We start from the raw sequence: 72089 nt of genomic DNA, 5'->3' as shown, positions 1-72089 counted from the left end.
TAACATCAGACAAAACTATGCAAAATATGTAAATTTAAGCATTTTAAAACTAATTTAAAATCCCAGTTCTACACAGGAAAAGTGACTGTTAAAATAGCAGTTTCTTAACTCAAACAGACCAGCTGCCACCAGGCCTATTTCTCTGCTCACTTACTTCAGCTTTACACTCTGCTGATGTCAACCTCCCAATTTAAACTCTTCTAAGGCAGAAGAAGGTAAACCATGTGCGTATCTAGTGTCACCCAAGCCACTTTGAGAACAAACAAATATTTACTATTATATTTTTATGCTGGTCTGCTTAGCTCCACAGAAGCACAAGCTCTGGGAGTGTGAGTGGTATTCCTTTCTGGCTCATGCATCATCTAAGAATTTTTAAATAAGTTTGACTTTGCTTTCTCCCAATGCAAATATTTCATTTGCTTTCACTTTTAACATTCTTCTCCCCTAATCCTACCTTACCACTCATACCTTAAACATGACACCTGCCTCCACTCTGACAGTGATACCAGCTTTTATTATGCATTAGTTCAACGTTCCCCCAAAATCCTTTGTGCTTTCTCCCCTCTCACCCCTTTATGTCTGGGAAGAGCGCCAAGTAAAAAAACTGCAAAGTCACTATGTTATCCTCCTTTAGATCTTTCCTTAAAACCTTGCAGGGTTTGGGCCATCTATTTTTCTCTTAAAGTTCCGGGTTCAAAGACACTCAGTTTCAAAACAAGACTCAACAAAATATCAAATTTTTCCTGGCTTCAGGTTTCAACACATGCAAAACTACTATCTCATGACACCAGGACCTGCAACCATTTTCACATGAGTAGTCCTATTGATTTTTTGTTATAAACTGGGAACACATCACTTGGAAGTAACAGAGGAGAAGGACCTCGGAGTATTGGTTGATCACAGGATGCCTATGAGCCGCCAATGTGATATGGCCGTGAAAAAAGCTAATGCGGTCTTGGGATGCATCGGGTGAGGTATTTCCAGTAGAGATAAGGAGGTGTTAGTACCATGAATCAAGGCACTGGTGAGACCTCATCTGGAATACTGTGTGCAGTTCTGGTCTCCCGTGTTTAAGAAAGATGAATTCAAACTGGAACAGGTACAGCGAAGGGCTACTAGGATGATCCGAGGAATGGAAATCCTGTCTTATGAAAGGAGACTCAAAGAGCTTGGATAGTTTAGCCTAACCAAAAGAAGGCTGAGGGAGATATGATTGCTCTCTATAAATATATCAGAGGGATAAATACCATGGAGGGAGAAGAATTATTTAAGATCAGTACCAATGTGGACACAAGAACAAATGGTTATAAACTGGCCATCAGGAAGTTTAGACTTGAAATTAGACAAGGTTTCTAACCATCAGAGGAGTGAAGTTCTGGAACAGCCTTCCAAGGGGAGCAGTGGGGTCAAAAGACATATCTAGCTTCAAGACTAAGCTTGATAAGTTTATGGAGGCGATGGTATTATGGGATCTTTGACTATTAGCGATATATATGCCCAATGGCCTGTGATGGGATGTTAGATGGGGTGGGATCTGAGTTACTACAGAGAATTCTTTCCTGGGTGTCTGGCTGGTGAGTCTTGCTCACATGCTCAGGGTTTAGCTGATCGCCATATTTGGGGTCGGGAAGGAATTTTCCTCCAGGGCAGATTGGCAGAGGCCCTGGGGGTTTTTCACCTTCCTCTGCAGCGTGGGGCTCAGGTCATTTGCTGGAGGATTCTCTGCACCTTGAAGTCCTTAAACCATGATTTGAGGACTTCAGTAGCTCAGACATAGGTTAGGGGTTTATTACAGGAGTAGATGGATGAGATTCTTTGGCCTGCGTTGTGCAGGAGGTCAGACTAGACGATCATAATGGTCCCTTCTGACCTTAAAGCCTATACTCAAAAATAAATGCCCCTCTAAATGACTTCTCAAACTATCAGAGCAGTTGTAAAAAGGAAAAGGGAGGGGAGGAGAGGAAAGGGAAAACAATAAAATAATATTTTGGTTAAAAAAAAGGAAAAATGTCAATTCAATTTTGATGGCAAAAGAAACCTTGCTGTAGCAGGAAGCAGCAGGCATTTCATTCCTTAAATAATGAGTGGGCATAGCTCCAGGGCAAAGTTCACAGAAGAAATACTTTCCGGCCTACTCTTCCAAAGCATGTGGGAGTGAGCCTCCCAGCTCAGGTCCACACTCTTACGCTAGTAAGGCTCACGTGAGTGTGCTAAAAATAGCTTTGTAGGTATTATTTTGAGGTTGTGGCTCAGATAGGAGCCTTTCCCCAACCACATGAGAGCCAAAGCTCCAACCTAAAATCAATGTCTACACAAGTGGCTCTCAACCTTTCTGATTTGTCTTGCGTACCCCCAAGTTTCAACTCACTTAAAAACTACTTGCTTACAAAATTAGACAAAAATACAAAAGTGTCATAGCCCTCTTTTACTGAAAAATTGCTTACTTTCTCATTTTTACCATATAATTAGAAATCAACTGGAATATAAATATTGTACTTACATTTCAGTGTATAGTATATAGAGCAGGATAAACAAATTATTGTTTGCATGAAATTTTAGTTTGTGCTGACTTCGCTAGTCCTTTTTATGTAGCCTGTTGTAAAACTAGGTAAATATCTAGATGAGTTGATGTACCCACGGAAGACCTCTGCATACCCCCAGGCAGGGCTGGCTCCAGGCACCAGCGAAGGAAGCGGGTGCCTGGGGCGGCCAATAGATAGGGGCAGCACTCTGTCCATGATTGAGGCGACACGGCCGCGTCTTCGGCGGCAATTCAGTGGCGGGCCCTTCACTCCCTCTCCAGCTTCAAGTCGGTGGCAGGTCCAAGTCGGCAGGCCATAGTTCTTTTTTTTCCTTTGCCGCTTGGGGCGGCAAAAATGCTGGAGCAGGCCCTGCCCCCAGGGGTATGCGTGCCCCTGGTTGAGAACCACTGGTCTACCCAGCTATTTTTAGCATGCTAGCGTGAGCCCCACTAGCACAAGTCTGTGGACCTGGCCTGGGAAGTCAACCAAAAACGTTCTGGTAAAAAAATTTCACCCAGCTCTATTTAGGAGAACAATTGCACACAGTGAATAATGAAGAGTTAAAACCACAGTCAGAACAAATAGTTTGTCAACAACCCTTGGACCACAGTTGTGTAAGGTTTTTGGAAAATTCTGAATACTGAACAAATTAATAAAAATTAATGTCTGTTTGATAATTTGAAAAGAGAAAATTCAAATACACTATTTGCTACAAGTAGTTTGCTCAGCGCCCTCTACAATTATATAGAGCCAAGAAGTTATACCGCAGTTTGTTTTACAGCTGTAGCAACCACAGGCACTACTGCCGCTGACGTCAGTGGAATTACTTGCAAGCTGAACGTTAAGTACAAGCTTAATTGCGCAGCCGGATTGGGACAATAATAAGGAGCTCTGGATACAAATAGCACACACTTAAAACTGAACAGCAAATTTAAGGCCTGACCAAAACCTACTGAAATAATTGGAAATATTCTTGTTGACTTCAGTGGGCTTTGGCTGGAGGCCCATAGAGCACAATCCCATTGTTTTAGCCTTGTGAATTTGGCAGCTATTTAGCAAAAGCTCAATGGCCACAGAAAATAAAAGGAAACACCAAACTTTAAATTGATAATTGAATTAATTAACTTCATTCATTGCAAAGGAATTACATCCGGGATTAATTTGGCCCACTGATGTTATGGATGTAATTAGAAGTCAAAGCTGCAGTCATGGCTAGGCCTCTTGCTGCTGCAGTAAAACACTTGTAGCTGAAGCAATTGGTGCACAAGGCATAGTCTATTCTTATTGACTCAGCATTACATTTTAAGTTTACAAACCTAGTGTCAGAAATCAATGGCACTTCCAGTACTCTGGGGAAAAGCTTTTTCTAAACCTAATGTACATTGTATTTATTTCTAAAATCTCATCCACTAATCCCTTCGAAATAAACTGCTGCACTATAAATGTCATGTCTTTTCCTGTGTGTTCAATTTAAGGGAATATTGCCTTTTCAGAGCTTCTCCCACAGGATTTTCTTCCTCTCCTGAGCTGGGGGGGGGGGGGGGTGTTAATCTGCCAGGAACATGGAACCCTTAAAATATTTTCTTGCAGGTTCACAGTAAATAGTATAAAGAAAAGGAGTACTTGTGGCACCTTAGAGACAAAGATTTCCACTTCATACGGCTAAATGCAGTGGCTTGCATAATGACAGGTTTCAGAGGAACAGCCGAGTTAGTCTGTATTCGCAAAAAGAAAAGGAGTACTTGTGGCACCTTAGAGACAAAGATTTCCACTCCATACGGCTAAGGTGCCACAAGTACTCCTTTTCTTTTTGCGAATACAGACTAACATGGCTGTTCCTCTGAAACCAGTAAATAGTATATGTGTGAACAAGTACTTTATATTCCTATAGACACACCTATTGGGCCAGATCCTCAGCTGGTGTTAACTGGCTTACAAGGAGTTATAGTGATTTATACCAGCCCCATCCCTGGCTGATCTAGCCCACTGTACATCATCAATTGTGAGAAATGTTCATAAGGAACCTGAGGCCATGAAAAATTCATCTGATTCTATATTGCATTTGCTGACACAGATACCCATTCTTTTTAAAGATCTCTCCCCCCCCCCCCCGCTTCAGTGGCAAGGGGATTGCATAGAAATCTTTTAGTTTATGTCAATGATCTCTATTATAAACAAGCATCTATTTTAAAATTTGTGTTGGAGACCTAGACAAGTGTCTGTGACCCAACGACCTCTTACTGCCAACTGGCAGAGGGCACAAGGGTGCGTAAGGGTACAGGGAGCCCGTGTCTGTTATTTACATTTTAATTCACCAAAGAATGTCATGTAAGGTTTCTGCTGAATGCCTGCATCACTCTGGTTGTCATAATCTTTGCAAAGTGTATGCACAGATAATATGTAAGGAGTTATGTACATATACTGGAAATTATGTTTTTAAAGTCTTGAAGTTAAAGGTAGGTCACCCAGCAGTAATATGCCTTCAGACAGGCTCCACCAGAGGAGGTGGGAGACATTTCTCTCTCTGGTTGGTCTCTGTATACTGTGTGTTTTACAATGGAAATCTATTTGCATACCAAGTCAAATGCTAATGAAGAGATTGCTGGGACTTCAAGTGAGGAAATTATCAGGAAGAGTTGAACAGCAGAAGAGGGAAACCCGTTTACAGGTAAAGAACAAGAGAGTGGTTTAATATACCTAGGGGTGCAGAAAGACACCCTAGCATCTGTCTGGGGAGACAAGCTGCCAGAGGGCTTGGTCTCATGAAAGGAGGGGCTCAGCCATCCTGGTAGAATATGCTGTAAAAAGGACTTTGGGTAAGCATTTCTTATTAGACAAGAGGGCTTCTTGTTAGTTAAGTTTAAACTTCAGAATGTACTATGATTTTATTTTATATGTAATCCTAATTTTACTTACTTCTTATCTCAGACCTTCTCTTTGTTAAATAAACAAATCCTTGTTTTCGGAATAAACATATCTAAGTGCTGTGTGTTAAGCAGAGTAGCATTACATAGGTGAAACTGATATGCTGGTATGTACTATTCTTTGGGAATAGCAGGTGTGTGAATTCTGCATGTCCAGGGGAACAGGGGCTGGACACTGCAGGAGGTTGCTTGGAGGACTTAGGGTTTGGAGTCTGCAGATCACTAACCTGTATGAGGGCCACTGGAACCTGCACAGGCTGAGATGGAAGTGCTTGTGTTGCCTGTGTTCACACTGTCAGCGGCCTGCGCAATAGCGTGTTCACACTTGCGGCACTTTCACTGGTATTCGGAGAGGTGCAGTGTGGGCAGCTATCCCACAGAGCATCTCTTCCTCTTCTGCTGCTAAGAGTTGTGGGAAGGTGGAAGGGGTCAGGGGGCATCCTGGGACCTGTCCCAATGCCCGGTGATGCATTGCTTCGCATCTCAGCATCCCTGTGCTTCTGTCCACATATAGCGCCATCTTTCGGTTTGGGTACTGGGCTCTGCCTCTTCAATTTGCAGGAATGGATCCTGTACAGTTGACCAATATGCTGCTTGCTCTGACTAACATGTCACAAGTGGCAGTGGAGTTATTCCTTAAACTACAAAGGCAAGAGGAGTGAGACATTAATCTCTCCACACGTAGTAGCTATGACATGAGATTGCTTGTGGCATTCACGGAGGTGCTGGTCACAGTGGAACGCCACTTTTGGGCTCAGGAAATAAGCACTGAGTGGGGGGGCGATCACATCGTCATGCACGTCTGGGATGATGAGCAGTGGCTGCAGAACTTTCGGATGAGGAAAGCCACATTCATGGGACTGTGTGATGAGCTTGCCCCAGTCCTGCGGCGCAAGGACATGAGAATGAGAGCTGCCCTGCCGTTGGAGAAGTGTGTGGCGATTGCACTGTGCAAACTGGATACTGCAGACTGCTACTGATTGATCGCTAACCAGTTCAGAGTGGGAAAGTCAACCATTGGACTCGCGTTGACGGAAGTATGCAGGGCCATTAATCGCATCCTGCTCCGAAAGACCGTGACTCTGGGCAACATGCATTTGGATGGCTCTGCACAAGTGGGCTTCCCTAACTGCGGAATGGACGATAGATGGCACGCATATTCCAATTCTGGCACCAGACCACCGAGACACTGAGTACATTAATCGGAAGGGGTATTTGTCTATGGTTCTCCAGGCGCTTGTGGATCACTGTGTGTGTTTCATGAACATTAACGCAGGTTGGTCCAGAAAGGTGCATGGCACACACATCTTTCAGAACACTGGCCTGTTCAGGAAGCTGCAAGCAGGGACTTTCTTCGCGGATCAGAAGATCACCATGGGGAAGTCGAAATGCCCTTTGAGATCCTACCTCTTAATGCCGTGGCTCATGAAGCCATACACAGGGCACCTTGACAGCAGCAAGGAGCGGTCCAACAACAGGCTGAGAAAGTGCAGAACGACTGTTGAGTGTGCTTTTGGCCATTTAAAGGCCCGCTGGCACTTCCTATATGGGAGGCTGGACCTGGCCGATGACACTATTCCTATGCTTATAGCCGCGTGCTGTACGCTCCATAATATTTGTGAAGGGAAGGGTGAAAGCTTCACTCATGGCTGGACTGCTGAGGCTCAGCGCCTGGAGGCTGAGTTTGAACAGCCAGAGACTAGGGCTATTAGAGGGGCACAGCGCAGGGCCATAAGGATCAGGGATGCCTTGAGGCAGCAATTTGAAGCGGAAAGCCACTAATATTTGTTGCTATGCTTGGGAGTGCAGTGCTTGTAATGCTAGGAGATGATTGTGGCTGGTTCAGACGATGCACTATGAAGGTTTAAGAAAACTGCCTGTTGCTTTGCAGGGCTCTGTTTGCTTTAAATTAATAGAATAAAGATTGTTTTCAAACCAACATAATTCTTTTATTAAAACAACAACAACCGGAAGAGAGAGACAAAAAACCACACAGCAGCACTGAGGGGGATGGGGAAGAGAAGGTCCCAGGAAGAGGTGGGGTTCTGGGACGGTTAAAGATTTGTGTATGTCGAGGGATCATATCCAACCTTCTCTTTTGGAGTACAGTGCAGTGGGTACTGTACTTCAGCAGGGCTAAACTGCAGAGGGATGGGTGTTGAGTGCAGTGGGTACTGGGAGGCCGCAGCGCTGGTGCGTAACCGCAAGGGTAGGGAAAAAATCAGTGTTCCAGGACTATACTGTACACTGGGCACACGGCTCTTGGGTAGAGCCAGCACTGTAGTGGGGGGGCTTATAATCATTCCTGTCCCCACATTTTCCACAAGCTGTGTTCATTATGGAAGATATCTCGCTGCTGAGGGGGAGCAGGGAATCAAGGGAGGGTCTTCTCTAAGACTGAAGCTTCCACACTAGCCCTTATGTGGCTTGCCTGTGTGCAGCAATGGTTCCTTCCCCGCCCCCCACCAGTGATGGCAGAGTGGCACGGGAAAGTTATCCTTAATAGGGCAAGAAACAAAGCAGCTCTGCCAAAGAACCTGCGGCAGCAGATTGCCCAATATCTTCATGAGAGTTTCCTGGAGATCTCTGAGGCAGATTCCCGTGAAGTGAGGGAGTCAATCAACACCCTGTTCCACCACTCAGACTAGCCACGTGGTGGTACGTGCATAATACAGTCAGAAGCCTGCTTTCTGCAACTCTCCTGCCCCCAACAACTCGCTTCAGTGAGTCCCAAAATCAAAGCCTCTTACCAGCGGCGTCTCTCCTGTTTGCGCTTCACCAAGATCTGACAGCTGTGACTGACTAGCCTCCTCCGGGGTAGAGAAGACCTCCTGGCTGCATGCATCTCTGGCCTCTGAGTTGTCCTCTGCCTGTGGGTCCTCCTCCCCCTACATATCCTCATCCAAGATTTCCTCCTCCTGGCTCGGTCCACTCTTGACTAGCACGTGAGCCACCGAAGTATCCAGTGGCCTTCGCAGTGGAGGTGGCATCACCACTGAGTATCGCGTCCAGCTCTTTGTAGAACCGGCAGCTTGTGGGTGCAGCACTGGAATGGCGGTTTCCCTCCTGCGCCTTGTGGTAGGCGTTCTGTAGCTCCCTCACTTTGACCCTACACTGCAGTGTGTCCTGGTCATGGCCCCTTTCTGTCATGCATCGTGAAATCTGTCTGTAGGTATCATAATTCCTACGGCTGGAGCATAGCTGGCACTGGACAGCCTCCTCTCCCCAAATGCTGATGAGGTCCAGCAGCTCGGCATTTCTCCAAGCAGGGGATCGCCTGGTGCATGGAGCAGGCATGGCCACCTGGAAAGATGTGCTGAGATCACTGCACATGTCACCGATCAAACAGGAAGGGGACTTTCAAAATTCCCAAGGAATTTACGGGGTGGAGATGACTGTTGGTCACATGAGGGCAGGGCAGTAGAGTTCAAACCGATGACCAGAGAGGCAAGAACAGGCATCGTGTGACACCTCCCAGAGGCCAGTCCCAGCACTGTAATCGACCAGGGTGTCTACACTGGCACCGCGGCGCTATAGCCCTGGTGTAGAAAGCTCTATGCCTCTCATCGGGATGTTTTGGTTTTTTTTTAAACAGCACTGCAACTGTGCAGTTTCTGTGCACTGAGTGGCTTGGCAGTGTGTACCCCTCGGGAGTTACACCGCAGAAAGCTGCTTTACTGCGCAGAAACTTGCCAGTGTAAACAAGGCCTTGATTACCCAACTCAGTATGCCCGTGTTACTGGACACTAAACCAGTTACTCCTGTCTCAAATTTAAGCACGCCACTTAATCTATCATCTCTTGTGGAAACGAATTCCACAGACAGATTACACCAGATGTTCTATCACCTATGGAAAAGATGGTAGAATGAAGAGAATGACTATCACAGCACTGCACTTCTGCACAAACAATAATAAAAGTAGGGGTTGGTTCAAGCAACAAAATTCAGAACTGGATTTTGGACATTCCAAAGCATGAGGATATTTGGATCCAGGTCTTTGGTTTGACCTGTAATAAAGATAGTACACATACTCTCAGTCCCTGTTTCTTTACATCTGTATCAGGAAGACAGCAGGCGTGGCCTAGGGTAGACTCTAGGCAGAAGCTCTACAGTGAAGCAGAGGGTGTGTGTGTGTGTGTGGGGGGGGGGCAGAGTAGATTTAGGGATCATCAGTTTTCCTTATTGTAATAATTTCTTGTTCAGTGTTAGAAAGTGACTGATTCTTTCCCTTTGTCACATGTCAACTGCCTGATGCAAATCTCTGTTTGGATTCCAACCCTCCATACTCTGCCTAAAGTTCTGGGTGTTCAAATCCAGAGATTTGGTTTGGTTTGGGCCTCTCTCTAAATAAAAGGGTTAATCAAGCAAATAGCAACATCCTTAAGTCATCATTTAAAGATTCTAGTGCCTTGTAGAGCACAGTGCTGCTTCAGTATCTATCATCAGCTATGAGAGTTAGCTTTAGAAAAAGGCTTTGCCTATTATATACAACTATTTTAAGGAACAAATGGGAGTCAATTTAGTGGAAGAAATTTTATTCTTCATTGTTTGACAGTAACAGGGCATTTGGCTCTAATACTGTTCCAAATGGCCTAACACTAGTTGTAACGTGTTACAGAATTAAACTAACCAGATTGCGATTGCCAAAATTAACAACTCTGAGATCATTCACCTTTTAAGAGTGAGTTGCAACTGTGCTAGCAGTAAAGGTTCAGACAATTAAAGTGTATATTCCAAATAAGAGAGGAACATTAATCCTTACTTATATCTGCTAATTTACAAGCATAAGTTTTAAAATGATGTAGCCATCCAAACAGTGGGTTCTGAACCTTGTTTTACTGTTAAATTCCTCACTATCAGACAGCTCAGAAGTCTGAATGGTTTCATTTTAGATTTGAACAAAAAAGTGTTAGCATAACAGATAAAACTAAGTTTAGGAATATATTTGACTTTAGGATGGTCTCACATAAATGAGGTCAACTTGGTTTATGTTATACTCACTACCTAAGTGAATATGTAGAATTTTTTCCAGTTATTTGTGCATGCTCTACTTTATATAGTAGGAAACGCTTTTATCATGTATTTCAGGTATTCCTGCCAGGCAGTTTCTTTGCCTTTAATAAATTTTAAGGAACCATATAACAGTTCTGTACATATAACAGACAGACTTTATATGGAAATAATTTCTTGAATTGTAGTGCTATGGTTTATCTTAAGAAGTTCTGCTTTAGGTTTGCAAAAGCAAACCAATGATTTAAGAATCCATGCTAATGATAATTTCAATGTAATTGCAAATGTAAGCTATCTGCCTCCAATATTTTTACTGTTAAAGATTAGAGATAAATCTGGAATGTGTTCAGAGAATGTTTTAGTAAGACTGAGAATTTATATAAAAATCATTTGTTTACAGTTGTACTCGTGATGGGATAGAAATGCATTATAGAAACTTAGAAATTAGGGCTGGAAGGGACTTCAAGAAGTCATCTAGTCCAGTCCCCTCTGCTGAGTCAGGACCAAGTAAACCTAGCCCATCTCTGACAAGGGTTTGCCCAACCTGTTCTTAAAACCTCCAGTGATGAGGGTTCCACAACATTCCTTGGAACCTATCCCAATGCTTAACTACCCTTACAGTTAGAAAACTTTTCCTAGTGTCTAACCTAAATCTCTCTTGCTACAGATTAACCCTATTACTTCCTGTCTAACATTCACTGGTCATGGAGAACAAATGATCACAGTCCTCTTAATAACAGTAGAAAACATATCAGGTGTCCCTTAGGGTATGTCTACACTACAGAATAAGGTCGAATTTATAGAAGTCGGTTTTTTAGAAATCGGTTTTATATATTCGAGTGTGTGTGTCCCCACAGAAAATGCTCTAAGTGCATTAAGTGCATTAACTCGGCGGAGTGCTTCCACAGTACCGAGGCTAGAGTCGACTTGCGGAGTGTTGCACTGTGAGTAGCTATCCCACAGTTGCCGCAGTCTCCGCTGCCCATTGGAATTCTGGGTTGAGATCCCAATGCCTGATGGGGCTAAAACATTGTCGCGGGTGGTTCTGGGTACATATCGTCAGGCCCCCGTTCCCTCCCTCCCTCTGTGAAACCAAGGGCAGACAATCGTTTCGCGCCTTTTTTCCTGAGTTACCTGTGCAGACGCCATACCACGGCAAGCATGGAGCCCGCTCAGGTAACCATCACCGTATGTCTCCTGGGTGCTGGCAGACGCGGTATGGCATTGCTACACAGAAGCAGCAACCCCTTGCCTTGTGGCAGCAGATGATGCAATACGACTGCTAGCCGTCATCGTCGTGTCCGAGGTGCTCCTGGCCACGTCGGCTGGGAGCGCCTGGGCAGACATGGGCGCAGGGACTAAATTTGGAGTGACTTGACCAGGTCATTCTCTTTAGTCCTGCAGTCAGTCCTATTGAACCGTCTTATGGTGAGCAGGCAGGCGATACGGATTGCTAGCAGTCGTACTGTACCATCTTCTGCCGAGCAGCCATGAGATGTGGATGGCATGCAGTCCTTCTGCACCGTCTGCTGCCAGCCAAAGATGTAAAAGATAGATGGAGCGGATCAAAACAAGAAATAGACCAGATTTGTTTTGTACTCGTTTGCTTCCCCCCCTCCCCTGTCTAGGGGACTCATTCCTCTAGGTCACACTGCAGTCACTCACAGAGAAGGTGCAGTGAGGTACATCTAGCCATGTATCAATCAGAGGCCAGACTAACCTCCTTGTTCCAATAAGAACAATAACTTAGGTGCACCATTTCTTATTGGAACCCTCCGTGAAGTCCTGCCTGAAATACTCCTTGATGTAAAGCCACCCCCTTTGTTGATTTTAGCTCCCTGAAGCCAACCCTGTAAGCCATGTCGTCAGTCGCCCCTCCCTCTGTCAGAGCAACGGCAGACAATCGTTCCGTGCCTTTTTTCTGTGTGGACACCATACCAAGACAAGCATGGAGGCCGCTCAGCTCACTTTGGCAATTAGGAGCACATTCAACACCACACGCATTATCCAGCAGTATATGCAGCACCAGAACCTGGCAAAGCGATACCGGGTGAGGAGGCGACGTCAGCGCGGTCATGTGAGTGATCAGGATATGGACACAGATTTCTCTGAAAGCATGGGCCCTGCCAATGCATGCATCATGGTGCTAATGGGGCAGGTTCATGCTGTGGAACGCCGATTCTGGGCTCGGGAAACAAGCACAGACTGGTGGGACCGCATAGTGTTGCGGATCTGGGACGATTCCCAGTGGCTGCGAAACTTTCGCATGCGTAAGGGCACTTTCATGGAACTTTGTGACTTGCTTTCCCCTGCCCTGAAGCGCATGAATACCAAGATGAGAGCATCCCTCACAGTTGAGAAGCGAGTGGCGATAGCCCTGTGGAAGCTTGCAACGCCAGACAGCTACTGGTCAGTTGGGAATCAATTTGGAGTGGGCAAATCTACTGTGGGGGCTGCTGTGATGCAAGTAGCCCACACAATCAAAGATCTGCTGATATCAAGGGTAGTGACCCTGGGAAATGTGCAGGTCATAGTGGATGGCTTTGCTGTAATGGGATTCCCTAACTGTGGTGCGGCCATAGACGGAACCCATATCCCTATCTTGGCACCGGAGCACCAAGCCGCCGAGTACATAAACCGCAAGGGGTACTTTTCAATAGTGCTGCAAGCTCTGGTGGATCACAAGGGACATTTCACCAACATCAACGTGGGATGGCCAGGAAAGGTACATGACGCTCGCATCTTCAGGAACTCTGGTCTGTTTCAAAAGCTGCAGGAAGGGACTTTATTCCCAGACCAGAAAATAACTGTTGGGGATGTTGAAATGCCTATATGTATCCTTGGGGACCCAGCCTACCTCTTAATGCCATGGCTCATGAAGCCGTACACAGGCAGCCTGGACAGTAGTCAGGAGCTGTTCAACTACAGGCTGAGCAAGTGCAGAATGGTAGTAGAATGTGCATTTGGACGTTTAAAGGTGCGCTGGCGCAGTTTACTGACTCGCTTAGACCTCAGCGAAACCAATATTCCCACTGTTATTACTGCTTGCTGTGTGCTCCACAATATCTGTGAGAGTAAGGGGGAGACGTTTATGGCGGGGTGGGAGGTTGAGGCAAATCGCCTGGCTGCTGGTTACGCGCAGCCAGACACCAGGGCGGTTAGAAGAGCACAGGAGGGCGCGGTACGCATCAGAGAAGCTTTGGAAACCAGTTTCATGACTGTCCAGGCTACGGTGTGAACTTTTGTTTGTTTCTCCTTGATGAAACCCCCCGCCCCTTGGTTCACTCTACTTCCCTGTAAGCTAACCACCCTCCCCTCCTCCCTTCGATCACTGCTTGCAGAGGCAATAAAGTCATTGTTGCTTCACATTCATGCATTCTTTATTCATTCATCACACAAATAGGGGGATGACTACCAAGGTAGCCCAGGAAGGGTGGTGGAGGAGGGAAGGAAAATGCCACACAGCACTTTAAGCACAGCACTTTAAAAGTTTACAACTTTAAAATTTATTGAATGACAGCCTTCTTTTTGGGGGCAATCCTCTGTGGCGGAGTGGCTGGTTGGCCAGTGGCCTCCCCACCGCGTTCTTGGGCATCTGGGTGTGGAGGCTATGAAACTTGGGGAGGAGGGCGGTTGGTTACACAGGGACTGTAGTGGCAGTCTGTGCTCCAGCTGCCTTTGCTGCAGCTCAACAATACACTGGAGCATACTGGTTTGGTCCTCCAGCAGCCTCAGCATTGAATCCTGCCTCCTCTCATCACGATCCCACCACATTTGAGCTTCAGCCCTGTTTTCAGCCCGCCACTTACTCTCTTCAGCATGCCACCTTTCCTCCCGGTCATTTTGTGCTTTCCTGCACTCTGACATTATTTGCCTCCACGCATTTGTCTGTGCTCTGTCAGTGCGGGAGGACAGCATGAGCTCGGAGAACATTTCTTCTAATCTTCCCTAGCCTCTGAGAAGGAGAAGATCCTATGATCATTGAAACACATGCAGCTGGTGGAGAAAAAAAAAGGGACAGCGGTATTTAAAAAGACACATTTTATAAAACAGTGGCTACACTCTTTCAGGGTATACCTTGCTGTTAACATTATATACATAGCACATGTGCTTTCGTTACAAGGTCACATTTTGCCTCCCCCCACCGCGTGGCTACCCTCTCAACCCTCCCACCTCCCTGTGGCTAACAGCGGGGAACATTTCTGTTTAGCCACAGGCAAACAGCCCAGCAGGAATGGGCTCCTCTGAGTGTCCCCTGAAGAAAAGCACTCTATTTCAACCAGGTGACCATGAATTATATCTCACTCTTCTGAGGATAACACAGAGAGATAAAGAACGGATGTTGTTTGAACTCCAGCAAACATACACTGCAATGCTTTGTTGTACAATGATTCCCGAGTACGTGTTACTGGCCTGGAGTGGTAAAGTGTCCTACCATGAAGGACGCAATAAGGCTGCCCTCCCCAGAAACCTTTTGCAAAGGCTTTGGGAGTACATCCAGGAGAGCCGCGAATGCTAGGGCAAAGTAATCCTTTCACATGCTTGCTTTTAAAGCATGTATAGTATTTTAAAAGGTACACTCACCGGAGGTCCCTTCTCCACCTGCCGGGTCCAGGAAGCAGCCTTGGGTGGGTTCAGGGGGTACTGGCTCCAGGTCCAGGGTGAGAAACAGTTCCTGGCTGTCGGGAAAACCGGTTTCTCCGCTTGCTTGCTGTGAGCTATGTACAACCTCATCATCATCAATCATCATCTTCTTCGTCCCCAAAACCTGCTTCCGTGTTGCCTCCATCTCCATTGAAGGAGTCAAATAACACGGCTGGGGTAGTGGTGGCTGAACCCCCTAAAATGGCATGCAGCTCATCATAGAAGCGGCATGTTTGGGCTCTGACCCGGAGCGGCCGTTCACCTCTCTGGTTTTCTGGTAGGCTTGCCTCAGCTCCTTCAGTTTCATGCGGCACTGCTTCGGGTCCCTATTATGGCCTGTCCTTCATGCCTTGGGAGATTTTGACAAAGGTTTTGGCATTTCGAAAACTGGAACGGAGTTCTGATAGCACGGATTCCTCTCCCCAAACAGCGATCAGATCCCGTACCTCCCGTTCGGTCCATGCTGGAGCTCTTTTGCGATTCTGGGACTCCATCATGGTCACCTCTGCTGATGAGCTCTGCATGGTCACCTGCAGCTTGCCACGCTGGTCAAACAGGAAATGAGATTCAAAAGTTCGTGGTTCTTTTCCTGTCTACCTGGCCAGTGCATCTGAGTTGAGAGTGCTGTCCAGAGTGGTCGCAATGGAGCACTCTGGGATAGCTCCCGGAGGCCAATACCGTCGAATTGTGTCCACAGTACCCCAAATTCGAGCCGGCAAGGCAGATTTAAGCGCTAATCCACTTGTCAGAGGTGGAGTAAGGAAATAGATTTTAAGAGCCCTTTAAGTCGAAAAAAAGGGCTTCATCGTGTGGACGGGTGCAGGTTTACATCGATTTAACACTGCTAAATTCAACCTAAAGTCCTAGTGTAAACCAGGGCTGAGTCTTCTTTTTTCAAGACTAAATAAGCCCTTTATTTTAACGTCTCCTCATCAGTCAGGTTTTCTAAATCTTTTATAATTTTTGTTGATCTCCTCTGGACTCTCTCCAATTTATCCACATCTTTCTTAAAGCATGGCACTCAGAATTGGATGCAGTACTCCAGATGAGGCCTCATCAGTGCCAAGTAGAGCAGGACAATTACCTCCCATGTCTTACATAAAACACTCCTGTTAATATACCCGAGAAAGGGATTAGCCTCTCTTACAACTGCATCACATTATTGACTCATTCAGTCTGTGATCCACTGTAATTCCCAGATTTTTTTTTTTTTAGCAGTACTATGACCTAACCAGTTACTCTCAAATTTTTAGTCGAATTTTTGATTTTTTCCTTAAGTGTAGTACTTTGCACTTATCTTTATTGAATTTCGTCTTGTTGATTTCAGACCAGTTGTCCAGATTGTCAAGGCAATTTTGAATTCTAATTCTGTCCTCCAAAGAACTAGCAATCCCTCCCAGGTTGGTGTCATCCACAAGTTATATAAGCAGACTCTCCACTACATTATCCAATCATCATGAAACACTGACTAGTACCAGACCCAGGACCGGCAGCAAATTCAGCGAATTCATGTCAAATAGTTCCAGCAGTTGACCTGAAACTGCATTTTCTGGTCAAGACACTCATCCAAATATTTCCCCTAGCTTTTTTACTAACCTATCTTAAAGAGCTGTTGAGACATAAAATGCGGTATCAACATTATTGAATTAAGATCCTTATATGAAAGGCATCATGAAAGCACAAACATTACTGTTTTACCCATCTTTGGGGTTAGCATTTGTTTAATCTAAATTAGGGATGAGTGACCTCTTTGTATATAGGTATTTATATGGGACCCCTCCCTGTCTGTGCACTAGCTCAAAGAGCATTTATCAATACTGTTCCATTCACAGTTCAGCATACAGAAAGATTCCTTCTAATGGGAAGGCATATTGCTATTCTGAATAATGGGAGATTAAAAAAAAAAGTAACTCCTTTTGCAGTGAGCTGAAAATACCCTTAGTGTCTTTTTTTTTTGATTGATGAAACTCAGTCATTTTAGTCTACTGACCTTGCAGATTAGATTTTTGCACCATCCACTTTCAAAAGTCCAAGTAAATATTGACCTACACAACTGCTGATGTGATGTTGGTGGCTTTGGCTTTAATTTGGTGTCAGACATGTGAGGAATGACTGCTATTTTTGTGGCTCAACAGCCACCAATTTTCATTAAATGATAAATCAGTTTGAGATTATTTTTAGGTCTTCTCTTGCTCACCACTTATTGTATTGAACACCTCTCCCCTGATATGTGAAAGCTTACAGGACCATAGTTTCCATAAATTACCTATCACATAGTTGCCCCCGGTGTTTCTTTCCAGTTGACTGGCATTGTCCCTTCCAAAACATTCTTTAATATTCTTAAAAAAAACCCAAAAACAGAAAAACCACCTTTTTCCTGCTTCCTGCAGAATCTCAAGCTGGATTCTATCCTCCCTGGAGCTTTGTCAGGCTGTACACATTCCACTGTTATCACTTGTTCTGGTGCGATTCTGATTTTCTTTAGAAGTTTTTATTTCTTCCCTCTGAAAATAAATATTCTTGTGGCCTGTGTCTGGTCCAAAAGAGCAAAGCCAAGATTTATTTATTTATTTTTTGGGGAGGGGGAGGGGGAGGATTTCCTTCTGCTTGTCCATTAAATGAGCTTCTCCATCTATTAGAAAGCTCCTGAGAATTTTACTGTCTACTTAACTAATTTCTTCAAGTACTTGAAGAAAAACAAAAGGTCATTGCTTACTTTCCACTAATCTTCTCGGGCTGCTGGGGAACCTTGGGGCAGCTGACTAGGTCCAGTATCTGGCTCCTCATTTGGTGCCATTGCTGCCACCTCCCTGGCTGTGATCCTGCAAGTGTTGTGGAGGTGGGGGGGAAGGCTCAGCATTCACTACAGTGGCCCATATAGTCACAAGCTGCCACTGCCTGTAGTTAGGTCATGTCTACGCCATGTGTGCTTTAGTAGAATAGCTACAGAACCACAGCTATGTTGTTATAGCTCTGTAGCGTAGATGCAAACTACAATGATGGAAGGGCTTTTACATGGCTGTAGGAATGCCAGCTCCCTGTGTGATGGTAGCTAGGTGGATGGAAGCATTCATCCATTGACCTAACTGCTTCTACACCAAGGGATAAGTTGGCATGGTTACGGGGCTGAGGGGTGTGGATTTTTCACACCTGACTGCTGTAGCTCTCTCAATTTAAAAGTGTAGTCCAGAGCTTACTTGCAGCTCAGCTGGATGTGTGAAAATCCAACTGAGATGCAAGAATACATGACAGGGATGCCAAATATGAGTATCACACAAGAAGCATGACACTCAGCAGCTCTAGTAGGTGGTCTGCTCCCTCAAGCCCATGTTCAGCAACACTTGGATGTGGAAGTATGTCCCTCTTAAGTCTGCTGCCACTTAGAGACCCATTTTCTCATTCTGGGACTGTTGTGTCCAGAGGGTTCCTTATAGGCACAGTATATTCTAGGGTGCATCATCCTCAGAAGGGGAGGGAAGGATATCTAAATGGAAGCAAAAGACTAGAGCAGCACGTCCCAATTTTGCTGTTGCTGAAAAAGTTTGGAGAGGGAGGCTGGCAAAGTTTAAGAATTAAACAGGAAGTAAAAGAAACCCACAATTCATTTTATTATTGCTTTCTATTTCTAAATACCCTTCTGGGCACTAAGGTGCTTATGTCCCATGTGATATTTTTGGATAGGCTCCTTTTAATTTTCTGCACCTTAAAATATATGTGTCATGTCCAAATTGTTACTCTGCCTTTTGCCCTGCCTCATTGAATTTCTATGGCCTGATGAAGGGGGTTTGATTCTTGAGAACATGATCACTTCAGTCTTAAATAATGTAACACCGAGTTTTTTATTTGTTTTTAAGGTCTTTAATTGCACCATTGCTATATCCTGCGCTAATAGGCATTGCTCGTGCTTGCTCAATCCCTCTCCTCATCCCCATCTCCCAGACCTTTTCAAAGATCAGGAGATCATTTAGGTAAATGACATTGATCTGGGATTGTTCGATATGTGAAATTGCATGTACATCTGATTGTGTTTCATAGCCTGCATTTTGCTGTGAAATTGATAGGAGTGGAACCAAAATAGCAAGAATGTTAGAATTCTGCAGCAGTATATTTCAACATAAGTCTTGTGAGTCTGGTACAGTTTAATTTATGAACAGAAAAATAAAGAAAAATAATGGACAGCTGGAACTCTAATTCCACAACAGCACCTTATTTTGGTTAAATGCAAGAAATAATTTCCTGAAATTCATGTAAATGGCCACCAGATGTCAACCTTACTCCACAAAAATGATGATAATGGACCATTTGACTGGCAGTTCAAGCTCCTTAGTACTTCAGCTCTCCTTTATATATGGGTTTATATCACTGCAAATCTTGTCAAGTTAGCTACTGCACTTACTCTTTCACATACACATCAGTTGATTTTATAAGCTAAGTGGCAATGTTCACATCGCCCCAGGAAGTACAACTGAACCCCATATTAACTAGAATGGTTTTAGCTAGTTACACATTTAATTCTGTATAACTGACAGAACTGAATAAGAAAAGAAAATTCTAGCCATCAAAGTTCATACAACTCTTTGGGCCAGCATGATACTCTTTATTAATCTTAAATTTTTAGGGTTTTTTTTGCTATGTCTTAGTGAATAATGTTGCAGACCCTCAAGAAGAAAAGTTGAATAAGACCATTTAAATGTGAAAATGTTAAAAGTCAAGTTAAATGAAGAATAATTAAAACTCAGCAGCAGAATTAGATGCTCTGACTTTCTGAAGCATTTTCACCTGGTGTTTTTATTTCCAGATGTAAGTGTCATTTGTCTTCACACAGACATGGTTTCATATTTGTTACATGCCTGAGTGCAAATTTTTTTTTTAAAAAAAGGATGTTATTCCGACTTCATCCATTCAGTAGTGTGAAAAATAAGATTCCAAAGGCCTAACCCAAGTGTTTTCCAGCTATAAAGGGGGCTTTAATAGCTGGGAGAAGTACACATTAAGGACAAGCAGATCTCAAATCGGAGAGAATAAAACCTGAAACTGAGAATGATACAGAAGGATTTCACAAAATGATATTCTGAAACTGAAATTATTTGCTTATAAATGGGACTGGCATGAGATAGGTATCTCTCACTGGGGTGGCCTTTTAACAACACTCAACTGGTAAACTTCTCTATATCCACTGTGGCTTGCAATTAAGCCTGAACAAGTTTGGTTGCCTTTCACAGACAGATTTAATTTCATCCAGGTTTCAGCTCTCAGAATCAAATCATTTCAGATATAGCCATCCTTTTTGCTGCATACACCTGTTTCCACTCATTCTGACAGTTCCAGATTTAATGTGAAAAGGGCAGCAGGGCATGATGCTAAGATTGTGCTCTACATTCCTGAGAGTCTGAGCCAAACAGAGGAGATGATTCCATGACACCTATTTCATAATGCACATGGAACAATGTGATATTTCAGGGGCCTGAGTTCTAGACATTGACAATTAAATATGGTTTTGCAGAGAAATCACTGCTTAGTTAATATTTTGACCAAGAAACTAAAGTGAGGTGCAGTGCATTTATTTATCTGGCACCATTAGTCATATTGGGAATCAGAAATGGAACCCCAGTACTATGATGGGGTGAACTGGTTTAGAAATAAATTAAGAGCCCCTGCCAAACCTTGACCTATTTTCAGAAATGAATATGGATAGAAAAACCAAAATACCATAAAAATGAGAGCTCAGATGCAAAGGAAAAAGTCAAGCCCTTAATCCTTCTGTATCCCAGTTCTCCATCTGCAATATAGAGATAGTGTTTTCTTCAGCCCACATTTTTTGTCCTGCTTATTTAGATTGTCAGTTCCTTGGGACAGGGACTGTCTCTCATGAGTCTGTACACGCTAGCACAGTGGGACCCCCAAGACTCATTTGGAGGTTTTAACTGCTGCTGTGATACAAGTAATAATTAATAGCAGCAAACAGGAAGACCTAGGGCAGCATATTTACATAAGGCACAATCCTGCAAGGTGCTCAGCTGCCCATGTAGTCCCCAGGAGGAGAGGGTGCTGAGAGCACTTTGTAGGTTTGATCCTCTGGTTCTCTCTTTCTACTTGCCTCAAATATGAGAATTCTGTGGTGCAAATTCTGAATAAACTAAAAAGCCTACAGCAAAGATAAAAAGAGAAAATCAGGTTAATAAAAGGATTTATTTCCGTAACTAAAAAAACCCCAACCCTCTACTGCAAGTGAAATAGACATTTCAAATACCACAAGGCAGAAAACAAATCAGCCATAGTAATAATGATTACAATGAGCTTGTGATTCATATTCAAAGCAGTATAATTACAGTGAATATCATATTGGATTTCAAAATGAGGAAAGAATTTTAGTGCTTTCTAGGTTAAGGATAAACATAACTGATTTATGATTAATATCAAGTTCTGGCTTATTTTGCAAATATATTGTGTTTCACACATTAATGAGGATAAAGGCATTTTTCTCATTTCTATATGAAACCCAATATTCACATACCAGAGGCAAGAGGAGGGATATTGGCTGGAGCTACTGCTAGATGAATACTTGACATCATTCATGCCAAAGTCAAGTCCATCTGTTGCATGGCAGCAGAAAGATGAATGGGATGATGAAAGATTAAAGAGAACATGGAAGTTTTTGAAAGTTGTATTGATTAAGTAACAATTATGAGAAAGCAGGTTCACCTCTTCCTGTCAGCTCATTGTGAATTACATAAGTGCAACACATTTCCTGGGACTTATTGAGAGTTGGAGGTTAGTGGCCCAAAAGCTGTGCCTTTGACCACCAACTCTTGCCAGTTGCTTATTAATGCCAAAGAAGTGCTAAGCACCAAGCTGTCGTCACTGTTACCAGCTAAGGAAACAAATAGGCGTGTGTATTATCATTACAGCACGTGCAGTTTCATTTAGTGAGCCCTGGACATCTTTAAAGAATTAGGGTCTGATCCTGCAAGGCGTCAAGCTCCTTCAGTGCCCATGAATTTGATTTGGAGTTTGGGTACTCCGTTTGCTGAGGGCTCTTATAACCTCACAGGATCCAGCCCTTGTGTTATTTATTTAGATTTAAAAATATAGATGCCGATCCAAGGCCCTAAAACATCATTAATAATACAATAAAATTCCAGCAGCATTAAAATGATCAATTCAACAGGAACACAGCCAGCAACCTACAGAGACTCTTTTCCACCCCTTCATCATTGTGGGAATATACCTTCAGTCCTCTCCAAAGACACTGTCAAACAGCTGTCTTTTGCAACACATCTGGAAGGTCACCCAATCTGGACTGTGTCTGACCAAGGGGAAAGCAAGTTCCAGAGTCCTGAAGCTGTCCTAGAAACTACTGCCAGCTGCCCTGTCTTTTCTAAGAAGTGGATCCAGCTCGATTGCCCTTGTTGACTGCACTGCTACATTCACCTTTCAGGCTGCTTGAATCATTTCTCGCTATTCCATCTGAGATATTATTAAGGAGGGTATTTTGTAGGATTAAATTTTTAAAAAAAATTGGATTCAGCCACATTTTAATCCAATGCAAGAGCAGGATGGTGGTGATCCCCCATGGAAAATACCAGACTGATATTTTTTGAATTTAAGATATTTCAGGGTTAAACCAACAAGGGGAAAAAGTCATTTGACTCTTACCTGATCATCATCCTGCCACAGTGATGGGAATTGTTGGTTGCTCCATCTGTGCATATCTGACATGCTGCTTTGCTTGTGATGAGGTGCACATGACAGCCGTTTGACATGACAGAAGGCAGGAGGTGCACTCCACATCCGTATTGCTTGTGGGAGTGGCAAGAAACTGAAATGCTCTTTGGGCTGAGTGACTTCTGTGCCAGAGATGTAGAAATTCAACTTCAACCTAAGGGTCCAATCCTGCTACCACTGATGTCAATGACAAAACTGACAATAGCAAATTCCAGCAGAATCAGACTAACTCCCTTTCTTGTGTTTAGTAGAATTTTACTCTCCAAAAGTCTTCATAGCCAGGGAGGAAGGCACTACTCAGGACACGTAAGGTCATCAGAAACAAGCCCTAGAAGATTTACATTCAAGATGGAAACCAGGATTTATTGGGTTTAATCCTAATCCTTACTCCTGTGAGAACATTAAGTGACATAGGACCAGACTGTATCTGGCCCTTATGTGAATGCACAGGGAGTCTTCCCTGCCCCACCCCTCTCACACTATCTGCTTAAGGACTAACCACTTTTGGAGTCCCAGGACTTTGGGGAGCATAGGGACTGCTTCATCTCTGCACCTTTCTGTTCCTGCTTCTTTATAGAGATCAGCCACACGGGCCCATACAGCAGATTAGCCACACTGGGCTAATCAGGGAACTTGGGGAGAGATTGCAACTCTAGAGGCAGAATCACTCCCTGGGATGGTGCAGGTCTGCATCACCTCTATTACAGAGTAATGCGTGGGAATGCATAGAAAGTTCACAAGCCTGTGCTAAATAAAGGGCACTAGCCCTTCTATCTCTAAACTAACATTGCGAAAGCATATGCCATGGTAGTAATAGGTACTTTCTAAGGGTACGTCTACACAGCTTTTTAAAACTCACGGCAGTGATGGCTATCAATAGGATCTGCACTTAAAAAGCAGACAAAGCGTATACAACACATACGTTTTAAGGGCAACATGTTAAAAAGCAGAAGAATCTTCTCTGGAATTCTTCAGCATAAATAATCGGGATTGTTTATTCAATATGAGAGAAGCTCTTCCATTGTTTTAAATTAAATCCTAACTTTTTTTCCCATGGGGTGGGGACCTCAACTTTTCCTACCACCATTCTTCACTGTTTTCAATTTATCAAAAGCAACCTTAGTTTAGCTACTCTAACAGAGATCTTTATTTTAAAATAGAAGGAAGAATACAGTAGATTATAGGAGAATGTTCTGCTTGGAGAAATGCATTTGACACAGGCCATATTGAACTATTTCACCTTATACATAGGGTTAATTTTTATTTAGAGTGACGATCCTTGGCATGACTCTGGCTTGATATAAAACCCAAGATGGCAACACCACAAATTGTTTCATTTGTTCTTTACCCCAGAAGAGAACTTAAAATTGTAGCAATTGGGTAAATCTAGCAGACCTATATGCTTTGTGCTTTTCTGAAAGTTGATGCTTGCACAGTACTTTGAAAGCATAAAAGCAATATATAGAAGGTAGATCATGTTTATTAGGTGGCAAGGGATTTCTGCATGCCTATACACCAAGGAGGTCATAGCAGTAGAAAATGGAGACTCTCTTTTTCTCCAAAACACTTAGGGCAAGGCTTCACTGCAGAATCAAACCAGGCTCTTAGCTATGTTTTAGCCAAGTCACTGTACCAGTCACACAGCAAAAACCTCTGACCTGGCATTGGAGGTACTTTAAACCTAGGTTAGCTTATCCAGGTGGGTGTGTGGATTAGAACCCAGGCTTCAGTTTAATTCAGACTGGAACCTACCCACTTTGCAGTATGGATGTAGGCAAAAATCACTTGAGTGCAGATACCTCTGTCTTGGGGAGAATTGTGAGAAGGCTATGTCCTCCCTCAGTTGACTGGGAAAGAGCCCAAGAGCATCTCAGCACAAAAAGCCAAGAAATACACCCCCAGACACACACAGGGAAGTGCAGAAACATGAGGACCAAGTAACATAGACTGGGCTTTGTCATGGGGATGTGCGCACCTAGACCAGACTAACTGAGGTGCTGAAATCCCAGTGCCAAATCAGCCAGCTTAACTCTGCAACAAAGACAGCGCCTTTGGGTAGGTTTACACAACTCCCCCCCCCCCCCCAACGCACCAGTGGCAGCTGAGTTGGGTTCATGGGGCTTGGGCTATTTAATTGTGGTGTAGATGTTCAGGTAGTGTCTACACAGCAATTAAAAAGCCCTTTAGCCAGAGCCTGAGCCAGCTGGCCAGGGCAGCTGCAGGTTTTTAATTGCAGTGTAGACATACCATTAGACTCTGTTCCATAAAGCATTTAAAGCATGCACTTAACTTTAAGCATATAAGCAGACACTCTGAAACAATGGGATTAATCAAATGCTTGTAGTTAATCACATGGTTAAGTGCTTTGCTGGATCAGGACCTTAAAGAGCAGTAGGAAGGAGCAAGCCACAGCTTAGCAGTTATTTGTATTCTGTAGTTCATGGAACCACCTTTTTGTGTTAAACATTACACGGACCTGTAAGAGAACTGTCCATTTTTCACACCCAGGGGCAGTTCTGCAGCATATTACCTCAGTTTTCCCTCTTCAGGGCTCTATAAACTCCACCAGTGCAAAGCCCTTAAAACATTCACCTCCTGGCTTTAAGTTATTTACTTATAGAATTAGAAAAACCTCAGTGCTCAGGCTTCGTTCATCTCTGGTCTGAGTAGGTCAAACCCCATCCTACCTGGCTGGAATATTTTCTGCTAGCATCTCAAACTCTGCTGAAGTATTCTGCTCTCTGTAACAACACTATACTACAGCTTTCTGTTCCTGCTTCTTTATAGAGACCAGCTGCCCTCTATCAGGTGCTATCCAAGGCTGGTAATGAGGCACAGGTGGGTTGGACCAGGTACCTCTTAAAGGGCCCAATCCACCCTATGACAGGGCTCTATCCTGCATTCTTATTTAAGACAAACTTCCATGGGAATTTTGCTTGAGTAAGGAGTGGGGCAGGAATATGAGCACATGAGCCTGAAAACACTTAGTACAACAGTGTCACAATCAGTCATGTTGACATCATTGGGGCTACTAGCGCAGATTACCGCTCTAGTCAGACTTTGTAGAGTCTATACATACCTAAGGTTGGTAAGTGCTCTAGCCTCCTTCAATTAACAGAGGAGATACCAGACTTTTTTTTCCTTTTTGCAGACTTGGTTGCCTAATACAGCCAAATGTTTAGAATTAAGGTAGCTATACCTTAGTTGAAGTAAGTGTCACATGACTGTTAGTGAACGTGCTCTGAAACAGTCAATATTTCCGTATTTTGATGTACATGTTTATTATTAAAACCTAATAAAGAGAGTCAAAACAGAAAAAACAGGATTGATCAGTTCTGGATTTCCCTACCTCTCTGCCTACCTTTGAAAAGCCAACTGCTCATGCTACTTTCAGCTTAATAAATACCGTGGGATGCAAAATCTGCATGAGATGAATGAATTATACATTCATATACTCAGTAGAATGAGTGTTCTTTGTAGCACCCAGAAAGCAGGTGACATGCAACATGATTGGGGGGAGGGATAGCTCAGTGTTTTGAGCATTGGCCTGCTAAACCCGGGGTTGTGAGTTCAATCCTTGAAGAGGCCATTTAGGGATCTGGGGCAAAAATTGGGGATTGGTCCTGCTTTGAGCAGGGGGTTGGACTAGATGACCTCCTGAGGTCCCTTCCAACCCTGATATTCTATGATTTTCCTTGGGGAAACAGGAGGAGAGTTGGCAAGAGGAAAAAAGCACATAATTTTGGAGTTATACTAATTTTGCAAAATGTAATACTATTGAGACCTTTATATATTTTGTTCTGTACCAACAATTATGATAATATACTTAATGATAATTATATAACTGTAAACATGCCTTTTGCATGAACCATGATTTACTACTTTGCTTAGGTTGCTGATTTTTCAGGTTTCTCTTGTTTGGGTGAAAAGTGCATTGTTCCCTCAATAATGAATGTGGATTAGTGATCTGAGCAAAGGAGTAGGTTCCTGGAACTGAACTCTAATCCTGCTTTTATAGCTATGGCTTCTGTCCTCCCCCATGTGTGTGTTTAGTGAAGTCTGTGCCTCAGTTTACCTCTCTGCAAAAGAGAACACACCCATATGTAGTGCATATGTACCACTGAAACTTATTTAGATTTAGTAAAGCATGTTGAAGATTAAAAGTGCCAGGTGTTGTTATAACCTAAGACCTACAAATAGTGGAAGAGAAATCTGTACTTATCAAATATTTGGAGAACAGTAAATTGAAATGCAGTCACAATACAAAGGTATATAGTATATTTCAGTAGTAGAGTGAACAGTTTGGATCAGATTCTGTCCTCTCATGTGCATTGGCGGGTCCCATGGAAACTAGTGAGAGCTGGGCATGCACCAGCAGAGGGCAGAATCTGGCACTAACTGCATAGATTTTAAGAGATTTTTCAAACCCATCTTGTCCTAAGTAGAAACTAAAAGCTTAGAACAGAAACAGAATCTTCACAAGTCCTTTGTGCTGGAGCAATTTTCAATATGCAGTGTATTGTCTTGCCAGTGCAAAGCTGTGCACTGCAGTGCACCTTGGAAAAAATCTCTGCTTGCGCACAGGTGTAGCATCACTAATTTTTGTCCAGATACAGTATGTAGCCCGAATGATGTGCACCAGTGTATTGGATCGCAGCCAGAGCCCAGAGAGTGCACACTACAGGGCTTATATTCAGTTTTTCATACAAAATGTAAGGTCTTTTACAAGAAGCTCTGTGACAGATTTCCAAGTAAAGGAGAAGTGTGAACTCTGATTTAACATATCTCAAAGCACAAGAGCCAGTGCAGACACTGAAATGTTGGAAGAAATGTTCCTAGAGTGATCAGCTGTACATAGCTAATATTGCAGATGGCAATTAAAATAATTTAACTAATGAAACCTGACATGACCTTGGGACCTGTTACAATTTTCATGGACAATAACTTATTTTAGTGTTTTCTGTCACTTTTTTTGGTTAAAGAGATAATTTCCCCCCTCCCTCTTATGGCTTTTAATGTGGTCAGGAAACTGTTAGGAACAGTCAAATCAAATTGTAAATCCACAGAAGACATAGTCCATTGTATATTTTGCATATCTCATGGCTTCATGTATAGAAGACCAGAATCTGATCTCTCTCTTACAATAAAGGAAAGCCAGACCGTGGGGAATTTATGTATTATTTTTATGGAAAAATATCCATGACTTGGTTTCTCCACTCCTGTTGTATCATTACTCACTCAGTGCTAAAGGGTTAATTTCTTCCCTGGGATAGGGGACTGGAGAGGAGTCACACAGGCAGTAGGCACATCTGCACTGGTGTGAATGAATTACCAAAAATTGCCAACGTGTGAATGGAGTTACCGTGGCAGTACAATGGAAGACCAACAACTGGACTTTAACTTTTAATGACTGGTAGATGGGAAGGCAGAACATATGGAATCAGCACGTTGAAACAAAAGTGGGAGGCGGGAGCAGACTGTGGGTGTGTCTACACAGCAGCTGGGAGGTGTAATTCCCAGCTCAGGAAGGTATTCATGCACTAGCTCAAGATGAGTTAGTGCCTAAAAGCCACAGTGGCACAGGTGGTGGCTTGGGCAGATCACCCAAGACCATACCAAGGGGGTTAGGTGGGATTGCACTTGGGTGGCTAGCTCAAGCCATTTCCCACGTAACGGTGGCTACACTGCTATTTTTAGGCACTACCTTGAGCAAAGCTAGCACACATATGTCTACTTGAGCTGGGACTTACACCTCCCAGCTGCTGTGTAGACATACCCTATGTTAAGCAGGTTGCTACCCAGAACAATGGGAGATGGAATCCTGGGTTTGTGCAAGAGAGGTAAGTGATACTGCCAGCATTGCTTTGCATCTAAACTTTGCTTTTCCATTCTAACCCAGGGACCCTAACATACTGTATTCTAGTTTACTAGTAAGTGATGGCTTGTTTTGAAAAGGTTGTTCCGTGTCACTGCAAAACATCTGCTGTCTATATGGCTCCCAAGAGTGGCAAGTCTCCAACAGGGGGTACATGGTCTTTTGGACCCAGCTGAAGAAGCCCGGATGAAAAATGAAAGTGCTGAAGCCAGGGTCTCCCTCTCAGAGGAGGGGAGCCCCAGACTACCTTGCACAAGTTACAGTCCTAGGGTCTAGCACTAAAAGGCTACCATCCCAGAGAGACTGTGTAAAGGTCAGAGGCCTAGAATGCCCTGTGGATCCATGACACAGGCTAAGTGCTTTGAAGCCACTGGAATTACTGCAGATTTAGTCCTGTGTAACACAGCAGAATGTGGCTCAGTAAGTGAAAAACAAAGCAAAGCAGAAGACCTATATCTTTCACTATTGACGCAGCAACATATGACCGTAGCCTTTTCTGAAGTGGTGTTGTTTTGTTGGTATTCAATCCATGTTGAATTAATTTTCTTTGGCAGTTTCTTGATTGTTCCACTGTCTATTTGTTTGAAATGGAAACTGAGCTATGTCATCTTCTCCCTCTTCTGGCACATGCTTTTACAGTACAGCTTCCATTTTTTGTAATCAATCACTATCAATGTAATTTCCCATTGTGTGCCTTTTGGAGACGATTTCATCTGAACATCAGATATTGTGCAAAAAAATGATAAAAACCTAAGAGCAAATCCATGTGTCCATGTTATTCCAGCCACTTGCTTAATCCTTTAAAGACATTTGAGTTGGAGCCTTTGATTCTGAGATTTTCCATGTACAAAGGGCAAAATTCCCAGTCTTGGCTGTCTGAAATTAGACACCTAAATCCTAATAAGCAATCTGATTTTCACAAGTGCTCAGCAACTGTAGCTGCTACAGACATCAGTTGAAGCTACAGATGCTCAGCGTTTCTGAAATCAAACCATAAATGTTTGTGTGCTCTGGATCTAATCCAAAACATTCTGCCTTTAAAAAAAGAAGTTAGAAGTAGTACAGTTCATAATTGCAGTCATATAAAGATGCAACACCCGTAAAAATAGATTTGGACTGGAAATGCATTACAAAAGGGTTAGATTTTTAAACAGTCAAGATAAACAAGACAATTAGTGCTACCTTTGTTTGACACATCTCACTTCAGAGCTCCCATGAGGGGCTTCGGTCTACAATTGGACTAAGTTAGCTCTAGCTGCATCTTATTTTACTTGGATGGACAGACTGAATGTTCATGGGTGCTTTATACTAGAATGTATTTAACACAATAGGATTTAATCCTTATGTTGCTTGTCTGCCACCTGTGCAACAAAGGTGATATGACAGTGAATTAGTCTTAGTATATTAATACTTAACTCTTATATAGAGCTTTTTATATGTAGATCTCAAAGCACTTCACAGATAATGTAAATATTATCCCTGTATTGCAGATGCAGAAATTGAGGGACAGATGTGAAATGATTTGTCCAATGTCATCCAACCGGTCAGTAGCAGAGCCAAGACTAGAACTTACATCTAAGTCCCAGGCCAGTGTCTAGCCACCAGGTCACACTGCCTCTTTAATAGAAAACAGCCACCTTTGAAAAACCAGGAAAAGAAGATGCTGGAATGCTCGGCTGCAGAAAGCCATTGGAGGGTAAAATTCATGATTGTGATCACATTCTCTTTCCATATGGCAGCCTTGGATGCAGAAGTGGGTTGGGCAGTCCCTGTGGCGAAAGGCATGGGTTCTATGTCCATCTGTGTTACTATGCATGTCTCTCTCCCCATCTGTAAAAATATGGCAATACTATCTACCTACCTCACAGGGTTGTGGTAAGGCTTAATTAATGAAAAGGCACTATAATTACAAAGTGTTCATTACGCGTACAGAGAAGTGGTTTTCGCTCTCATCCACCTGCCAAAGCTCTTTCCTCCATCTTTGAATGGCTGAAAATTCTTCTTTTCATCCTTTCACCGGTTCAGCTGGAGTCTTGTATACATGCCACATTGGACTGTACTGAAGAGATAGCCTAAATCTCTGAAGGCCAGGTCTTGTAGAGCACGCTAAGTGCTTTCAGCTCAGCAGCAATGGAAACTGTGACTGGCTGGAGCCTTCACTTCAGAACAAGCTACTCCAGTTTAACTTGTAAGATTTGTGTTCTTGCTCTGTAAGATGATCTCATTTGTTCTGTTTGGAGTTATTTTGTGACACACCCTTCTCTCAGGGGGATCACAGGAAGTGAGCTAAGAAAGGGCTACTCATCCTATGCTCACAAGAGTTTGTAGCTCAGCACAGCTGAGAGATATAGTAGTTCAGTTTAGATTTCTGTAAGCCTATGGTCTCGACTGCAACATGCCTTGTGTCTGAGGACCTCTTAATTGTGCCAGGGATTTAGTCATTTGAAACAAAATAGGGGTAAAGAATAACTCTCAACGAGGAAGAAGAGGTGAATGGGAAAACAACTGTGGCAAGACAGCTCACATTCTTTTGGATCTATATCAATGGAGTTGAGATAGTATGAGATAGAAAGCTGTATGAGGTCTTCTGTGGCTGTTAAAGCATATGGAGCTCCATTGTGCCTTATGGGGAGTGCATGTTTTGCTTCCTTTTGACTTCCTTTGTCGTAGCTAGTGCCCCAAAGCAGGGTGCAGCCCCTGCATTCAGAGAACAAGGATTGTAACTCTGGCAATGGTGATTCAACGGAAGATGAGAGTGGCTCCTTGGCCCCTTCTCACACTTGTGCACAATGTGCAGGAGCTGACCCCAACCTGGCCCATGGTTTGCAGCCTCTGAGCTGGCATTCAGCTGTGCTGTCAGCAAGCCTTCAGCTCTGTTGTAACCACACAGCATTATTTTAAAGGTCTGATTTTCCAAAAGTCAGGCCCATGTCCAACAGGTTTCCTATTTTAGTTACAATGACTGTGACTGCACGTACACACAGACTTCATTTGCAGGAGCAAATGGCTGCTCATACATCTACTGTCTATTTATACTGGCATACACCCAATTTACACATTACCATGCTAATGGGGCCTAAAAATAAGGCGTGTATGGGTGTGTACACTTTAGTGCCTCACTCTTTGAAAAAACAAAGGCCAGTTCCTTGGCTGACCTAAACTACACAAGATTTACACCAGCTGAGGCTCTGGCCCTCCATATTTAGTGAGGAGCATACATCATAGAGTAATTCAACCACAAGCAAGCAAGAGTTGTAAAAGAAAGCATTGGAATTACATTATAGTATGTTTGCTTTCCGGCAGTGTTGTCAGTGAAGACCACCCTCAGAAGCAAGGTATGTAAATCCCAGCCTCATTTGCTTAATTAGGAGTGAGAATTTGAGGAGTAAAGTCTCCACTGAACACTAGCATCTAAATTATGCTTCATTGAATAAAATAGTTACACACACACACACACACACACACAGAGCATATGAGTTGCAGCTTGCTTTTTACAGCATCAGAACACTCATTTGTAAAACTGGTTCTCTTGTTATTGTCAAAGTGAGACATCTCCAGGAAGGTGGTTGACAGGTTAGACAAAGGGCCCTGTTCAGTAATAAAATTATTATGCAGGTGTTCTTCAGTTTTCCCTGCAGCATTTGTACATGCCAGATGAACTATGCTTGGGCCTGATACATCTCTACCCCCCTGAATTATTGCCACGGAAATCTAGGAGAAGAGCACTTTGCACTAGTGTTTTGAGTGACAATATATGAACAAAAATAGGCATGGGGGGAGGGGAAATAATTTTTGCTCCTTAAAGTGACAGATCACATATTCACTGTATCTATTTGTTATGAAAAAAGCTGGTTCTATATTTTGCAGTGACACAATGGCCTTGACTTCAATCTGTGATACATATCACAGATCATATCATCTGTGATACAGTGTGTAGGTGAGCATCATAGCATATTTGGAGAAAGCTAGTACTGCCATGCATACGCAGGGGCATGTCAAAACTAATCCTAGAGGTGGCACAGATGGCAACAGCAGATTATTCATAGATTGAAACTATTTTTCCCATGTATTTCTTTTTTCTCCTTGAGAGTGATTCTTTACCCTTGTTTTGCTTCAAATGACTAAATCCCACTGTTGGCACAATTAAGAGATCCTCTAACACAAGTAGGGTGATCAGATAGCAATATGAAAAATCGGGACACTTATTTTTTGGGAGTGGAGGAGAGTGGTATAGCTGCCTATATAAGACAAAGCCCTAATATCAGGACAGTCCTGATTAAATTGGGACTTCTGGTCACCCTAAACACAAGGCATGTTGCATTCAAGACTGCAGGCTTACAGAAGCTTGGGAAACACGCATGGATGAGAACTGAACTTAAATGGAAATCAGGAGCCAGCAGGTTAAATTCCCCTTAGATTTGTGAGTTTCATGTGGCCTGAGGTTCATTGAGGACATTGCACATTGTTACAACCAGTCATAGGGCCTGATTCTTCTCTCACAGCAATGGAAATCAGGAGTTGCTCCACTGACGTGAATGGAGTTGTTCCAAAGGAAAACTGGTGTATCTGAGAAGAGAATCATGTCTGGTAAGTGGAGAATAGGAGGAAGGCAGGAGGCTCCACAAGCTACACTTTAACTGTAAAAGAGCCACATGCGGCTCGCGAGTCACGGTTTGGCCACCCCTGTTCTAGACAGACTGTGGTGGAGTGGAGTCTGTGGTTATGCTTCATAGTGGTATCAGTGATGTAGCGAGGTGCATGACAGAGGTCCTGGAAGCAAAATGTAGGTTATTAGGTAAAGGGCTTAAGTCCAGGATCGCTAGGGTAATCTTCTCTGATGTTCTTCCTATTGAATGTGAAGGGCTAATCAAGAGGAACAACAGGGTCTCTCGGTAGGTTTCCGAAGATGGTGGATAGTGGTGTGTTTTAAAGTGATTTTGCACTGAGGAACTTTTGGGGCTCCACTTTAACCAAAGTGGAACCAGATTTCTGGCACAGACAATGGACAAGGGATGAGGATTATTTAATTAGAAATTGGGGGAGTGCTAAATAAGCACTGAGAAGGATTCAGGTGGAATAAAGAAACATGCTAGGAATTAATAGTAGTACTAATTAAATATTAATTAGTAAAGGATAGGACAGAAATTGCAGCTGCATTGGAAAAGGGACAGATTGATCTTTACACCTATAATGTACTATCTAGTACAATTTCTTGATCATGTCTTCAAAATAGGGGGTAAAGGACTAGCTTAAATAATTTACTTAGATTTTGACTACGTTCTTCTAAAGAATCTATTATGGCCCTAAGCAATCACAGAGTGAGAGGTAAAGTATTGTCATGGATAAGAAAATGGGTAAGAGATAGGAACAAAAAGTAGAAACAAATGAATGGTAGGGGATTGCTCATTGGAGCTATGTCATTGGTGATGAAGGCTTGTCCGAAATATTGCCTTGGGCATTATGTGAGGTGGACAGACCCCACATGAACCCTGAAAATGATGGCTAACACAGGCAGTGAAGATGCAGGGCAGCCACTGCACCTAGCTACCTGAGGTGAAGGAAGTCACTGAGAAAGACTCAATGGCTGTGAAGCCAGTACTGGTAGACCAGGAAAAGGGTCGCCTTACTGTGCCTCCGTTTCATCCAAGTGAGACAAGGTATTTCCTGGGATAATCGTTTGCTCTTGGTTTTTTGACCATGAATAACATAGTAGTCAGCACCAGGGATAAAGCCCCTACTTTACTTTCAGCAGATCCAGACATTTGTACTAAGGCACCAACATTGGATGAAGTGAAGTGTGCCATCTCTAAACTGAAAAACGGACATGCAGCCGGTGCTGATGGCATCCCTTCAGAGCTGTTAAAATGTGCTATTGATCCTGTAGCAGAATCACTTCTGGCCATCTTTCGTCTGGTGTGGAGAACTGGAATCCTGCCAACTGCCCAGAAGGATGGTATTGTGATCTCACTCTATAAGGGCAAGGGACCGCACAGTGAATATAAGAGCTACAGGCCAATCACCTTGTTCTCCATTCCAGGGAAGGTGTTTGCACATGTTTTGCTGGCATACCTGGAGCCTTTGCTACATTGGAAGCGTCGTCCCCAACAGTCAGGCTTTACGAGGACCAGGTCCACATTAGATGCAATTTTAGCCCTTCGCTTGTTATCGGAGATACATCTAGAGTTCAGGAAGCCCCTGCACTTAGCGTACGTTGATCTTAAGGCTGCATTTGATTCAGTAGCCCGTATCGCGTTATGGAAGGCCTTAAAGAGCATAGGTGTCCCTACTACTCTGCTTGATTAGAGAGCTGAATAATGGAACCACTGACGGTGTTCATCTGTGGAACCAGATGTCTGAGCCTTTTAAATCATATCTGGTGTTAGGAAGGATTGCGTTCTGGCCCCTGCACTCTTTTGTCGGGCAATGGATTTCATAACGCAGCATTCCGTCAGGTCCATAGGCATTGAATTTGGTGATCTCTTGCTCACAGACCTTGGTGATCTCTTGCTCACAGACCTTGACTACACTGATGACTTTGTTCCTTTAGTACAGAGCCCTGACAGGTTTTGTGAGGCACTCCAGCATGTGGAGGAGGAGTCAGCAAAGATTGGTCTCCATGTTTCATGGTCAAAGACAAAGGTGCCAAATCTAGGACCAGGTCCACCTGTGACTTCAATTTCTTTGAACAACAAAACCGTCTAAACTTACCAGCTCCTCCAATTCTCACGCAGAGGTTCTCCATTGGATTGGCATTGCAGCATCTGCCATGGGCCGTTTACAATGGATATGAAATCAACATCATCTTAGTATGACAACTAAGTTCAGGATTTATTTGAGCTGTATCCTTCCCATACTGTTGTACAGCTGCGAAACATGGACACTATGCCGCTTAGACTGGACAAAGCTGGAGGCTTTCCACACTAAATGTCAATGTCATATATTGGTCATAAAGTGGAATGACTTCATCTGTAATGCAGATGTTTATGGTCGCTCGGGTCTACAGACTACCGGGGCCATTGTCCGCAGGCGGTGCCTTATGCTTTTCAGACATGACGCAAGGATGCCACAAGATGTTCCAGCAAATGCCATTCTCTGGGTGGCTTGTAACATCCAGGATAAAATTCCACCAACCAAGGGGCGGAGGCGATCCAGAGGCAGACTGCCTATTACATGGGTTCATTAAGTCTGTTCCAAAATTGGACTCTCAGGCCATCAAGCCTTTGCGGTTGTGCAGGAACAGACCAAATGGTGAATGATTGCTACGGCCAACTGTCTGGCTAAGTGTTGAAGACAGAGAACAAGAAGAAGACTTTCAACTCAGCAAAAAGTTAACAATGGGATTCACCAAGGATCCAAACAAAGAAGCAGATGATCTGGTTTCCATTTTTGTGCCTCTAGCATTGTGGACACGAATCATTAATGTCATTTGGACACCTAAGTATGTACCTGATTTGTAGGTGCAATTATGGCACAATCAGGTAGACATCTGGAGTGCAGTTTTCCAAAATGCTCAGGACTGGCTTAACTCTATTCTAACCATTGATTTGAATGGGAGCAGAGTTAAGCCAACATTAAAGGCTTTTAAAAGGCATCAATTGTGCTCACAAATACTGTAAGCACACATTTGCACCCTCTAAACTGTTGGGACAAAAGCAGAGGGTAGTCAAGACCAAATTGAAAATCAGAAAAATCAGACGCTATATATTGTCATAAAAATAATTCAGATATTTGATATTGTAATTAAAAATATATACATGTGTACATACATATATACCCACCATTGTTATTAATTTTATATATTCAAATGACCTCTACCTACAACAACTATCTTAAACTGATCAATGGCATCACTGTCAAGATGCTATATAATTTCTTGAATACCATTTATTGCATATTTTGGAAATTTAATGATTCTCTATTTCAAAATAATTTTCCATACTGAGTTATAACACAAACCTCTCTATGGGTAGAAAACATAGCTCCCAGGTTTGATAGAAAATTAATAGGGTCATAAAATTCAGATATGACTTGTTATTGCAGCTGTACTGTCTGTCTAAAGGACAATTAATATATTAAATAGTTTTACATAGAATAGCCTCTATAAACTAAATTTGTTTGAAATAAGCCTGATGCTACAAAGATGTAGGGGAGGTGTTATTTTTAACATTAGAGGCAAATCATAGCTTCTAGTGTTTGACTTCCCAAATCCCCTTTAAGTTCCTCATTGAGACTCAGATTTGTCTGTTTACCAAATCTTTTTCTCTGTTAAACCAGTCTTCTGGAAGTCCCATAAAATAACTGTCTTTTTATATATTTTCTCTGTTTGGGATATGATTTTGTAATCTTTGCCGGCGCCTTTGTTAATTCCAATCCAAACCATTGAGGCATTTATCATCTTGAAAATGAATTAAAATTCTTCCTGCCATCATTTATACATACATATTAGAAATAATTATTTAAATGCTGATTCAGCAAAACACTTATGCATGTGCTTGACTTTAAGCACATGCTCAGATCCATCCCTATTCACAAAACACTTAAGTTTATGCTTAAAATCCCATGGGATTTATGCATGTACTTGAATACTTTGCTGAAGTGGCTTCTTTGTTACTCGTTCTGTTTAGGTGCTGTATTGTAATTTTTGTGGTTATTAGCCATTATTCTTGGACGAGGTAGTACTGGTAAGTAGTGCACACCCCCATTAACAATTCATACGTCTATTACATTTGTGGGCCTTGTTGTGTAGCTTGGAACAAGTCACTTCACCCTCCTGCCTCCATTTCCTCATCTGTAAAATGAGGGCAACAATTACTTATCTGCCTGAGAGGTCTGTTGTGGAGATGTCAATGACTGTGCAGTCCTTCATATTTGTAAAGCACTATGGGCCTGATCCAACTCCAATTAGTCTCAATGGAAACTACTACCATTGACCCCATCCATGGGAGCTGGATCGGGCTCTCTATAAATGCTATAAATATTGTGGAAAGTTAAACTTGTGAGATTTGAAATAAGGACTATGGAAAAATTGACAAAAATCAATCAAAATCTTGAATTTTGGAATTATACAACAATTTCAAACTTTTTTTCCTGACAATAGTTTTTGATTTAGTATATTTTTATTTTAAAGGTAGATTTTTTGCTAAAGAAAAATGATTACATTTTGTAGGACATTGGAATATATGAGGGAACAAAGTCTGTTCTCAGTCAGCCCAGTGTAATTCCAAAGTACCTCCACTTAAATCAGGAGAGATATTCTAAACTAGTTGAAAGCAGGACTTAGTCCAGTGGTTTTGAAAATATACTGAATAATATTAAAAAGGGATTTTCGAATACATTTTTAAGTGATAATGTTTTTTGGACACATTGCCAAGTTTACAAATATGAATACACATTCCACATATGGATACACTTTAGTAATCATCATTACAAACCTTATAGTACTACAGATGTCTCCAATAAATAACCCATTCACAAACAATATATTATCAACATAAAAAAACTGTTTCATATACAGCCCCGCAAACTGTAGCCTTCACTTTCAACCTCAGCTTCACGATTAATCATTACCTCAGTGCTCATTTTTCAGGGTTCAGCGTTCAGCAATAAATTGAGAGGAAAATGACTGAAATAATTAATATTGCATCTGACAATAAGCAAGGCTGAAAGAGAATTGGCTAGCGACAGCTGAAGACAGCCTGCCCACTGGAAGTTGCAAAAAGTAATAAAATCTAAAGACTTTAAAAAAAAGTTCACATGACAAAACTGCATGAATGGGAAGGCTCACATGTCATTTCTTCTGTGTAAATAGTAAACAGCTGCAGCTAAATGGTTTACCCCTTGAAAGACAATTATTGTTAGGTTAAGAGTCCTGCAGAAGGCCAGTCTAGCTACTGGAAAACAGTGAAATATCATCCTCTGGGCATCTGCTGACACATAGTCAAGAACTGAGTTATGTGATACTGACAGAGTAGGTTTCAGAGCTTCAGAGATGAAATTTTACTCATTAAGAGTGATTGGGGGGGGGGAAGTTATTGTCGATTATTGTTTTCAACTAAGAAAAACCTCTTTTCTGGTCTTGATCCCCTAGCTTTTACTCACCCCAGGACCCACTGGCTTCAGTTGACCACTCAAATGAATATGTGCTACTCAAATGTGTAATGGTGCAAGGTAAGGGTCTATACATCCTGTGTGTTTAGTCTAGCAAGGGCATATGAAAATACTGCACTCATTAATGACCTAAAGCTGCATTCCTTGTGTATCCAAAACTCCTTTTAAATTCATGGGAAGGCATGATCTGACAATGTATTTTTTATTTGTATTTTTAAACTTAATGAGAGTTTTGGCTGCACAAGGTGGCCACATGTGACAGGAATTTGCAAACAACAGTCTTGTAGGGCACAGACTTCATACTTTTGTTCAAACATGCCCTGTTTTCATCCTCTTCCACACAGGCACGTTAGAGATCTGTATCTGACCTGACACAGTATTTGGAGGCTAATCGTATCCTGGCAGATCAGCAATTTTGAGCACTGACTGCTGCCAGGCCCGCAGTTGTACTGCTTGCTCCACTTTTTATGTACAATGGAAGCCTATGTCATGCAAAGTGCCCATAGCTCTCAGTTTAATGGGATTATGCCTCTGGTATACAGGACAGTTGCTCCTGTCACAGAAATTCAAATTTCCTGTATGGGTCTAACTTCAAGCTATGTCACAATAACTTTGCCTAATTCGGTTAGTAACTAATAGAACAGCATGAATGATCCATATATCAATGTACGAAACACTATATGCTTAATTTTAAGTGTACGAAAGGTTGTCTTGAGATCCTGCAGGCTGCTATGAGTTCCTTCAGTAAATTGTCATTCATTTCACATGAAAAGAACATCTTATTTGATTTATAAAATGCACCCAATTATAAAAGCGTCAGGGCAAATGTACATAATGTAATACCACAGCTGAACGGTTAAAAACAAAAGTGAAACAAAAATCTCCTCCATATTCCCTCAGTAGAATTACATTCCCCTACCCCAGGCCAAAGGCTGAAAGAACAGATAGGTCTGGAACAGTCATCAACCGGATGGTCAGCAAATCTGGGCCTTCTTGGATTAGCTCGAGAGTTGAGGACCCTCTTCTGAGAAGACTCTTTCACTGTCCCCAGATGGTTAAATCACATGATTCTTTGTTTGAGTGCTGTAGCTGATCTCATCCATATAGGGGCAGTGTCTCAAATAATCAGGACCCACTTTCCTTAGGTTATGTCTACACTGCAATCTGGAGGTGTGATTGCAGCACATGTAGACTATTCCTGAGCTAGCTTTGACATAACTCAAGTAATTATAAAGTGAAGCTGTGGTTGCATAGGTGGCTGCATGGGCTAGCCCCGCCTGCCCAGGACCCATGCAAAGCATATTGTATTAATCCATTCCAGAGGTCACAAAAGCGTGGATAACTCCTTAACAATCTACAGGTTTGTCCTTCATGCTGTTGAAATGGTAGTATGGTGATACTGGTGCTTGATTCAAACGCAGCAAGTTATATTTAGGTGGACGTTTGGGTTAGAAGTCTGGACATGAAATCCTTCAGGTAACCACTGGAACCCGGATATTCTGAGGGTACCACAAGTGCCCAGTGCCAGCCATTTTGATGCCAGCTTATCCATGGCAACATGGTGGATTCATTCCTGTGGCCTTGGTGGATATAAATGGGGTTATATTACAAATGAAAACTTATCTCAGCCTGAGCCTCACTGAACATTTTTGTCCATTGTAAAGGTGCTGCTGGTCAGGAAATGAAAACTTTGGCATAAATGTGCTAAGGAAGCTCACTAATGGAGCCATGCTGCTGGGAACCAGAGTGTGCAGGGGAGAGGGTAGGAAGGGTGCCCCAGAGCCTTTGAAGGTAGTACTGGAGCCCTAGCATTTTCCCCAAGATCCACAAGAGGTTGCAAGGCACCCCACCCCATAGTATGCGGGTGGGGCAAGGAAAAACTGGGGGAAGCGGGTAAATGATTTCTCCTATGTAATGATTTGGGGAAAACTCAGTGAAGGGGACTTCATGAAATTTCCTTCTTCCAGGGTCCCCTCTTATGGGTTTTCCTACAGAGAGACTGCAACTTTGCCTGATCTTTATGCAGGGTGCACAGAAGGTGATGAAAAAGGCCTGGCTCCTTGTGCCCTTTCATTTGTGCCCCACCATAAGAGTCAGGCACAATCTGGCCCACAAGGAGTCATTTTAAAAAAACTTGTAGACTGGCATGTGTGAGAAAAAATACAGAAAAAAAAATTGATTATTTAAACTATATCTACTAATGAACATGTTAAATTTAATTACCGTAAACATTTAAAAAGTATTAAAAGTGAAATTGTTAGACAGCACCTTATGAAAAAGGTTATGTCATTTTAGCTGACATTTTGCTTCAGAATACAGAATATTAGAATCAAAAGCAATTTCTCTTTCTCAAAGTTTGAAAGCAAGTCATTCAAAACAATCTCTTAAACACAAAATGTGCTGTAGGACCTCTGACCTATTTTGGGGTATATTTAATATGGCTGGAGATAGTCCTACTGTTCTCAGTTTAAAGGAGATTTTAAGATCCTCAGTTCTATCCCAGGCTACGGTACTTTAGTGTTCCATCACATCCGCCAACTCCAACTTTTAGAGGCCTTTCTGTACAGAAAGCTTTCTGCAAGTTTTCAAAGTGTCCTAAAAGTGGCACCTACAAAAAAGTGCACACACACCAGCTGCATAAGCAAAAGCTGCATTTATAAACTCATTTTTGCAGGGGTAAAACAGGCCCTTATGCTTGAGCGTATCCACTCTGCATATGTAAGTGCTGGGTGGTACATGTACATATACACTTGAGGCGCACTTAGCATCTCACACCAGTTTTACACAGATGTAAATCTGTGGATTTTCTTGGCCTTACTTACTCCAGTGTAAATCAAGAGTAAGAGGTGAATCAAGCCCTTCACTCCAATAATGTACACATACAGGTTTTACATGTGACTTAAGCACCAATCTGTGAAAATTTGACTCACAGTAAGCACAGTGAGGTAAAGTCCATGTTATAGTAAACTTTAGTAATATTTCTGATTTTCCTTCTTTTGCCTACTTTGTTTGCCTTTGAGAGCTATATGCTGTCTGCATGCACACAACTTTCATTGATATCAGTGGGAGTTCTTGCATGAGTCAAAGGCAATAGTATGGCCCTTAAAGAAGAAATTTCATACTCAGGGACACTTTCAAGCACATCAGAATTAACAGAGAGCTATTAACTGTAAACCTTTAAAAATATTTCTGTTTACTATAGCAAGCTCACTATCAAAAGTCCTGTCTCCTCTCAGCAGCTCAACTTCTCTTACTTCATCTCGCAGAGAAGTCATAACGCTATATGTACACAACACTACAATCATTTTATGGAAATACAGTAAAGCCAAGAAAACATTTGAGAGAAACACATTTTAAATTCCTTATGTTTATAATTTCACAAGGCATTGGCTAAATAAATGCTTTAGTGTATACATGTTCTCTTCCTTAAAATTTGCTACAGTGGAACAAGTCTGTCTTTAATACTAGCGTAATATATGGTCTTTTTCTCTTTTTTTTGTTCTCTCTTCAAAAGATCACAGAGGAAGGACTTGAAAAGGATTTTCTGGATTACATGGGGGCAAATCCTGCCTCTGCTTTCTGTAGCAGGAGAACTGGCGTAGCTCTACTGTGCCAGCAGGAGGGTAAGATACAGGGAACAGAGATGGGCTCCAGTTCTGCAGGGCTCCTTATGTGGCAGCCTGCAAGCAGGTGTGGGTGGGGCCAGAGGATTTGTGGTTTCCTGTAGCAAGTGTGTGTAAGGGAATGACGTTACTTTGCAGCCGCTCTATAGACTGGAAGGGGGAGAATCCTCTCATCGCACATCAACCTAGTACCCTGGTTAGCTATTTGGCTGGTGCTGGCTTGAGGATCTGGGCCACAGTCCAATACGTAACCTGCATCCAAATCTTGCAGCTGGTCCCTTCCTTTACAATGGCCCAAATGAAAAATCTTGGATAAGAACACCTTGATCTGTTAGGGGCGTTGAGGGAATTTTGTTTGAGTTCATCCGTAATCCTCATACTTATGAGACACACTGTTTGGAGGTTATGGACCTGACTCCATAATGGTGAGAAATCAGGAGTAAGTCAATGTAGTTACCTTCGGGTGAAACCAGTGTCAATGAGATCAGAATCAGGCCAGTGAGTTCAGTCAAGAATCCTGGATGTCCTTTACCACTACACCCTTACCAAGAAAGCCCTGCCTCAGGAGCAGTGGAAAAGGCTTTTTATTTCCCACTCCCCAGTTATACAGCCTGCACTCTTGTTTATTGGTGGACAACATGGTAGCAGCACTACTTTGCAGGGCTTTCAGCAGGGCAGCTGCCTTGATTGCAGCTTGTCCAGAAAGCAGCAGCATATATGCTTACTAGTCTGAGCAGCTATGACCACATGAGCCCCTACGTTCTTCACAATGACAGTCCTGGCTATAGCTGACATCTCACTATTGAGCTCTGTTCTGATAGGGGCCCCACCATTACCTCTCTGGCCAGCAGACAGTCATACCTTAGCTATAGAACTTGCTGTCCCTCAATATCTAGCTCAATTGACCTTTTAACCACTTTTGTAAAAAACACAGAGACTCTTATTTCAAAATGTTAGGACCACTGCAAGTGTCTTACTTATTTCCTAGCTCGTCTCCTCTTCCTCTTTTGGGATATGACTTTGTTTGAATTTTAAAGACTAAAAATGTTCTAATTCTATTAATTTTAAAAAATATTGCATGATACATGTCAAGGTTCCTCCCCCACTCTGAACTCTAGGGTACAGATGTGGGGACCTGCATGAAAAACCTCCTAAGCTTATCTTTACCAGCTTAGGTCAAAACTTCCCCAAGGTACAAAATATTCCACCCGTTGTCCTTGGACTGGCCGCTACCACCACCAAACTAATACTGGTTACTGGGGAAGAGCTGTTTGGACGCGTCCTTCCCCCCAAAATACTTCCCAAAACCTTGCACCCCACTTCCTGGACAAGGTTTGGTAAAAAGCCTCACCAATTTGCCTAGGTGACTACAGACCCAGACCCTTGGATCTTAAGAACAATGAACAATCCTCCCAACACTTGCACCCCCCCTTTCCTGGGAAATGTTGGATAAAAAGCCTCACCAATTTGCATAGGTGACCACAGACCCAAATCCTTGGATCTGAGAACAATGAAAAAGCATTCAGTTTTCTTACAAGAAGACTTTTAATAAAAATAGAAGTAAATAGAAATAAAGAAATCCCCCCTGTAAAATCAGGATGGTAGATATCTTGCAGGGTAATTAGATTAAAAAACATAGAGAACCCCTCTAGGCAAAACCTTAAGTTACAAAAAAGATACACAGACAGAAATAGTTATTCTATTCAGCACAATTCTTTTCTCAGCCATTTAAAGAATCATAATCTAACACATACCGAGCTAGATTACTTACTAAAAGTTCTAAGACTCCATTCCTGGTCTATCCCCAACAAAGACAGACTATAGACAGACACACAGACCCTTTGTTTCTCTCCCTCCTCCCAGCTTTTGAAAGTATCTTGTCTCCTCATTGGTCATTTTGGTCAGGTGCCAGCGAGGTTACCTTTAGCTTCTTAACCCTTTACAGGTGAGAGGAGCTTTCCCCTGGCCAGGAAGGATTTCAAAGGGGTTTACCCTTCCCTTTATATTTATGACAATACAAGAAGCACCCTGTTTGTTCAAATGCTCACATCTGTATTTACTGATAACCTAAATTAAGTTATTTAAAGTTAGAGCCGAGGAGCTTCCCAGATGGCACATCAAATCTGTATGTAACCCCGGAGTTCCATCTTTTGCTTTTTATAAAGCACAAAGAAGAAAAATAGAACCATATTCTTCTACCGGTGAGCTCAGAGCTGCTCAGTGAAATACAACAGTCTGGGAAATGGAAATACTTTCAGTTAAGTTAACAAGCTCACAATTTTTGTCTGTAAACTATATTTTGCTTTGATGAAAGATTTTAATTTAAGCTTAGACTATTTTCTTCATGTGCAAAGCCAAATAGCAGCATTTAGCTAGCTGGTAGATTAAACCAGTGCACTGCATGTTCTGTTCTTCCATTGCTGGTTCTTAAATCACCTCATTCATAGCTGGTGTGTGCCTGAGTTGTGAAAAGCAAGCTGTTCTTTTGCGAACATGCCATTTTATAATGAAAATGTTAATGAAAAAATTGTGTTTTCCCAATATTTTGGCAACTTTTGATTGACTAGGTAGAAAAATATGACAGGTTTCAGAGTAACAGCCGTGTTAGTCTGTATTCGCAAAAAGAACAGGAGTACTTGTGGCACCTTAGAGACTAACCAATTTATTTGAGCATAAGCTTTCGTGAGCATCTGATGAAGTGAGCTGTAGCTCACGAAAGCTTATGCTCAAATAAATTGATTAGTCTCTAAGGTACCACAAGTACTCCTTTTCTTTCTAGGAAAATATATTGTCATCTTTGAAACTTTAGGTACAATCCTGGTCCCAGTGAAGTCAATGGCAAAACTCCCATTGACTTTGATGGAGCCAGGATTTCAGCCTTTTATTTAAGCTCATATAAGCTCATGCTCAAATAAATTGGTTAGTCTCTAAGGTGCCACAAGTACTCCTTTTCTTTTAGCCTTTTATTTGTATCTCCACTGTTATGGGCCTCGTGTGAAAGTGAGAATTCTGGTGTAACTTTACATAACTTTTCTTTGGAAAAGGTGTGAATGCTTCCTGAAAATTCTTGAATGAAGAGTTGAAAGCAAGGGTATGCAGTATGGCATAGAAGCAACATGTTGATCTTCAAGGTCAGAGGGGGCCATTATGTCAGGATGTTGTGGTCTGGGTAAAAATTTTATTCAGTAATGTTGTTGCCACAAGTTTGACGCTTGATCCACAGACCACTGAGGACAATGAAAAGATTCTCAGTGACTTCAATGAACTTTAGATCAGGCCTGAGGTGTGCAGAAAAACAAAACAAAACTTTACTTTTAAAGCAGCAAAGTAATATTTTGCTTGTATTTTGGATTAAATTCTGGCCAATTTGAGACTGCTACAGTCTGTAATTAAGATCTATAAACAATCCAAGTCTACTACAGAAACAGGAAAGTTTAGTGAGGCTGTTTCCCCTCATTTGTTCATAGCACAGCATATAAGACAACAATAATGAAGGGAAACAACTTTGTATTTATTATTATGGCCAAGATGCTTGTAATAAATTATGGAGGAAAAAAGGTTTAGGAATAATTGACTGAAAAACAAATGTCAGTTAAAGTAAACACAGCAGATTCTACTAAACCTATTCGCAGAAATGTCAAAGGAGTTGAGTTGTTTTCCTTCACAATATTTGTAGTGGTATAAAAGGACTGTGGTTTAATTAAATTTTCCCACAGAGACTAGGTATTCCACTAGGTGTCACTCTGAGACCTTGCTAAGATGAAGGACAGCAATCTTATTAAAAGATGCAGTATCCCCCATTGTGAAGACTAATGGGCTGAAAGCTGGTTCTATTTCCTCTTGCCACAGAAGTAGCAATCAGTCAGGGCTATAGTACCAGGGTAAATCAAACATACTGATTTACTGGAGTACAACAATCCGCCAGGAACAGAGTTGCAATCCAGAAATGTTTAAAAGCACTGTCTACTAACATGGATCATTTAACTGAGGGTAACTTTCTAAATTGCTGTAAAGGGATCATGTAAACGGAGGGATCTACAACCTTTAGATGCAATTCATCCCTATGCAAAGCCCAATGGCTCAGGTTTTGTTCAGGGAACTCCATGGGAGTTAGGGAAGAGAGGATAAAATTCACCTCTAAAAACTCACAAGTGGGCAATGGCGCTTCAGGCCTCTCTATATGGCATTCTTGTATTGGATCCATTTAAGTGCTGATCCAGCAGCCTTCCCACACTTATCCACCCCCTTTGCATCTTTTTATTTGGACCAGTTGCAAAATAGCCCTTTTCGTCTTGCAGGGAACATATGACCCTCACATGGACACTCTATGACATTCTTGCCCCTTCAAAGAGAGGTGTGGTTGGAGCAGACAGCCTCTGAACCTAGATGGAGGGGTTTCCTTTCTGGTAGATGACTGTTCAGTCTTATTTAAAACACCAAATAAAACAGAAAACAGCATAAGCGATCAGGGTTTCCTTAAGCGACATTTTTAGGTGTTGAAGGGGTAAGTGAAATATAGTTATCTCCTTTTAAAATCAGGTGGAAGGAGACTGGGACAAGACAGACATATGCCAGTGAGGCAATACATTTGTCCTCAGAATGCCAAAAAATCCGCCTCTTTCAGCCCACTCCAAAAAGGCACGATATTTAATGAGAAGAAAAAAAAACCTGGCACATTTATTTCTGTGTTTGGAGCAAGACCTCCACATGCACCTACAGTCAGCTGTTGTAATCACACAGAACAACCAGCTGGGACTGAAATGTCTAGGAAAAGTTAAAAAAAACCCAGAAAAGTGCAAAGAAAGAAATATGCCTGTGCATTAAACACCCTCAGTCCCCGCCACCGCCAACCATGCCTCTTTCCAAAGCTCCAGCAAGCTGCATACTGTTTGTGCTGTAAACAAGCAGCAGCTTTTGCACCTCTGCACATTCGCTTACTAAACAGATGAAAACAATGGAGTTCAATTAAAAATAGATTAGCCACACATGTACCAAAGGAATGTGTACTTAGCTGATTATGGTGAATCTGGATCCAGTGAAATCCCCTGATGATGCTGTTGTGGCATGTCCGCCTAGGCTTTATTGGTATCACATCCAGGCACAGTGGTACTTATGGATCCTCTGGAATACGTTAAATTGATCATATAATAACTGAAGGGCAGATGTTGCAATAAGCACAAGTTTGCTGCAACTGTGCAGATGGGTTGGTAGATTATCATGGGAATGGAAGCATCATTTAATGGGTTCTTTTCCATTATTGTTGGGCAGTGCACCATATGTGCCACTGATCTTGTTGGAAACTCCCTTTCTGGTACTGAAAATGAAGGTGGCACAAGGGAATGAGAGAGACAGTCAATTATGCACAACCCTATGGAGAAAATTTCTAAGGGACTTTCCATTTATGACTTTTTAAAAAATGATAGAGGAAAAGTATAACACTGGAAATGGATGAACAGATTGTAACTTACATTCCATGACAGTTTCAAGGTTTCCTTTCAACGTTTTGTTCTTACCCGAGGTAAGTTGTTTTGCCACAGATAAATTTACTAAAACAGAGTTAATCAGAGCTATTAAGGCTAATATTATCTGTAAAGATATTGGGCCAAATTATCTCTGCTAAAACTCTGCTAAACCCTGAGAAGCATTTAACAATAACTAAAAGCAGAGCTCAGTTCAAACCAAAACATCAGTTCCAAACAATCCTGAATTTGGAGCATTTGGAATTCAAAAGTCAGATCAGAATTCTGCACATGAAGCCAAGCTTTATAATGAGTTGAACCAAAGCTCTTCTATTGTTACCAAAGTGAAATGGATTTAGAGCAGCAACTGGATTTTTACTTACTAGAGTTGGTCAAAAAGTGAGAAGATGATTTGAAAATCTTTGAAGTTGCTTCTGTTTAGCAAGGGTCAAAATGGATTTATTTCCCATTTTTATATACTTTTCTGTGATTTTTTAAAATTAAAATTTGTATAAAAATAGGCATTTAAAAAATCTTTTGCTTACTGAAAACCCAGTTTTCAGTAAACGAAAAATTCAGAAAACAATTTCAATTAAAATCTTGATGAAAATGCAGAAAATATCTATAATGTTGACAATTTCTCACAAAAAGTTTTTTAATTTTAAAAGGCCATGTTTCAGCCATAAAACTCTTTATGTGAAAAATTTACAAACAGGTGCATTAGTTACCTTTCCATTTCCTATGAGAAGCTTGGGATCCTGAGGTATTGTTAGGCCACAGTATCACCATGGCCCTGAAAGAAGGGTTCTGGTACCTAGTATTTGGTTTCATGGAAAGTCTGTTTGGTCTTTTGAGCATAATAATATTACTATGCATATCTATAATTTGTAGCAATATCCAAACCACAGTACAAATAATTAATTAGTCCATGCAATATCTCTATAAAATAGATATTAATTTGTTCACACAGATGGATTAGCTGAGTCATAGATTAAGTGACTCCCCATTTTCATAGAGCAAAATGTTAGTGGTGGAGTTAGAAATACAAATCAGGAATTCTGACTTTTCTAATCACTCCACTCCCTTTTCTTATCGGTGTTAAACTTGACATAAAATTCCCATATTTGTTTTAATATAGTATAAATTAATACTTTTTAAAGAGCCCCTTCTGGACAACTGATACAGAATTTCATAGAGAATAATCTTTCTAAGGAACTTTTGAATCACCCTACAGATTTTATGAGAGAATTATGTACTTTCTATAGAATTCTAGAGGTTGGTTTAAAACTTCAGTAGAAAGAAATCATTGTCTATTAAATTCTGTTTTGGAAATCCTGGCCCCACTGAAGTCAAAGGGAGTTTTGCCTTTTATTTCTATGGGGCCAGGCTTTCACTCTAAGTTTTTAGAGTCACTTCTAAATGTAACCCTTCGGCCAGGTGGAGCCAGCAGCAACCAGGGCTGAGTTTAATATGTAGGGGTTCCTTTCCATCAATACAACACAGAGCTGGCTCGATCCCCGACCCAGTAACCTGGGAAAATTACACACCACCCCTGGTTGCCTCTGAGAGACAATACTTCACCACATGCAAGCACAGAGTCTGAGTGTAGAAAAGAAACTTTTAATAAAAGGAGGGAAGTAACTTGGCATTAATTTGGGAAAACACTGCAAACAGGGTTCATAAACATAAACCATGAGCAAAAGACCCAGTCCCAAGTAAGTTGGACAGTGTCCTTTTACCCTCAGGTTCTTAAGTCCAGCAACCCAAAAGTCCCTTTCATGTGCCCGACCCTTCTCTGCACCCCACTCACAGTTGCTGTCCTTGGTCAATGCAGATCCAGAGTTCAGAGGTGCATCTGCAGAGTTCACCTCCCACCCTGGGTGGAGGGGTGGGGTGGTGCAAAAAGGCACCTTACTCACTCCACTGCTCAGGCACTTGCTCGCCGCCCCTTTCTGCAGGGCTCTGCTCTGGCACTCTCCACCAGCTGCCCCGCTGGCCGCTCGCCGGCTGCTCCTGCGGGCCACCAGTTCGCTGCTCCTGCTGGCTGCTACTTCCTGCTGGCCACTCCTCTCCGCCAGTTACCCTGCTGGCCACTTGCTGTGTCTCTCTGCCAGCCACCCTGCTGGCCGCTCACTGTGCCTCTCCGCCTCACTAGCCACTCATTCACCAGCCAACTGTCAGTCACCTGCCTCTCTGCTGTGACTGCTGCACATCAGTCTCTTAGTAACTTTCAGCTCTTTTCAGGCTGGGCAGAAGCACTGCCCCATCTCAAGTGATTTCAGCTCTCAGAGATATTTAGCTCTTAGCAGGAAGGGCAGAAACATAGTCCTACCACAACTGATTTCAGCTCTGATTGAGAATTTTAAATTACGAAGAGGTTCCTAATGAAGCCTATTTAGCTCTTTCTTTGAGCAGTGTGTGTGTGTGGGGGGGGTGGGGTGGGGGGGAGGGTTACGAACAGGTTAAACCAGTCCAGGGAGAATCCTTGAGGGAGGGTCCACATCTTCTGGGTGGGAAACCTGTCCCCACCCCTCGTACTTTCACTGGGCTCTGGCATTGGAGCCCCTGGCTTAACGAGGTCCTTTTAGCTGTGGCTGATCCCCTCATTTAGGATAGGTCAAGCACAGCCCTGCCTCCCTGCACCCACACAACAATGCCAACAACATCAGCCATAGCACCTCATCATCCCTGCACTCAGCACCAAAGTGACTTTTAACCCAACATCAGCCAAAGTTGATTATTTTGAGCAGCCCTGCTCTATCTTCTGGATATCTAAGCAGAGTAAGTGCGTTCATGTAAATCAGTTTGCTCAGAAGTCTCTCCCCATCCAGCTAGCTTTCAGGGAAGAATTCATTCAGATGCTGCTTATGTATATATTCCTATTAAATTTGTATACAGCCCTGTTGGTTTCATCCCTATTAAGTTCCAAAGGACTTTTCCATAAAAAGTGTAATTTACTTGTTTTCTGCCACCAAGATCAGTTTTGTTTTTGTGGTCATATACTGTAGCTGGCAGCAGAGAAGTAAGTTTTTTAAACATGTGCCTAAATTTAAGCATAGGAGTAGTTCCACTGAAGTTTATTGTCACTAGTCATATGCTTAAATACCTTGCTGAATGAAAGTCTTTGTATTTGTGAAATGACCTAAACTTTTTGGAACCTAGTGACTGTAGGTTTTTTAATTCTAGCTAAGCTTGCCTGGGACAGGACCAAAAGAAGAATGGTCTTGTGGATAAGCCCAGTTTCTTGGGTGGCCCTGACTTTCTCAGCTATGTAAAATGGCTCCTTTTCTAAGGCATACTCTGTACAAAAGGGGAATCAAGAGGAACAGGTTCCATCTCCAGGTCTGTCAGTCTTGAGCAAGTCAATCAAAGCTTGATTCTGCAAGGTGCTGAGCTCTCTGGTCCCAATCTAGCAAAGCAATTTAAGCTCATGATGTATGTGAGTAAATCCCACTAAAATCAGAGCTTCAGTGTTTATGCACTTTTCTGAATCAGGGCCATCCTCCCACTGATTTCAGCCTAAATGAGGTGTGGCAGAAGTACGCCCTTCATCTCTCGGTGCTTCAGTTCGTCATATGTAAAATGGCAATAGTAATAATTACTGGTCACACAGCAGTCATGCATAGATAGCATGCCATACACATTAATGAATGGTTTCAGAGTAACAGCCGTGTTAGTCTGTATTCGCAAAAAGAAAAGGAGTACTTGTGGCACCTTAGAGACTAACCAATTTATTTGAGCATGAGCTTTCGTGAGCTACAGCTCACTTCATTGGATGCATACCGTGGAAACTGCAGAAGACATTATATACACACAGAGACCATGAAAAAATACCTCCTCACACCCCACTGTCCTGATAGTAATAGCTTATCTAAAGTGATCATCAATTGGGCCATTTCCAGCACAAATCCAGGTTTTCTCACCCTCTGCCACCCCACACACAAACTCACTCTCCTGCTGGTAATATTTGACAGGTTTCAGAGTAACAGCCGTACATGCCATACACATTAATGAGTATGCCATACACATTAGAGTAGCATGCCATACACATTAATGAATGGTTTCAGAGTAACAGCCGTGTTAGTCTGTATTCGCAAAAAGAAAAGGAGTCTTGTGGCACCATAGAGACTAACCAATTTATTTGAGCATGAGCTTTCGTGAGCTACGAAAGCTCATGCTCAAATAAATTGGTTAGTCTCTAAGGTGCCACAAGTACTCCTTTTCTTTCTGCTGGTAATAGCCCATCCAAAGTGATCTCTCTTCACAGTGTGTATGATAATCAAGGTGGGCCATTTCCTGCACAAATCCAGGTTCTCTCACTCCCTCACCCCCCTCCAAAAACCACACACACAAACTCACTCTCCTGCTGGTAATAGCTTATCCAAAGTGACCACCCTCCCTACGATGTGCATGATAATCAAGGTGGGCCATTTCCAGCACAAATCCAGGTTTTCTCACCCCCTTGAGGAATTCCACCATGATTTCAACAATTTCCATCCCACCATCAACCTCAGCCTGGTCCAGTCCACACAAGAGATGCACCTTCCTGGACACTACAGTGCTAATAAACAATGGTCACATAAACACCACCCTATACCGGAAACCTACTGACCGCTATTCCTACCTACATGCCTCCAGCTTTCACCCTGACCACACCACACGATCCATCGTCTACAACCAAGCTCTGCGATACAACCGCATTTGCTCCAACCCCTCAGACAGAGACAAACACCTACAAGATCTCTGTCAAGCTTTCTTACAACTACAATACCCACCTGCGGAAGTGAAGAAACAGATTGATAGAGCCAGAAGAGTTCCCAGAAGTCACCTACTACAGGACAGGCCTAACAAAGAAAATAACAGAACGCCACTAGCCGTCCCCTTAACTTTGGATAAGCTATTACCAGCAGGAGAGTGAGTTTGTGTGTGTAGGTTTTCTCACCCCCCACCCCCATACACACACAAACTCACTCTCCTGCTGGTAATAGCTCATCCAAAGTGACCACTCTCCCTACAGTGTGCATGGTAATCAAGGTGGGCCATTTCCAGCAAAAATCCAGGCTTTCTCACCCCCCCCCCTTTTCCGGTCACACACACACACACACACACACACACACACACACACACACACACACACACACACACACACACAAACTCACTCTTCTGCTGGCAATAGCTCATCCAAACTGACCACTCTCCAAGTTTAAATCCAAGTTTAACCAGAACATCTGGGGGGCGGGGGGGTGTAGGAAAAAACGAGGGGAAATAGGCTACCTTGCATAATGACTTAGCCACTCCCAGTCTCTATTTAAGCCTAAATTAATAGTATCCAATTTGCAAATGAATTCCAATTCAGCAGTTTCTCGCTGGAGTCTGGATTTGAAGTTTTTTTGTTTTAAGATAGCAACCTTCATGTCTGTGATTGTGTGACCAGAGAGATTGAAGTGTTCTCCGACTGGTTTATGAATGTTATAATTCTTGACATCTGATTTGTGTCCATTTATTCTTTTACATAGAGACTGTCCAGTTTGACCAATGTAAATGGCAGAGGGGCATTGCTGGCACATGATGGCATATATCACATTGGTGGATGTGCAGGTGAACGAGCCTCTGATAGTGTGGCTGATGTTATTAGGCCCTGTGATGGTGTCCCCCGAATAGATATGTGGGCACAGTTGGCAACGGGCTTTGTTGCAAGGATAGGTTCCTGGGTTGGTGGTTCTGTTGTGTGGTATGTGGTTATTGGTGAGTATTTGCTTCAGGTTGCGGGGCTGTCTGTAGGCAAGGACTGGCCTGTCTCCCAAGATTTGTGAGAGTGTTGGGTCATCCTTCAGGATAGGTTGTAGATCCTTAATAATGCGTTGGAGGGGTTTTAGTTGGGGGCTGAAGGTGACGGCTAGTGGCGTTCTGTTATTTTCTTTGTTAGGCCTGTCCTGTAGTAGGTGACTTCTGGGAACTCTTCTGACTCTATCAATCTGTTTCTTCACTTCCGCAGGTGGGTATTGTAGTTGTAAGAAAGCTTGACAGAGATCTTGTAGGTGTTTGTCTCTGTCTGAGGGGTTGGAGCAAATGATCACTTTTGATAAGCTATTACCAGCAGGAGAGTGAGTTTGTGTGTGTATGGGGGTGTAGGGGGGGGGTGAGAAACCTGGATTTGTGCTGGAAATGGCCCACCTTGATTATCATGCACATCGTAGGGAGGGTGGTCACTTTGGATAAGCTATTACCAGCAGGAGAGTGAGTTTGTGTGTGTATGGGGGTGTAGGGGGGGGGTGAGAAACCTGGATTTGTGCTGGAAATGGCCCACCTTGATTATCATGCACATCGTAGGGAGGGTGGTCACTTTGGATAAGCTATTACCAGCAGGAGAGTGAGTTTGTGTGTGTGGTTTTTGGAGGGAGGTGAGGGAGTGAGAGAACCTGGATTTGTGCAGGAAATGGCCCACCTTGATTATCATACACACTGTGAAGAGAGTTATCACTTTGGATGGGCTATTACCAGCAGGAGAGTGAGTTTGTGTGTGGGGGGGCGGAGGGTGAGAAAACCTGGATTTGTGCTGGAAATGGCCCAATTTGATGATCACTTTAGATAAGCTATTACCATCAGGACAGTGGGGTGTGAGGAGGTATTGTTTCATGGTCTCTGTGTGTATATAATGTCTTCTGCAGTTTCCACGGTATTCATCTGATGAAGTGAGCTGTAGCTCACGAAAGCTCATGCTCAAATAAATTGGTTAGTCTCTAAGGTGCCACAAGTACTCCTTTTCTTTTTACATTAATGAATGTAAGATACTATGGTGGTAAGTACCATAGAAAGCCTTATAAATAAAAAAATAGTAAAGGCTTAAAGTGAGCTGGATCACATGGAGGAGTAAACCCAATTGAAAAAAATAAGGGCCTTTGATTTTTTGGCTTTGAAAACATTCTTTATTATTGCATAACGTAAAAGAAACCTTAGCCCAGGAAAGCAACAGGCACTGCAAGTCAGTGTATCATATGTAGCAAACACAGATTCCTACTGCACTTCACTCCCGTGCAGGGCACCACATCAGACATTACGGGTGGTTTTCAGCTTCAAATTGCTCCCGCAAGGCATCCCTAATCCTTGCAGCCCCGCGCTGGGCCCCTCTAATAGCCCTTCTCTCTGGCTGTTCAAATTCAGCCTCTAGGTGTTGAACCTCCGAGTTCCATGCCCGAGTGAATCATTCACCCTTCCCTTTACAAATGTTATGGAGGGTACAGCACGCGGATATAACCGCAGGGATGCTGTTATCGGCCAGGTCCAGCTTCCCATATAGAGAGAGCCAGCGACCCTTTTTAAACGGCCAAAAGCACACTCCACAGTCATTCTGCACCGGCTCAGCCTGTTGTTGAACCGCTTCTTGCTGCTGTCAAGGCTCTCTGTGTAGGGTTTCATGAACCATGGCATCAAAGGGTAAGCGGGGTCTCCAAGGATCACAATGGGCATTTCGACTTCCCCTAGGGTGATCTTCTGGTCTGGGAAAAAGTCCCAGCTTGCAGCTTCCTGAACAGGCCAGTGTTACGAAAGATGCGTGTGTCATGCACCTTTCCGGGCCAGCCTGTGTTAATGTCAATGAAACACCCATGGTGATCCACAATCGCCTGGAAAACCATAGAGAAATAGCCCTTCTGCTTAACGTACTCGGAGGCTAGGTGGGCTGGTGCCAGAATTGGAATATACATCCCATCTATTGCCCCTCTGCAGTTTGCGAAACCCATTTGTGCAAAGCCAGCCACAATGTCATGCACGTTACCCGGAGTCATGGTTCTTCTGAACAGGATGCGATTGATGTCCCTGCAAACTTGCATCAACACAATTCCAACGGTTGACTTTCCCACTCCAGACTGGTTAGTGACTGATCAGTAGCTGGAGTTGCCTGGAGTGTCTGGAGTTGCCAGCTTCCAGATTGCAATAGCCACCCGCTTCTCCACTGTCAGGGCAGCTCTCAATCTTGTGTTCTTGCGCCGCAGGGTGAGGGCGAGCTCCTCACACAGTCCCATTAAAGTGGCTTTTCTCATCTGAAAGTTCTGCAGCCAGACACTGCTTGTCATCCCAGACTTGCATGATGATGTGATCCCACTACTCAGTGCTTGTTTCCCAAGCCCAAAAGCAGTGTTCCACGGTAGTGAGCATGTCCGTGAATGCCACAAGCAAACTCATGTCGTTTGCGTTACTTGAGTTGATATCTTCGGATCCCTCACTGTCACTTTGGATCATAGGAATAACTCGACTGCCAAACATGATGTGCTGGCAAGACTCATCAGCATATTCCTCAGCAATTTGGGCTCCATTCCCGCAGAACGAAAGGGAAGACAGAGCGCGCAGTACAAAAACCATTGAAAGACTGCGCCATATGTGGACAGAAGCAAAGGGACTGCTGGGATGCGAACCGATGCATCACGGGGCATTGGGACAGGACCCAGAATGTCCCGCACTCCCCGCCTCCTTCCCACAAGCCACAGCACCAGAATAGGAAGAGGTGCTCTGTAGGATAGCTGCCCACAATGCACCGCTCCCAATGTCGCTGCAAGAGCTGCAAATGTGGCCATGCCAATGCGCTTGCAGTTGTCAGTGTGGACAGACTGCAGCGCTTTCCCTGTTGCGCTCTACGAAGGTGGGTTTAACTCACAGCACTCCACATCTGCAAGTGTAGCCATGCCCTCAGAGTGTCACCATGAAATACAAGGTGGAACAGATTGTTTAGCATAAGGAATTAACATGTATTGCAAGAGACGATTTTAAGTGAAGTGGGCAGTTAACACCTCTGCAGTCGTAAGACAAAGGAAAGTTAGTGGGTTACAGATTGTTGTAATGAGCCATAAATCCAGTGTCTTTACTGAATCCATGATTTGTAGTGTCTAGCAAAGTTATGAATTTAAGCTCCCAGTCTTGTCTTTTGAAGGTGTTGTTCAGGTTTCCTTTGCGGATGAGGACTGAGAGATCAGAGATGGAGTGATCCTTTTGTGAAGTGTTCACCCACGAGTGATATGGTGTTTTTGTCTTTTATCATTTTTCTGTGTGAGTTCATTCTACTTGTCGATCCTTGTGTCTGAATCATTGATTTGTTGTTCATTTTACAATTATATTTTAAAGTTAAAAAGAAAATCCATTCTTTAAAAAGGCCAGTTAATTTATAAAATGTTAATGTAGGTGACACTTTCTTCTGATTATGAGTTTCCACTCAAGCAGTTCAGCAATCCGGGGAGGGCTGTGGTACAGCATTTTAGTTTAATATTATATTGCCCTTTAGAGACAAAATACCTGAGATGTTTGAAATCACAAGCTGCTGAAGCCAGAATAAAACTCTGGGAAGGCAGGAGCTTATTTATGATCACCCATGGCTTTAATTGGTTAATATATTTTTCACTTCTAAAGTGGCAAAATCATAATCTGGATCCAACATTACAAAATGGCTAGGTGCTGGATCCTGCCCCTGCCAATGGAAGCAGGATCAAGCCCTCAGTGATCTAGCATATGCAAATCTCTCTCAAAGAATTCCAAGATTTTTATAAACTGGGGGACATTCTTTTCACCAATCTGGACCAAGGGCTGAATGTCCCCAAAATAATTCCTACAGTATATATTATAGAAAAACATCCAACATTTACACTGCTGCCCATATGTAACATTGTGCCCTTTATGCCCATAGTTTAGTTATTCAGAAGGTCTCTGCTGGCATAGTTTCTTGGGCCAGACACTCTCAGATGACAACTAGTATTTTATACAACTTCCTGAGTCAAATATTTTAATCTTACACATACTGTGTGAGCATTGACTCTTTTCTCCCTCCCTCTCATGCTCCCTCCTCCCCTGCTTTTTTTACTTGGATTTTATAATTTGATTGATTTGAGCATTTGGGGGTCTGCATACATGCCAACACAAATTCATTATAATGGTTGTAATGTAGTTTCAATCTGATTTGATAGCAAGTGTAACCTCATCTTACATTTTCTCTTTCAATATCCCATGAGTGAATCCATAAACTAAGCATACTCCAATACCAGTAAGATTTTTTCCTTCTTATACAATATATTACCTAGAGGACCTTACTTTGTCTGTAGGATCTGGCCATCTCAGGATAAAATCCTGGCTCCACTGAAGTCAGAGAGGTCAGAATTTCACTATCATGCTCTAATGTGACTCCTTCCATGTGTGAGGAAATGTTTGGAGGATTGGGCCCTCTGTATATCTGCACTAATGCAGAAGACAGTAGGCTGACTTGGACTCTGATCCTGTAAACTGCACACACATTAATTTTAAACTCGTGAGCAATCCCACTGCCTTTGCAGGACCAGGCAACTTAACTCGATCATGTAGCACCACCATGAGGAAAAACAAAGAAAAAAAATCTAATGTGTTTCTAAAATTCAATTTGGTCTAATCTGGGGCCACAAACACCAATCAAAATTGTCTAATTATTTCACAGCAGCTCTACAGAGAGGAGTAAAGTTGCTTAAGTATAGTCAGTGTGCATTTCTGAACCTTGACATATCAGGATTTCTTTAAAAGTTAATCTTAACTCTGAATTCCCCGGGTTTATAAATACTTGTTTTTGGAATAACTGCTACATCCCTTTATTGTATTTAACTGTAAATTACTGATATGTGCTATCGATCTTAACTCCATTTTAACAGGTTTTATTTGGGATTTTTGAAGGTTGTACATGTAGGACATGGTTGAATATCGTAAAAAATGACTGTGGAATGGCAAACTGCTCTTTGAAAGCTGCGGACAGATTGTGTATAGTTGGATGTTTTAGCATATTGAGTGATGTCTGAAGATGGAGCTGTTCACTAAGTTTTGGAGAACAAAAAAGGTGTATCAGTGTATAAACATTTACAACACAAACTTTATAGCGGCAGTTGATGTAATCTTTTATATTACATATAAACAAATCTGATACACATCATATACACCATCATGCATTATGTATAAAGTTGATCTCTCTTTCTCTAGAGATATAGATGGATATATTCTCCAGGATATGCAAAATCATGTATAACATACATAGAATGCCTCATTCCAGAAAGGAAGTGTCAATAGAATTAATCAAGAGAAACATGGAAATGATCACATATTTGTGTTTTACCGTAATATTCTTGATGAATACAAAAAGAAAACACTAATTTATACTTTCAAGGTACATCACTGTCTCCCCCTTATTTTGTGTTCCCTCCACATTACTTTTTTATTTATATTATATACATGCATATTATGTATATATGTGTGCGTATAGTGATTAGATTTCGTCATGTTATACTCATAGTTGACATCTTTTCAATAATCATGGCAGTAAAGCTGTCAGCTACAGCTAAAGTTGTCAGTCTTTCCAGTCTTTTGCAAATATACCCTCACACAGGACAATCTTTCAAAGATGGATTAATGTAATCAAAATACAGTGAATTTTAAAAATGCACGTAATTAGCAACAAACAAAGCTCGTGTGTTTCTCTTATTTGTCAGTGTTTTTGTATTGCAGGTTGGCACTAATTTACCGCCTGTCCTCTCCCACCTTCAGTGGACACTAAAGGATCTGATCCTGTCAAAACACACATATGGGGCTTTTCATAAGCATAAAATGAAGCATGTGCATAAACTGTTGAAGGATCAGGGCCTAACACATAATAGAGGCAGCCCTATTACACACTAGCACGTTTATATACATGTCTCACACAGGAATGCGCATGCACACACATAGAGCTGGGATTTAGAATAACTATAAAAGAATATGTACCTTTCCAGAAACTTGAAAGGGATTTTTGTCCAAGTCTCACAAGGAGAACACACTGTGTTTGGTTAATTAAGTACAATTATTATAATGCTGGCTTTTAACGTGGCTCTTACCTTCCTTCCTACAGGAATCACAACATAAGCATAGCCTGAAGGTACTCAGTCCATTACTTATTTAGGATGGATTATCTACCTATCCATCTTTTTCAGTGTTGCTTAGAAAAGAATAAATTTTGGATTTGCAATAAACCATAATACTCTCAAACACACAATCACACACCAGTTTTTTTCCCCCTTTCATTATCGGTCAGTTTAATTAAGACATTTTAATCAAACTCCTGTGCAGGTATAGTAAGAATTAATATCTGAAAACAAGCAAGCTGTCTATTTTTTTTCCATTTAACTTTTTAAAGAGCATGCATAAATAATGCAAAATATCATCAACACCTTGTCTAATTTCCAGACTTAAATCCTGAAGCTTTACATAGTCTCGAAACAACAAACCGCTCCCCCCCACCAGGGTATGTATTACTAATGAGATAACTAGCACTGTTTTAGTTAATTTTTTTCTATGGGCTGTAACTTGGCATAAATATTTACCTGGGCCTTAAAAATGTCAAGAAAATCTCAGCCTGGAAGCATATTTTATATTCAAAATTAAGAGCCTGATCATAAAAGTCCCTCTATTCAAGGAATTCCCATTCACATTCAAGAATCAGTACCCACTGATTTCAATGCAAATTCCAAGTATGTAGCACTTACAGCTCAGGTCCTAAAACATGAAAAACATTAGATCAGTGGTTCTCAGACTTTTATATTGGTGACCCCTTTCACACAGCAAGCCTCTGAGTGTGGCTTATAAATTAAAAACATATTTTTTATATTTAACACTATTATAAATGCTGCAGGGGAAGCAGGGTTTGGGGGTAGAGGCTGACAGCTTGCGACCCCCCATCTAATAACCTTGCGACCCCCTGAGGAGTCATAACCCCCAGTTTGAGAACCCCTGCATTAGCTTGTGGGTAAGGTGTATAAAAGTAAAATTCCCAGAATTTTGCTGTGTTAAGCTGCTTTTTTGGGCTAATAAAACTCAAAATCACTGCAATCTGGAACATCACTAATTCTTAATAAACTATTTTAGTTTGAAAAAAAGTCAAAATATATTTACCTGTGAAAAGCTGCTACTCTGCACATACACCAGCCACTTTTCAAAAATTATTTTTTTTAAAATGACTTATTTATGGTGCAGCAGCATCTAGACAAGTTTCCAGTTGAGATTAGGGCCTCATTGTGCTAGGCGCTTTATAAACACAGAGTAAAAGATCATCTCTGCCATGCAAAGATCAAACTGACAAGATTAAACAAATGGGTGTAATGTACAACTGGAAGGTGTGGAACAGGGAGGACAAGGAAAACATGCATTTACATAGCCCAGATGTGTGTGCAGCTTAGGGTGACCATATGTCCCGTTTTGGCTGGGACAGTCCCTTTTTTAAGCCCTGTCCCGGCCGTCCCGACTTTCTTGGCAAGAGCAAATGGGAAAATGTCCACTTTTGTCAAAAAAGTGGGGTGCGAAAGAACATGAAGGGGGCGAGTGGTGTTGCCAGCCTCAGACTCACGTGTGTATGTGTGTGTGGGGGGGGGAGGTAGGCAAGGCCACGGGTGAGCAGCGATGTCAGCTCCAGCACCGCATGGGGAGGGGAGCATCTCGGGCCAGCCCGGCGCTGAGGTTGGGTGGGGGGGGAGGGTTATCCCCACGCATTGTCCCGTTTTCTCTTTGAGAAATATGGTCACCCTTGTGCAGCTAGATGGTTTCAGATTGGTTACTGCACATTAGAGCAGTGTGAAACAAACACAATGAAACCAAAACTCAGGCCCGGTTATCTAAACTATTCATACAGTTTTGTGAACCTAGGCCAAGTTTCAAGTTAACTTTGACTAAGGTTCCAGTGAGCTTATGAGTGTTTATGTTTTGAGCTGGAAAACATATCAGACTTTATGGTTTTGGATGCCAAATCAAGAAACCTCAGTGTCTATGAGTGAGTGTCACTGAGATTATGGATTCATTTGAACTAAGTCACAAATGTAAAGATTCTGTTTGATCTAAAAGGTGCCAACAAACACAAAGCAAAAAACAGGACAAAGGTTTATGTGAGCCGCTGTGAACTATGATCCAAGACATTTGCACAGCTTCACTGTACATACTGGACCAATGTACTTTTTAAAACTGCCAACAACCTTTTATAACAAGGATGGAATCAAGCTCAAGGATCAATGCTGATTGCAACAGCATCAGGATGACACACAGAGACACATAGTCACTCCAGTAGGGAGGTCCCAAATCACTTAGAGCTCTGGAGCTCAAAACCAACAGTTTAAGCTCCACACAGAAATTGAGAAATTAATGGGCAGCCAGCACAGATCCCAGACATTGATAACATATGCCACTGAGAGGTGCCGCTTAACAAGCGGACTGCTGCACTCTGCACCAGCTTGAGTTTCTGCATAGATTTAAGGTGTATCCTATGTAGAGCACATTGCAGGTCTCAAGGTAAAAAAGTCATAGATGATGGTAGCAAGGTCCATTTCTGAAAGGTCAAAATCCATCTTTTCTTCATTCACCTTTAACATTCTCAGATATGCCTGTCGGATTTAGCTTTTCCTTTGTGTGGAGACAATGAAATCATTTCTCTGCATATTTTTAACATATCCCTCAAACTTCTGATGTTGTCTTCCATCTCTAAGGCTATGTCTACACTACCGCGGTAAGTCGACCTATGCTACGCAACTCCAGCTCTGTGAATAACGTAGCAGGAGTCGACGTAGCTTAGGCTGAGTTACTGCGGGGTCTACACCATGGCAGGGGGAGGGGGGGTTGATGGGAGAAACTCTCCCATCGACTTACCTCACTCTTCTCATCGGGGGTAGAGTACTAGACCCGCTAAATCGACCGCCCGGTGGATCGATCTCAGAGCGTCGATCCCGGCTGTAGTGTAGACCTGCCCTAAGATTGTTTCTTCTGATTTGCTCAGCTGCTCATTTGCATTTATTGAAGAGATTATAGGAAGAATCCACTGCAGTACTTTCTAAAAAAGCTTTTCTGTTTCAGAATGAAACTTTGATTCTCTAACAAATCTATTTCAGTCATTGGTTTCATGAGGTTTGGTTACCCATTATCCGATGAATGGGAAAAAGGACTTCATAGACATATTAGTAATTGGGATAATGCAAACATCTCTCCATAGATTTTCTTGGTTGTAAAATGTTGAGCAGAATCAACCAGATTTATCTGGTAATTGTAGAGAAAATAAATGCCATTGAGCCTAGGATCTCTGACTCGCAGTGTGTGCTCATTTTGACTGTTTATGTGAATTTCCCTATCTTTTCTTTTTAAATGTTTATCAGACATTCATTAAAAAGAACTGTTTTTGCAACATTCTCTGCTATTGAAGGTTCTGCTGGGATATAATTGACTGCAAGTTGAACTGTGTGTTATGAGCCAAAGGTGAGGGCTTATAAGGGTGCCAAGGTCAATGGTATCATTGTAGAGCTTCCAATAAAGAGGATTGTTGTTAGTAGAATGAGCCATTAAAAATATTTAAGGCCATATACTACCATCAATCTCAGCATGGAACTTCCATTGACATTTGACATCAGCTATAGTCCTGCCTTCAGATTCAGAGCAGTTAAACAGCCCTCAGTGATTTTTAAAATCTCAATTTACTAAATCTCTTTTAACAGCGTTCTATTGTCTGATGGGATAAAAAAAAAAAAAGACATCCCCCTCCACCCCTCTCTCTCACACACACACACGTTAACACTGAATAGTTTAACAAATTGAATAACATGCTTTAGAATCCACTGAAACTAAAATGTTATTTGTGAATTTCACCAGTAGTGTTCTAATTGATGGCATACTGCACAAAGGGCTTTCCTGTCATCTTTGTGTCACAGTTCTCACCAAGCCAGAAGCCAGAAAACTGAAATTCCAAACTATTCTGATCTGCAATACAAAACCACCACATAATTGGGCACAATTTGGTACTATTAGCAGCAGAAGCCGAAGCCAATATTGATCTTGAATTGCTGACGCTATTATGCTATATGTTTATTTACTGTACACTGACTCACTGAGGAAACAAGGAAACCATCTTGATCAACAGATGGTCTTTGCATTTCGACAAAACTGCATTTTGGAACAAGACAACGGTGGTTGCTACTGTTGGATTTCATCTTAAAGAAAAACAGCTTGCAAGCTTGCTAAATTCATAGAATCATAGAATATCAGGGTTGGAAGGGACCTCAAGAGGTCATCTAGTACAACCCCCTGCTCAAAGCAGGACCAACCCCCAACTAAATCATCCCAGCCAGGGCTTTGTCAAGCCTGACCTTAAAAACTTCTAAGGAAGGAGATTCCACCACCTCCCTAGGTAACGCATTCAGTGTTTCACCACCCTCCTAGTGAAAAAGTTTTTCCTAATATCCAACCTAAACCTCCCCACTGCAACTTGAGACCATTACTCCTTGTTCTGTCATCAGCTACCACTGAGAAATTGCCTCTTTACCTGAGGTGTGCTGATTTATATCTGCTATTCGCCCTCAGGTGGCTTTCTGCCATTTGGGGAGCAGACTATTTCAAGTCTAGTCTAGAATAACTCAGAGAATTGTATTTAAAAATGGCCCATACAATTTTATGCCTCACTCACCAATTTCCAAATAAAAGCACTTTTGCTCATGAGTAAAAATATTCAGGTTTCAGCTGCAAGAGAAAGCAAGAAGGAAAGAGTCTTATGCAAATTTTGGAATAATAATTAGGTTATTAAAAGTTTTTTATTTAATCAGAATTTCATTACAATCTCAGCAGTTTACTCTGGTTCAAAGATTTCACTCACCCCAGCCAATATAAGAACATCCTATAATACAGCTATTTTATTTTATCTGACAGTCATCATTAAGAGCTAAACAAAACCTCAGGCCTTCCTCCTGCTCCAAAGTGCAGATGGAATACTCTACGGTGCAGGTTTCCATGGCTGCTATGCATTTCATTATGAATAGAAACTCAAAAAAAAATCTGTAAAGACAAATTCTTGTCTAAAAGAATAATAATTAGTAGTAATTGAACTAAAACCTGGTTGATCTGTGTCATTTGGTTGTGAATGGTGTGAGTAAATAAATGGAGATATGATAGGCTTTATGGAATGCCCTAGGACTATACTGAAGGAGAATGCTGTGGACTCAGAAAAGTACATTTCCAAGATTCACTAACCTTGTTGATCTGCCACTTCTCTCCGTAGGGTGACCAGACAGCAAGTGTGAAAAATCGGGACAGGGCTGGGGGGGTAATAGAAGCCTATATAAGAAAAAAGACTCAAAAATCGGGACTGTTCCTATAAAATCAGGACATCTGTCACCCTATCTCTCTGTGATAGTCAGAGCCCCAGTGACTTCTTCAGTTCCTCCTTTTCATTATGGAACACATCCGTCCAATATGGGAACTGAAACAATACCATCTAAGTTATAGGACCAAAACCAACAGTGTGGATTCTGAATACCTAATATCAGATTCTTGTAGCAAAAATCTGAACAGTAAAAGATCTCCACCCACCCAAAAGACACACACATTTTTTTTTATTGCAGAGTAATTCTGAGTAAATAATCTGGAAAAATTGTACTTTGCATTCAGGAAAGAGGTCTGAATTTGCTGAGTAAATGATTTCCCTTGAATTATTTGCTAAAATCTGGGAATAACTGAACTCTTCATTTCATGGTGAATCAGTTTTACTGGTGTGGGAGGACTGAATGATTTCCAGTTGGGAAAAGACCAGTATTCTCTTGGCTAGAAGAAGGTTTACCTTTAACTTACATACTGACATGGTGTGTGCTAACCATATGGTGGCTGTGGGCACTCTGTATGTGCACGAAGTGAAAGTCCAGCCACAGAATAGGGAATCTGGCAAACGGGCTACATTTCTTTAGAGAGTCTGAGCACTAGATGGCCAATGCAGTAAGATAAATAGTAATTTTCATGTATTCAAAAGTGCTCATTAAATTGAGTGTTATTCAGGAATGGGTCTCATACATGGTAAAGCTAAATTCCCCCTTCACACCCATTCTGCCACAGTGAGTTAATTGGGGTTGCATAGGTGTAACAAAGGGCAAGATTTTGCTCAATCATTTCCAGTGTGCATCTCTTACAACCTGACCTCATTTTATAAGTTCTGCAGGCAAATTGTGTTTTTAGATAAAGTTCCATTAAAAATGTTTAGAAATTGCTATTAACTCTATTGGCCTGATTTTTATTTAAATTATAGGCAGTGTTGGTGTAGCCATGTCAGTCCCAGGGTATTAGAGAGACAAGGTGGGTGAGGCAGTGTCTTTTATTGGATGAACTTCTGTTGGAGAACTCAGACTCTGTAAGCTGATGTAAGCTTGAAAGCTTGTTTCTTTTACCAACAGAAGTTGATCCAATAAATGTTTATCCACCTTCTCTCTTATTTAATTTACAGTTTTACATTGTAACTCAGCTGATGTCAACAGATTTATCCTGATTTACATAGGTGTGAGATTAAGTCAGGCCACATGGCTCTGAAAATGAGAGAAAGTTAGAAAGGAGAACTAAGTTCTAATATTTAATGTGCTAAATGATTTTTCACATGGATGAATGTGAATGCCAAAGACACCAACAGTTCTGAAATCTTTACGACAAGTTGGAGGGGAGTGGTGTTGCTCCACTACAGTGATTTCTGCCTTCATCTTGAATTCTTCTAACTGTATTCCTTAGTTATTGGGTTTTGGCTTTTTCAGCCTGCTTGTTTAGAACTCTGACCCCAATGGCAAGTATTATATATACTCTAAGGCAACATTGTTTTCTAATTGGTGTAGAACCAGACTTGACCCTTGTGTTTGATTACTGATGAAACTGGGTCAAATGAGGAGAGCTTCAAGAACTGCAAACACATTTCACTAGCTCAGCAACCAGGCTGCTCACATTGACAGACAGGAAACTTACTGAGAAAATAGCCAACTTTCCAAGATCATGTCATTTTATTCAGGGCTACCAAGTGTCATGCATCTGATGAGACACTCATGCATCTGGCAAGCACTGTCACATTTCTGCATCTCCCCTGCATTTAAAGGTAGTTTTGTAAAATTATCTGCATAGATTTTTTGGGTAAAAGTATCCATATAATAGTTTGACAATGTAAGCAGAATGGCAATAAATTAGTTAAATGCACTTATGTTACTACATGATCTCCTGATGATTGTGCAGAAAAGCCATTGGAGGCCCTGCTAGCAGAACTATTAGTGGACTTTATCTGGGAAAACATCGACTGCCCATTAGATGGACTGAGTCTTTGTCTACCTTCTCCCACTTTGTGCCAAATTATTCTGAGGCCTCTGTGGAGCCTGGGGTTGCAAGTTTACTTTCAGTACGAGAGTCACAACCTGGGTTCTGCTAACAAAGAATTAAAATTCATTAACTAATTCGTCTTTACAATACTTCTGAGGTAATTCTGCCCCTATTGTTAAGTGCTATCCCCATTTTTATCTAAGGGGTTGTCTACACACTAGTTAGTGTGCAGCAACCTGGGGTGTGAATATACAGCGCACTAGTCTGCCACTCACTAATTGAACATGTGGATCCTGCTGCTGCGTACTAAAAGTTCAGCAGTGCGCATTGACATACTTCAGTGTCAACCAGGAGTATGTCAACGCACACTAGGGAACTTTTAGTAAGTCAACCAATTCCCTAGAGAGTCCTGGAAATATCTCATTATATAATATGGCTCCGCATACCAATATAGTATGTATATACAACATGATGGTGAAGTACTCAAATGGGTGGATCAAAAAAAGAAAGTTACTCTTTTAATTAAATGAGGGTAAAAAACTCACGAAGAAAAAGCAGATTTTCACATTAACTAGTGAACAGTGATTTTTGTATTTCATTTCCTTTTCAAAGACAAGCAAATAGTTCAGAGAAAACATCAATCACGGAGCATCTAAAAGGATTGGAGCATCATGCTTAAGAATAAAGCCTGAAGTCAAACTGACCTCAGCTACTTTGGGCCAGGTTCAGCTTTTTTTTCAGCTGTATGTATAGATTTGTTGATTCTGGATGTAATGTGTGTATAATTAAGAGACACTAAATAAAAGGCAACAAATAAAAAAAGTAGATTTTGCACAACCTTAAACACCGGGGGTGGGAGGGGGGATAAAGGGGGGGAAGAGAATAGATACTAATCAGAAAGCAATGTCACACCTTAGAGATTTTATTTTAAAACAATTTGTATCTTAATTGCATGGATTTACTATACTTTGCATCTAGTTATCATTCCATAAGTAATTACTATTAGCATCTAGTGGTTCCAATTGGGGACTGAAGGGCCACTGTGCTAAAGATTGTAGTACACACATAAAATGGCACTAGTTATCAAAACCTAACAGCAGGACTTTTCAGGAAGCCACTTTTGAGAGCTGACTCATTACACTGATGACTGTCTTTTGAGGTATGCCTCCTTAAACTAATAATGTGTTTGTGCTAAGAAACAGAGAATTCTAGTAGGTTATCATAGCATGCCTGGCCTGTTAAAAGTATATGAATATTTATTACTCTATTTCTTTCCTCCTGATAATTGTTACTGCATCTTAGTCTGTGTTGTTTTACAGATTTAATTTGAAAAGCAGTATTGTTTGCACGGGATCAGTTGTTATGAACCACAGTACATATCATCCTAGGAACAATTGAATACAAGATTAATGTACTCAATTTCCTCTCTTTTCCTCTGTTGATCAGATCAGCATCTACTGTAGACAGTTGGGTGAGTTACCATCCCAGAATGGGAGCTAAACCCACAGACTGTGGGAGGACGAGCAATTTATTCTGTGGAAAAAGGTTGAAATGTAAACTTGAAGCCAGGCTCTTAATAGTTTAAAACTTTTATTTTGTACTGTATCACTCACACTCACACACACAAGCTAGGAAATGCCCGTGCCCCTTTAATTTGGCCCCCTGCTGTGTATGCATTATGATAGTCTTTAAATTACCTGATCTCATAACATATGGAAGGTCACTGGAAAAAATAGTAAGTATAAGGAATCTCTCTCAAATTAGTAGAATCTTACAGAAAACTTCCAAGTCTATAAGCACTCCCACCCCCATGCTTTACAAATGAAGCACTCAAAAAGTTAGAAATGTCCAAACTAAGGTTGCCTGTGCCCTAACTGCAGCCTTGTCATGTGTTTTGATGCAGCCTTTACTTATATGGTCCCATACTTATTTTTCTACAGGACTATTCTTTCATTCACCGCACTGGCTGGGTGTTGAGCAGTGAGTGAGGCAGTATGTAATACATATTTTTGCCTTCACTGTTCAATTTGCTTCATTCACTGCAAATGGTACAAAATGTTCTGAATATTTATTCAGATTTATAAAAATACTAAAAAGGTTCCTAGCCATAAGCTCTAGGTGTCCTTGACCAAACTTAATACATTGTAAGTGCAGCAATCCAAAAATAACCCACCACAAATACTCCATTTTCAGATACCTGGGAAAAAAGATGACCTTTTGCAACATGCCCTCTGAAACCCTATTTCATTCTGTCCAAACTATCCATCTTGTCCAATGAAGACTCAGATGTGTTCTCCATTACACTGTTTACATGGATATACACTATGGTTACTGTGAAGAGAATTTGGCCAAAAATACAGCATGGGCGCACATGTGCTATGCACCATCCAAGCAGCATACTGAATGAGGGCAGGGATCTTCTGGCTAAACAGCAGGTGATTATGCAATTCAAGAGTATATTTGTAAACCATATGCACAAGTGGTCACTATTAAGATATGGGTACAGAGGGCTGTCTCTACATTAGTTGTTCCAAAGTCCTGGTCAGATATGTGAAAGGGAGATCTTCTCAGGACATTAAACAAATGCAAGAGAAAAACTCCAGGACATAATTAAGGAGAGTTATGTGCCTTCTCTTGCATTCTGTAGGCATTTTGCCCTAGCAAGGACTGCAGGATTTGCCCCATTATTCATATAGCATCATATATTCATAGATGAAATTTGACAGGCAAAAGACAAAAGGCCTAATTCTCTTCTCACATACACTTGTTTTACACCAGTATAACTGCATGGACTTTAATAGAGTTACTCCAGGTTTGCTTCAGTGTAAGTGTTAGAAGGACTGGGCCAAAAGAACACAATCTACAATAATTTGACCTAAGAGATCTTTGTCCCTTTTAAAATTGATCTGTTAACCTTCATTAAATTTGATTTATACTCCCAAATCTGAGGCTTGGAAAAAGGCATTTTAATTACAGTAGTTGGTTTTCCTTATGTTTGCTCAGCCCTAGCACATAGACATTCATGAATAGGGAAGGTGAATGAATGCTCACCCCAAGTACAAACTCTGATTACAAACTCTGTGATTCAGATTAGAGGGCAGCCACAGATTAAATTTATCAATAATTCCACTCCCAGCTATCTGATTTCCAGACATTTGTTTTTCAGCAAATATGATTTCTTTAACTGGACCACACCTTTCAGAAAGGCCACAAACTTGTCATGCCCAGGCAGGCAGCAGATCTAATCTTATTTATTCATACCTTTGTCAGCAGTTAGGAAATCAGATTTATCAATCCATGTGAACATTAGTATTTTTTTCCAAGGTCTGGGAATTCTGTGAATAAAATGTCTGCCATCCTGAGAACACAGTCTCTGATTTTACTGAAAGGTGCATAAGGAAGGAACTTTCTTAGGTGTTAAGAGAAAAGAAAGAAAAGAGAAAAGAGAAAAGAAAGGAGTGCTGTAGTATTAACTGGAGGCAATGGAGAAGCTCTTTATGTGTAATTATTATAAAACATTTAAAAAGCCATAAATTTCTGTGCCACATTGAATGGAGAAAATGAAACGAAAACTTGTGTCTTAGTTAAGAATGACAACTCTTTCATTTGAGATCACCATTTTGGTTTTACTCTACATATGTTCTGGGTTATACTTAAAAATAGCTTTAAAATTATGAATGAATTTTTCATACCAAATTTTCAAATCTTTGTTTTTGGACTCACAAAGGTTGATCCCAGAAATTTAGAGGCCTTGTTAATGCCCCTTTGAGAATACGCCCCTTTCTATTGTTAAATGAAATAATCAATGAAAGAAATAAAAAAAAAATCTCATTCTCTCCTAGAGCCTTGATTAACCACTGTTCCACCCAGTGTTAACATCCCACTTTGAGTCTCAACATCACTACCACCATCATTTCAGCTGAAAAACAACAGATTCCTTTGTGGAGTGGCTTCTTTTTCTCTACAGCAATTTAAATACGGTGACTCACAGTGAGGAGGTATTAAAGAAAACATAGTCACCTATGAAAAAGATTTATTCTAAAGATTGGTGTAGTTAACTCACTTCAGACACTTTTTAAAAAAAATTAAGTGCACTGAAATTGAAACAAATTGTGAACAAAAATATTAAGCATGTTTAAAAATTTCCCTTTTAATTTCTCACAGTTAAAATAGTTAACATTTTCTATATTCTAAGACTGTGAAGACATTAATCAATCTGGGATGGGTGCAACTAGAGATTCATAGAAGTGTAGGCCTGGAAGGGAGCTCGAGAGGTCTTCTAGTCCAGTCCATCCCCTACACAGAGCAAAACTGACTATTGTCTAGACCATCCCTGATGGGTGTTTGTCTAACCTGATCTTAAAAAAATCTCCAATAATGGAGATTCCACAACTGCCCTAGGCAATTTATTCCAGGATTTTTTTTTCTAATGTTCAACCTGTACCCCTTTTGCTGCAATTTAAACCCATTTCTTCTTGTCCCATCCTCAGAGGCTAAAGAGAACAATTTTTCTCCCTTCTCCTTGTACTTGAAAACAGTTATGTCCCCTCTCAATCTTCACTTCTCCAGACTAAACAAACCAATTTTTTCCAATCTTCCCTCATAGGTCATATTTTCTAGACCTTTAATCATTTTGTTGGTCTTCTCTGGACTTTCTTCAATTTGTCCACATCTTTCCTGAAATGTGGCACCCAGAACTGGACACAATACTCCAGCTGAGGCCTAATCAGCATGGAGTAGAGTGGAAGAATTACTTCTCGTGTCTTGCTTACAACACTCCCACTAATACATCCCAGAATGATGTTTGCTTTTTTTGTAACATTGTTACACCGTTGACTCATTTAGCTGGTCATCCACTATGACCCCCAGATCCCTTTCTGCAGTACTCCTTCTTAGGTAGTCATTTCCAAATTTTGTATGTGTGCAACTGATTGTTCCTTCCTGAGTGGAGTACTTCGCATTTGTCCTAATTGAATTTCATCCTATTTACTTCAGACCATTATTCCAGGTTGTCCAGATCATTTTGAATTTGAATCCTATCCTCCAAAGCACTTGCAACCCGTCCCAGCTTTGTATCGTCCGCAAACTTTATAAGTGTA

Source organism: Caretta caretta, chromosome 4 (assembly GCF_965140235.1).
Source record: "Caretta caretta isolate rCarCar2 chromosome 4, rCarCar1.hap1, whole genome shotgun sequence".
In the NCBI taxonomy this organism is placed as follows: Eukaryota; Metazoa; Chordata; order Testudines; family Cheloniidae; genus Caretta; species Caretta caretta.
Note: the sequence above shows the minus strand (reverse complement) of the source record.